Raw genomic sequence first — 60,948 nt, 5'->3', positions numbered from 1 at the left:
TTCTCATGGGAAGATTTTTGTTGAAATTAATTGTCTGGCGACAAGATCTCTTTAACATGGAACTGAAGGAAAACATTTTTTGTTTTGTTTTGGTTACCCTTTGGGGGTTTTTTGCTGTGATTGTGTCCCTACTGTGGAGATTTCCCTCTTTATTTGTCCTGGTGGCCATTGCCACTGAAATAGAAGTAGACTGGAAGTCCAAAATTTTAGAAATGGCATCAGAGCAAGTGCAATGTAAAACCCAGACACCTGTTCCTATGACAGCTCACTAATTAGCTTCTGTTTAGAGATATTTAATCTATTTTGCTTTTGCATCCACAGGGCAGGAAGTTAACTGAAACCTCCTAGCATCTAAATATTTTTTTATTTCTTTCTGGTACCAAAAAAAAATGTATTTGAAATATCAATGCATGGACATTTTGAAGATCCAATGCACATAACGTAGATGAGGAAAATGTTCAATAAAGGAAATAGAACAGTAAACCCATGCAGGGGATGTATGAGCAACATAAATGTTCAAATAAGTATAAAGCAGAGAAGTACATGTAACAAGGGCTGATATGAGCCACTGAAATGGAACCGACCCCAGACTGTGCTTGGGTACTTTAGTTAGACCATACAAGACTAGACGACACCAATCTTGAAGTAATCCAGAAAGTAGACTAGTTTATTTTAACACAGATACAAGATATATACTTGCAAGGGAACAACCCCCCCTCCCTGCATAATTACACAGGGCAGGGCAATCTTCTTTTACTAACAAGGGACACACCAACAGACAGTCCCATCAGGAGGGAGGGCTGCTGGAGACACCCCCCACAAGCCAATACACATAAACACATACATCCCATAATAATTTGTGCCCAAGCAAGACACAAAATAGAACAATGGGATGAAACCACATGGCACTAAACAATCTACAACCCCCACCCCACCTATACATGTCTACACAATATTAGGACAGATCACCCTGTACCCCTAACAGGCACAGGGTGACTTACACATAATAGGGATATGGGGAGTTGAGACAGGGGTCTCCCCACCTCTCCAAAGTGAGTTGAGTTACATAGGCCCCCCACCCAAAGTGATTCCCGTCACAACCACTAAGAGCATATAGACAAAAATTTCAAAGAATCGTACAATCTTGTGCTGAAGTATATGTTCATTAAACCTGCGTAGCGAAAAGAGCAGTGTACCAGATCTGTACGACATGCAACCTCAATGCCAGGTCATAGAAGGAGTATGTTCGGCTGTGGATTCCATTAAAAATTCAATGATAAAATGAGAAGGGGTAGGTGGGGGAGAGCCTCCGGAAAAGCAGAAACAAGGAATGTCATGGAGAGGATAGTGGAGGGGAGGGAGGGAGGAGAAGAGTAGGGGAATCTTGCCACAAGGGAGCATAAGCCACTGTCCCATCAGGGGTTAGGGGAAGGAGAAATAGACCCACAAATCAAAGGTGAGTCAACTGCATGATGAAGTGGGAAACTCGCAGGTAGTCAAGTCAGTGCTGCCATATCTAGAGGAATTCATTGTGTTTGTATTCCAATACCGCCGTTAAATTTTCATTGATAAAGAATCCTTGGATTCTAGATTTAACTTCCTTTTAAAATTAAGAGATGGTGATTTCCATGCAGATGCTATAGTTTGCTTTGTTGCCGTAACAAAGAACGAAATCAGGGCCCGGGATCGTTGCAATATATCTTCGATCGGTCTGTGGAGAAGAGCTTCCCCTGGGTTTTTCAGAACGATTAATTTGTGTGACAGAGTGGATCATGTAGCATACCCATATGCATAATCAGCAGGCCACAGTGCAAGACCACTGTATGTGAAACATATCACCCATGGTCCCACAACCTTGGAAGCAGGAAGACTTATAATAAGGAATATTCTTAGCAATACACTCTGGCGTGAAGTACCATCTGGAGAGAAATATTTTTATTTCTTTCAAATAAACATGATTACTAAATTCCAGATACCCCATACACAGTAATTGTAGGTACTTGTTTTTCTGATATTGCATTCAATTTAGAGATTATTAGCATATCAGTTGTCAAAAGTGTTTAGCAGAGTTTTATTAAATAGAATTTGTAAGGTGTTTCAACATCTAACAAACCAAACATGTTTTTGTACAAGGTTAAAGTCCTACAACAAAATAATGAATTTGTAAGGTTAAATATTAAAAAGATAACTTTTTTTTCTTTAATCTGCCAGGATTTGTTTCTAAAAATAGCATACTTATCACAAACATTAGCAAAACTCACATAAACCTCCGATTTCCTTATATTTCACTGTGTAATGTATAATAATTCTTTTTAAAGAATGGTCATGTTGTTCCACCAAATTACAGTTTAGTTACTACAAAGTTGCCTCCAACTTTATTCATATTACCAGTTTCCTGATCATCAATTCTTTAACAGTCAAGATGAAAACATGTTCGGCTATAGAACGTTTCATAAATAATATGGTACGGAAATCCAATAATTCTGACCTAACAAAACTACTACAAGTTCCTATAATTGTAGGCATCTTAAAACTTGAGTTAGATTTAAAGAACCCCACAAGCTAGCTTTGAGTCATCAGTAAAGCCCTCTTCTAAAAATTTCTCAGACACCTCCCATTACTTACATTAACTTTAGCTTTGGAGCTTTTATCTCCTCTTTGTTTGCATTTCTCGGTCTTTTAGAAACCATTGAGTATTTTTTTAGCTTTTTTCTAAAGTCTTATTTTCTTTAATTTCTGTCATTAAGTTTTCTCCCATTAGTGACCCACCTTATTTTTTTGCAGCATTCTTCTTCAACATCTTTAATGATCTGGAACCTGCTTCAACACTGCTCAAACTGTCTTCATCATTTGAACCTTTCACTATTTTCATGCTTTCTACATCACTAAACTCCTTCTGTTCTTATGTGATTTTCACCTAATACATTTGGACTGGGCATCAGTGGTTTTTTGAAGGATTTCATTTATTTTTTTATCCAGTACATTGGGGACTAAAGGGTAATGAACACTTACAGTCTCTGGGTACCTTTTTACTCACATCTTTGGAGAAAGAAAACTGTAATTTTCAAGTTACATATAGTCCAACTCTGTTCTTTGCCTCTGTCATTGTGAGTACCCTAACCTTTTCCTCAAACCCCATCAGCTTTTCATATGTGAAATCCATTTAGCTAATTATGTTTGCATTTTTTTTTCATGCCTTAGTTTTGGAGCTTGTACAGAATGGACCTACGGAGCTCTGATACACGGAACATGTGCCTCCATTTAACCCAGTTTACATTTGGGAATTTTTGTTATGGTGTTTTTTGGGGGGACTGATATTTACCATGCCTAAAGAGCCATCCCTTCCTATAGTTTGCCTGACCCCTATTCCTCAACTTGTTGTCTTGGTTTGCCCCTACCAGTAATATAGGCTCTTGTTAGTATACAGTTGTGCTCAAAAGTTTGCATATCCTTGGAAAATTGGTAATATACAGTATGTACCTTTTTTAAAGAAAACATGAGTGAGCAGGCAAAACACATTTTTTAAATTTTATTATGGGATTCATATTTAACTATAGGTCATAACAGAATGGCACAATCATAGAACAAAACATGGCAACAAGTAAAAAAGTCTGCATACCCTTAATTCTTAATACTGTGCGGTGCCCCCTTTAGCATCAATGACAGCATGCAGTCTTTTGTAATGGTTGTCTATGAGGTCCCAAATTCTTGCAGGTAGTATAGCTGCCCATTTGTCGTGAGAAAATGCCTCCAGGTCATGCAAAGTCTTTGGTGGTCTTGCATGAACAGCACGTTTGAGATCTCCTCCGAGCGGCTCGATTCTATTAAGATCAGAAGACTGTGATGGTCACTCCAGAACATTCACCTTTTTCTGCTGTAACCACTGGAGGGTCAACTTGGCTTTGTGCTGGAAAATCCAAAAGCGTCCCATGCAAGAATGCAAATTGTCTGCCAGTATTTTCTGATATCATGCTGCATTCATCTTACCATCAATTTTCACAAGATTCCCCATGCCTTCAGAGCTGATACATGAACAAAACATCAAAGAGCCACCACCATGCTTCACAGTGGGGATAGTATCTTTGTTGCTCTAGGCCTTGTTGACTTCTCTTCAAACATAGCGTAAAAGGGATCGTTAAACGGAATCTGTGCCTAGTTGCTAGATACACTGCACACATATAACAGTCCTTGTACCCACAAAATATTTCTATCTACTATACCACAACTGACAGCCTCACAGACACAAATAAACCTCAGGACAAAGGATCAGTTTTTTAAAAAAAATTCAATGTTTCCATTGCATACAGTATGCTTTCATGCACACAAAGATATCATTTTGTTTGATTGAGCCTACCTTAAAGAAGAACCTAATTAAAACCAGCAACTGTTGAGACAATGTATACCTTGGTCAGGTGTACAGCACAATGTTTAGAGTGCACGGGGCAAGTGTACATAACATAGGAAACAACATATAGAGTGCAGCAGTCAGAGTCTCCCCTTATATCAAAGTCCCCTCAGTCCCCCCTTACATAAAATTCCCCAGCATTCTCCTATACGTCAGGGTTCCAAGAGTCCTTCCTTACACCAGAGTTCTCATGTTCCCCCTTACACCAGAGTGCCCCCGTATATCAGAGTTCCCTTTTACAGCAGAGTCCACAGAGTTCCCCCTTAAATCAGAGTCTCTCCAGCATTCCCTCTTTACACCGGAATCCACAGAGCTCCCCCTTGCACAAGAGTCCATAGAGTTCCCCTTAACATCAGAGTGCAAACACAAACAACTGGTTCTTTCGTGGTAGGGAAATATTTTTGTGGCACAAAGATGGGGTAGCACACAAAATGTGTCATGGTATAGCACTGATTAGTGAGCAAGGTGAAAGGTGAAAGTGTTTGTAGAGGACATGACGAGACACACCTTCCCCTCTTGCAGCAACAGTTTCCTCCTAGATTTCTGGCATTTGGTCACATGCTATCTGTAAGCTGAAGATGAAGTTGGTGCTGGAAGACTTCCTTCTGCCAGAAGCTGTAATTACAGGTGTGAATGGGGATACATGGGTAGCTAAATCCATTGCTGCATGTTTGAAGGGTTTTCATTTGGGGGCACCCACCCAATATGCACCCACCCAATACATTGTATTAGTACTAGCACAGGGGGCAGATGCTTCCCAGTCCCCTAGCCCAGCCCTTCCATGAATTTAGATATACACAACAACAAAAACTGAACAGTACACTTGCATGTACAATCAATACTTCAGTAGTTTATATAAGTAAAGTATAACAAAAGAAAACCGCTTTTGAAAGCTATTTATAATAGCCAGCTTTGAAAAGTAAAGTTTTTAATACAGAAAGCTACTTTAGTAATATAGTGTATGTCAGACTGACGTAGTAATAGATATATTCTCTCTAAAGAAGGATGTTAGACTTTAAATTCTAAGCCCATGTCAATCTGAGCTCTTTTAAAATTCTAACCTTTAAGTACTTATGGACATTAGAGGACAACTGCTCAATCCTGCAAATGGTAACCTCATGATCTTTGGCAAATAAACTTTTCCTTAGTATCTAACATTCAGGATTTGTCAATTTCTTGGCTACTGTTTGTATGAAGAGATGATGCAGATGTCAGGAGTGTCTAAAAAACAGACAGATAGGCATGATTGTCCAGTGTGACATTGTATGCTCATTAAATTATTTGATTTCCAGACAGTTCACTAACAACTGATGATTTGATATACGTCATTATCTGTAGTAACTTGGCATATACAGCAAAAGATTGCTTGAAAAGTAGTTGGAACAAACTAATTGAACAGTTCTAGCATGTAGCTGGGTAGGAAAAAGTTAATAAAGCCAGTGATATGGGTGAGTCTTTCAGTCTAGGACTGGGTGTGAATAGTCAGAGTACAAGGAGAGGATGAGGAAGCAGAGTAGAAGCATATTTCTCACTACCTGCAACCACCCACCACGCTGTCAAAATTTTATTGCTCTCAGCAAAAACATGAGATATCAAGAGGTTTACTCCAAAGCTTAGGAAACTTCCGCTGGTGGGCTGAAAAATAAAAGAAGAGAGGGAAAAAAAAAATCTCCTCCCTCATTGTGCGTCTGCACTGGAACTGGAGCCAAACCAGTTATCTAGCAGGACTGGTTGTATAAATGACTCTGCGGCTCAGAGGTCACAGTACAACTGAGAGTAGCATTCTTGAGTGAGAGGGAAACCTGCCTGAACATTGAGTCTGATTAGTCATTCCTCTGAGCTCTGTAGCACAGCTTCATCGACAGGCTCTCCCAACTCCTGTAAGTGCCAACCAAGAACAGACTGACTCAAGGATTTCTCAGCCTCTTCCCATCAGCTGACAGCATGGATTGTTTCAGGAGGATATCCAGTGTCATCATTTTCCTTAGTAAGTATACAATGCACCTGACAGCTCAGAAATACAAACTTTCATTCAGTTTATATTCCATCTGTCATAAACCATAGAATGTATTTATTTACAGGAACTTGTATAACACCAACCATTTATCCAGCACTTTAAATATATATTGTACATTCACGTTAGTCCCTGCCATCAAGGAACTTACAACTTAAGGTCCCTAACTCGTATACATACACATGCCGCTATACCCGGTGAACACCGTTAATGTAAAACATGTACAATAAATTAAATTAACTTTTTTTAATAGGATCATTATAAAAATGGATTATAATATCATGTAAGTGTAAAAACCACAACAATTATGAAAATTAAAAAGAGATCTAATTTAATGTCATATTTTGTAGCGTTAAAGCAGAGACAAATTAAAAGAACAACTCAATCTGTCTTATATTAATAAAATAATAAAATGGCATAATTAACATTTTCAGGAATTTATTTAAGCATATTATTATTATGTCTACTATTTATTATCAGAACATGTAATACTTATTTCCCTAAGAATGTCAGCAATATCATTATATATGAAAGTGCTGTATGTACATTGTTTGTATATGTGCACTTACTGAAACTGAAGTATGTTATTTTTACAATAGAAAAAAATGGAATAGTCCTGGTCAGGTTTTCACTTCAATAGTGACTTTAGAAAAGCGTTCTGCTCGCTTTGTAACTTTAGCATCAAAAGTGCATAACCTTCCATTACGTTGTAGCTCTGATACTTAAATACTCAGCAGTACTAATACCACAACTTATGAGTTGCAAAAAGTGGAATGAAGCGGCCTTGTTGAAAAAGAGGCTAACAGTTTATTTAGTTCTTATTTAGCCAAGTGTGTAGATATATAATGCTTCTATTTTCAGTTAATCATGGCCAAATTAAGCATTGAATTCGGGGCAGCACGGTGGCTAAATCGTTAGCACTTCCACCTGGCAGCACCAGGGGCGTCAGCTCAAATCCCAACTACAGCACCACCTGCCTGGATTTTGCAAGTTCTCCCTGTGCCCATGTGGGTTTCCTCCAGATACTCCAGTTTCCTCCTACACTCCAAAGACATGCTGGTAGGCTAATTGGCTCCTGTCTACATTGGCCCTAGTATGTGTATGTATAAATGTGAGTTAGGGACCTTATATTGTAAACTCCTTGATGGTTAGGAACTGATGGGTATGTACCATATATATATGTAAAGTGCTGCATAAATTGAAAGTACTATATAAGTACCTGTAATAAATAAATAAATAAAAATGTTATATTATGGGCACGTTGCAACATCCCTGTCTTTGGGTTGGTCTTCCATGTTTGTTTTTTTTCAGAGGATTGCTGTTGTTTTCCCATAGGAAAGGTTTGCACTAGGTGTACCTGTACAATGTATGCATATTTGTGCTCCCACTATACAAGCACATGTATTCACAGACCAATCTCTAAATTAAACCTGTGCTGAGAGAAATATGGAGGCTGTGATAGCTGACGTAACTTTCTTTAAATGCTAGTTGCTGGTTACCATGCTTCAATACTTCGTCTGTCACTGAACAAGTGTATCAATGACAGACTGACACTTACTGCATGCTTTTTCTGAGTCGGTGACTCAAGCCATAGACAGCCAGGTAACTTGCATTTTTAGCAGACTGACAACAGTAGCATTTATATTGTTGCATAAAAAATGTTCAGCTCTGTAGTCAGATCCAGCTAACTTGTGTAGCCTTCAAACTATATCTTAATAATATCTATATTGCTTTATTTTAAAGAAAAAGCTTGAGGACGTCATTTATTCTTTTATTCAATCTTAATTTATTAAAAGTTTGAACATCCAAAGAACATACATAAAGTATATAATCTACAGTGAAAGTCCGCTGTGAGGCACAAATGCGTACATAGTATGAAATATGTTCACAAGTACATAGATAAATGAAACAGCATGTAAATATATAAGACTTGGGTTAATTCGCATCCAACTGCTTTTGAAGGAGGGATGACATTTAGACAGTCATCTGGTTTAAAAAAGCTATGAAGAACACATCCGTACAGTAAATTTCAGTAATATATTCGCAGGATGAATTCCTTTATTCTTTTACAATTAAACATATATTGATGGCCATACATGTTGCGATAAAACTGAATGACCAAATGATGTCTGATTCAACAAAATGAATGATTCCTACATTGATTGAGCAAGACAAAAACGACAATGAGCCACATATAGTGATGGTTTATTTTACCCCAGTTCTATTTGGCAGAAAAAAAAAGATCATGCAGGGTTGATCTATGGTCTTTTTTCATGCCCTTACATGTAGATTGATCATAAGTGATTCACGTGGGCACGAAAAAGCTATTAACTGACTCTGTATGAACCTTTTCTCTGGCAAAACTGATAGACTCGAGTCGATCAAAACTGTCACTATTTGTTGCTCATCTGTGCCATTTTTGTCTTGCTCACTCAATGTCTGATTTGATCATTTTGTCAAAATGGACATCAGTTGTTCACTTTTATTGGAATGTGTATTGCCACCTATAATATATAAAATGATTTTGAAGTTTACTCTTTGGTGCAATCTGAATGGAAATGTTATACTTTCTGTGTGTTTGCCTACATGTATCAGAAAATGGGCAGCACAGTGGCTAAATGGTTAGCTCTTCCCCCTGGCAGTACTAGAGTTGTTGGTTTGAACCCCAACCATGGCACCTCCTGCATGGAGTTTGCGTGTTCTCCCTGTGTGGGTTTCGTCCCACACTCCTGGTAGGTTCATTGGATCCTGTCTAGATTGGCTCTAGTATGTGTATGTATGAATGTAAGTTAGGGGCCTTAGATTGTATGCCCCTTGAGGGTTATACAGGAACTTGTATAGCACCATCAATTTATTCATCATTTTATTTATATATTTAACAATCACATCAGTCCCTTACCCTCAAGTGGTGTACAATCTAAGGTTCCTAACTTACATTCACATACTAGGGCCAATTTAGACAGATGCCAATTAACTTACCAGCATGTCTTTGGAGAGTGGGAGGAAACTAGAATATTATTATTATTTTACAGGATTTATATAGCACCAACAGTTTGCTCAGCGCTTTACAATATAAACCCAGAGGAAACCCACGCAGGCACAGGGAGGACATGCAAACTTCAGGCAGGTGGTGCCATGGCTGGGATTTGAACCAATGACCCTAGTGCTGCCAGGTGGAAGTGCTAAACATTTTAGCCACTGTGCTGCCCCGCTTAGGGATAGGGACTGATGGGAATTTACAATATTGATGTAAAAGTGCTGCGTAAATTGATGGCGCTATATAAGTACCTGTAATAATAATGTTTTACTTTGCAAAGAAAATGTTGACTTCCCACACAAGGTGATGCTGTATTCATTTTAATCACCCAATCACGTACAAATAAAACTTTTTTCTTTTGTACATGACTGAATGCTCGGTGCAAACACATCTTAACCATATTCATTAGCTACATATACATTCACTATGCAAAGTGAACATTCTCTACTCCAAATTGACCAGTTCATTGCTTCTGTATGGTGCAAAGGCATGTGTGGAGGCCACTAAAAATTCTGGCTAAATGTATTTGCTTACAAGGGAAGTTGCATTTCAAATTCCAGCATGCAAGGACAGATGTGCCTGTATACTGTGTGACTGTAAAAGTGCCTGCCTTTAGCAATGTTTCATAGCAACACTAGCTTAGAAACAAAGCTGGTTAGGCTGAAAAATGACACACTGATTAATGTATAATTTGTAAAAGCTAAACAAAAAAGTAATAAATCGGTGTCATCTGATGCCGCGCGCACACACATTACACAATACTGTGATGTCCATTCACAACTAAATATTTTCCGAGGCATGACAGTGCTTGACAAAGCTGTCAAGTCTTGCTTCCCATACATTCTTATTCTGTGCATTCTTAAATTAGGTGTCATATTGCTACATGTCTGGGATAAGCCTGTGATGCAGTTTGTTTGAAAAAAAAAAATGGGTGCAGTATATAAGAGAAACGTAGGTTGGATTACTTGGTTCTTTTTGGTGCAATGTTTCTCTGAAAGTCATTATTGACATGACTTTCACGTTTTTGACTTACTTGCTTTATCATACTGTCATTATTTTATTTTGTACACAAAATTATAAATGCCATCTTACATAGTTCCATAGTTCCATAGTCAGTCTGGCTGAAATAAGACAAAAGTCCACCCAGTCCAACCATAGAAAAAAAAAAAAAGTTATAATCCTATACCCACAGTTGATCCAGAGGAAGGCAAAAAAAACCCCCAGCAAAGCATGATCCAATTTGCTCCTGCTAAGAAAAAATTATTTCCTGATCCCCGAGAGGGGATATTCCCTATCAACTTTTTAAAAATCAACTTTACCTATAAATGTTAGTATCCAGTTATATTCTGTGTATCTATGAAATAATCCAGGCCTTTTTTAAAGCAATCCACTGAGCTGGCCAGAACCAACTCTTGAGGGAGTCTATTCCACATTTTCACAGCTCTTACTGTGAAGAAACCTCTCCCTGTTTGGAGATTAAATTTCTTTTCCTCCGGACGTTAAGAGTGCCCCCTTGTCCTCTGTGATGACCTCAGGGTGAATAACTCTACACCGAGTTCACTATATGAACCACTGATGTATTTATACATGTTGATCATATCCCCCCTTAATCTCCTCTTCTCAAGAGAGAATAAATTCAGTTCCTCTAATCTTTCCTCATAGCTGAGCTCCTCCGTGCCTCGTATCAGTTTGGTTGCCCTTCTCTGTACTCTCTCCAGTTCCCCAATATTCTTTTTGTGAATTGGTGCCCAAAACTGAACTGCATATTCCAGATGAGGTATTACTAATGATTTGTACAGGGGTAATATGATATCTCTCTCTCTCTCTAGAGTCTATACCTCTTTTAATACAAGAGGGGATTTTGCTTGCTTTAGAAACCGCAGATTGGCATTGCATGCATGCATCTCTACTGGTCATTTGCCTATCAGGGAATGTGATCACCATTGCTGCTGAGATAAGCTCAGTTTGCTTTATATTTATTTATTACAGATATCTATATAGCGCCATCAATTTACTCAGCACTTTACATATACAGTGGTACCTCGGTTTACGAATATAATGCGTTCTCCGGGACGTTTTGTATTGCAAACAATTTGTAAACCGAAACACGGTTTCCCATAGGAATGCATTCAAAAACACCTCACACTCAACACCACGTGCTACTCACAGACTACTCACAGACTCCAGCATGCATGGAGGCGGCTCTATAAACCTCCTAGGCGCAATGCCTCCTGGGGAAACTTGCTTCGTATTGCGAAAAAAAATTTGTAAACCGAGGCATTATTTTCAATGGATTTTCATTCGTAAACCGAAAATTACGTTAACCCAGGCATTCGTAAACCGAGGTACCACTGTACTGTATATTATACATTCATATCAGTCCCTGCTCTCAAGGAGCTTACAATCCAATGTCCCTAACTCACATACTCACACACTACTCACAAACCTACCAGAATGTATTTGGAGAGTAGGAGGAAACTCAAGCAGGCACAGGGAGAACATGGAGACTCCAGACAGGCAGTACCATGGTTGTGATTTAAACCCACGAAGTGCTAACCACTAACCAGGGGCAGACTGACCATTTGGAAACTCGGGCACTGCCCGAGGGCCGGGGTCAGTAGGGGGCCCCATGAGATGCCCCTGGTACCTTTTCTATAGGCTTTTTTGAGTTTGGGCAAGGACACAGGGGCCCCATGATCCCCTATTGCCCGGGGGCTCCATGAGTTGTCAGTCCGCCCCTGCCACTAACCCACTGTGCCACAGAGGTTATTATTTTCAGGCAGTTCAGACCTAACCTATAGAACAGTACTGAGAGAGGTGCAGTCATTGTGCATCACTATAAGCAAGACATTAACTCTGCATATTGAATGTGCAAATATAACTGTTTCATGTATGTACTGTATATATTTAAAAACTATTTTTTTCATACTGTATGTTTTCATATGAGCAGAGTGATTTTGGGAAACTGATTTTGCTGCAAAATGACTTAATTCACCATTGGAATTTTTTTTCCGAAGCAGAAAATTTAATTTGTACTCATTGAGCTGCTTTTTCCTTATTTATAAGGTGCAAGATTTTTGTTGTATTTATGATAGTATTGTTTTTTTACTGTTTCTTTAAATGTTTATTTTTCTATGCATTTTTATTTTTTTATATAAAACCTTTATTTTTTAAAGAGAGATCCAAGCAGAAGCTATATAATTTCAGACCCTCTCTCTCTTACTGAAACTACATACCACCTGTAAAAACAAATCCGGGTAGAAGGAGAAGTATCACTATACTCTGACATGACTGCAGCAATACCATAACCACACTCAGTATAGATTTATATATGTGACTCTAAGCACTTAGGCTGGCCATACCTGATTCCAGTAGCTGAATGAAAGCAAATTAATGAATTCCCTAATTCACACACTAAATGTGAATGGGGGGAATCCCTCCCACAGAGCTATTGTATTCTGACAGTGGGGAGGCTTCCCTGCCATTAGAATACACTCATCAGCACCAGAAGGTATATCCGGCGGCATTGACTGTGTGAAAATTTTCAACAGGCTGGTTGTACAGAAGTTGACTACTGTACAACAAGTCTGCCCATAGATGGATGAAAATTCAGCCGGCCCCTACTGAAGCGGCCAAGCTTAGATCCATCTATGACCGCTATAATCTCTTGTCAATTTACTTGTGACAAAAGGCAGCTTTCTAGCAAACTGTCTTCTCATTGCTGAAAAAGATATTCAAAATTCTGTTATCTATTTCCTGCAGTCAACTAGCAGTATTGATTTAGAAACATGTCATGACTACTAATTCTTGAATGACCTGTATGGGTTCATTCCTACAGAGAAGTATGATAATCAAACCTACATAGGGGATCAGTCTACCTTCAAGTTGCTAACAGCATCAGTAAAGGTGTATGATGTAACTTAGGCGTTGCGTGTCCCTGCATTTACAGGTCCTGTATAGATAAGAAGACAGGTCCAGAATATGCTTGTAATCAGATCTATGTGAATTGCAGGTGGGTAATATCCAGGAGTGCCCTGTTTATCTCACATTCCTCAGTACAATAAACAGCTGAACTGGAGCTAAGTTACCAGAAGCTGAAAATGAACACAAAACTGCAGTCTGGGATGTAATAAAGCTATTAAAAATAAAAAACATGCCATGCAGGTGATTTCAATAGTGCCGTTGATAAATTAAGTCATTCAAATACTTGTGATCTATTTTTTTTATGTTGGTCAACCAGGCTTTCAGAGCTAAAACACTTCAGCTAATGAAGACCAGGTAGAAAATAGCAATACCTGCAATACAAAATAAAAGGGTTAATGATAAAAAAAATGTCTGGGAACCTGAATTAGCTTGATTACTAAACCTGGCTACATTTTTGGACACTGTCGTATTTAATTACAGGTTGCAAATTTCATCACTAACCAAACCCTTATTATGCATGATCTAGGCCAGTTTCTGTTTTCTTGGCTGGTATCCTTATTCACATACCAACAGAAATCTCTACAATTGTTTCTGTAATTACCCTATTATTTGCCTTTGATAATTTTAGAACAAGATATCCCATGTGAATTCCAGTGTTCAATATACCTGCCTTATTCAACAAGGGTATAAATATATATATATATATAAATATGCACCTAGCAGCAAAAATTGTACTGTATACAGAGATACAACACAGCTTAAAAATGTCATTGTCAAATTTAAAGCAGAGCTCTACCCAAAAGGGGAAGTTCCGCTGGAATGCTTTGTCCCCCGCTCCCCGTTAAGGATCGGCACATTTGGGGAGCAAGGGGGTACCCAAATTTGACAGGTACCCACTGCCAATTCTTGTGCGATCGTCTATGGCAATTAGAAACAGAAGTTGTCCTCCCCCCTCCGTGACACGTGACAGGTCCCAGAAGACTACAGGACATTCATAAAGTGCAACACTACTCGCACATGCACAGTGGGCACCCAGCTGTACAGTCACAAGCTGTTACAGCCGGGTGCCCACACTAAGGATGCCGGGACCAAGGAAAGAAGACGGCTGGTGAAACCAGCCGTGGTGAGGACACCGCTGGACCGAAGTACAGGTAAGTGACTGTATTTCAAAAGTCAGCAGCTACCGTTTTTGTAGCTGCTGACTTTTATTTTTTTTTTATTCAACTGTGAGTCTGTTTTAATAATGTCATGGACAGACAAAATAAAATAATTATTATACAAGTTTGAGAACAGTAGATGTTAAAATATTAGATATATGTTTATTATGATATTTGGGGTATTTAGCTCAGTGGTAGAAGCATTTATAGTGAGTCTATGCCAGATGCCAGTTTGAGCTGTGGTTTAGGGCTTGCTGGCCCACTTTTTTAAACAAAATTAAAGTTCAACAGAACCAGATGCCCATGCAGGGGTTTCCACTGTCAATACAAATGTGAAAAATAAATGATGATTTGGCTCTTTTGAAGGACTGTTGCTCAGGCCTCAACTTTGTACCTATCGGTTAGTCTCTTGGACTGGTTCACAGTAAATACTGTGCTCCAATAAAGTCCAAGCACCTCTCGCATCCTCTTCTCATCATCCCACAGCTCTCTGCCACACCCTGACCTCACAATAGGGAAATCTCCTGGCATCCATCTGAAGCCCTTCTGTCTCCTAGCCTGAGACCTCCCGGATTTCACGTGGAGCACACCTGTCCCTTTACCAGAGCCGGCCTGTCTTTTGGATGGAGTCCACCTGTCTCCTATTGGGAGAACTGAGCTATGCCCAAGCAGGTGCTTTGTGCACCTGCACTTACAGCTCGCTAGTCTTCTGAAAGACCTGGACACTGGTTTCGAGATTTCTTCTCTCCGAAAACTCTTTGGAATTTTCAAACTTCGGAACCAAATCTAGGAATATCAAAACCCAGGGAAAGTTGAAAAAACCACCTTTCTCCATTCAGAATCAATATTTCAGAGCCCCACACTCTGCATATGTGCAAACCCTGTGTCATACCTACCTCCCTTTTCACAGCAGCAGGGCTTTGTACTGTCACTATATATATATATATATTACATACATATAAAAACATTTTTGCTTATAAAGATATTTTTAAATTATATAGATCTTGGTAGTAGGATCGACATTTTGAAGGAGCTTGGAGCTTTAAGGGTAAGTGTACATTTTCTTTAAGACGGAACTATGAGCACAATAAAAAAAAGGACATACTGTATATGATGCGGCCTATCACTAGTATTAACACAATTGTTTTTGTTAATCCCCCCATAAAGTTTTGTTTTAGTACCTGTTGATCTTGCCAGTAGATCCACTATTTTCCCACTTCAGACCAAGCTGTCCATCAAACTTGGCAGTTAAAGGGTTAATACAAACCATATTCCAATGCTTGCAATAGTCTGTTAGTCATTTGCTTAAATTTTAATTTAAAGTACAAAAGTGCAAAGTCAATGTCCAACTACTGTGCTGCAGGACTACTCTATCCAACATGGTGACAACACTGCTGTATGATTTCATTGTAGAACAATGTCTTCACCCTGTTAAAGGAAAGTTGAAAAATGATGGATCTACTGGAAGGATCAACAGATAATAAAACTATGTTACAAAAGGGAACTCGGAAAAACCAAGAACTGCTGTGTTAATGTTGGCATCATATATGTATTTTTTTTTGTTTTGCTCATAGTTCCATTTTAAGAACACTTTCTTACCCTACTTACCTCTCTCTCGACCTAAACTTACAGCCTTGGTGGATATCATTTTTTGATGGCAAGTTTCCTTATCCTTTCATCATCCAGTAACTGACCTCTGCTATCGAGGGAACTGTTTTTTTTACAGCCCTTCTGGTGGTAAGCCTGGATAAGTGACTGCCGGCTAGATTATGAAGTTCATGCTAAGATATGCTAGAAGTGGTAATGTACAAAAGTTTTCATGAATGTAAATTAAAAGAACTGAACAGCAAGCTTGTTAAAATAATTGCAAAGGGCTCTTCCAAGGTCATGCAGAGCTTCTCTTAGTTTATCATTAACCTGACAATTCATCTTTTTTACTTTTGAAGTAAGTGTTGATTCAAATAGAATGCTATTGCATCACTTTCACCTTGGTATGATCTACACAACTACAAGCACATGCTCTAAAAGATTTGATAAATTACTAAAATGTTTGAACAATGATGTTGGAATTCTTTCTAAGGGCTCTTTAAAACAGAGTCAGCCCTCCAAAGAGTGATCCATGGCAGATCATTATGCAGAGGGCATTTGACAGGCAGTGAAGAGGTGTTGCCACCTCACCCCCGGTTTTACCTCCTAAACGCCCACACAACCATAGTTGTGTGATGGAAGCACCAAGGCTCCATTCAGGTGAATGTGTTGCATTCATGAGAGAATTTCAATTTCCTTGAAATGTTGGTAAGAAGGGAAAGCAAGATGAAGGGTTTTTTTGACAGGGTTACATATTTACATAGTTAGTCTGGCTGAAAAAAGACAAAAGTCCATCCAGTTCAACCATTACAAAAAAAAAGTTATAATCCTATACCCACAGTTGATCCAGAGGAAGGGTTATGAAAGTCCTTTCAAATAGCATTGACCACTACTAAACTATACTAAACACATATTAGACTACTACTTTTCATGAGAAAGAGAAATACAGACAGTGAAAAAAAGCAATATAAATGAAATGTAAAGTGTAAAGTGACAGTAAGGGCTCATTTACACTTGCTTTGAAACCTACCGCTTCAAAATGTTTTATGGTTGTGTTTTTGATGCTTCAGTGATGCATCGATGATGCTTTTTTGAAGCTTGGCAAATGCCCTGTTTGTGTATTGAAGTTCTATTTGTTTTAAAGGGGCAAAGCAGAACTCCAGCTCAGTAATACTCCCAGTCAGCAGATCCCCAGCTCATTAGTACCTCTGTTCAGCAGATCCCCAGCTCATCGGTACCCTCATCCAGCAGATCCCCAGCTTATTTATACCCTTGTTCAGCAGATCACCTGCTCAGTAGTACCCCCAGCTCTGCTGATCCCGCACACATTAATAACCCCTAGCTTTGCTGATCCTTCACTCCCTAGTAACTTCCAGCTCTGCTGATCTCACATTCAGTAGTAATATCCAGCTCTGCGGATCCCCCACTCAGTAGTAAACCCCAGCTCTGCTGATCCTCTGGTTTGCTGTTCCTCTTCTCTCTCTCTGGTCCCCACTCACCTCCTGTTATACTGCTACCACACTGCGCAGCACGAGTGACATTGCTAGTTTCTCTTGCTTTGGTACCACTCTGCTGATCCTCTGCCGCTCAGTCCTCTCTTTCTCCAGTCCCCGCTTACCTTCTGCTATAGCGCTCCCATGTTGCACAACATGTATGCCTTGTGTTTTGTTTTGTTCTGGCCCTGGTCCCACTCACGTTTCTGCTGCTCACCAGATTTGACTTCTGCACCAGACACTCCCAGAATATATACACATGAACCAGAAGTGACCACTCATGGCATCTTTCTGAGAGCCAGCTGTTGTCATCAATATCAGAAACACTCTTCCCAGAAGAATGAAGGCTGTTATAGACATAAAGCAGGGGGAAGGGAAGGGTTTGTGGCAACATGCCTGTGATTTGAATTGTGATGTCTAAAAGGCTCATCTAGGTATTAATGTCAGGTGTCCACAAACGTTTAACTATATAGTGTATGAGCTAGAAATATATGTTACATTGCTTCTGAAAGCATAACCTGTTATCCAGTGAAAAGGGAGACAGAATACACAGACAGAATATTCTTTTATATAATGTATATAAATATTGCATTTATTTCCAATATATTATTTTGTATTCTCAGTAGTACACATATTTTTAAATTAAAAGTCCATCAGTGGCACTATTAGCTTTAAATCTGGATGGAAAGGTTCACTTTTTGGTTTCCCAGTGCTTCCTGTGATATCTCACCTGCAATACCTGCAAAACAAAGCGAAGCTAAAGCTGAATAGAAGCCTCTCAAAAGCTGCAGCTGCTGCAAGCAAACTTTACCATAGACTTCTATGGAGGCTTGGGAAACTCTTTGAAGCACAAGAAGTGTAATTTTTGAAGCAAAGCAAAAGCAACGTGTAAACAGAACTGTAAGTTAGCCACTTTATTTAGTGACAGTAGCTTTGATTGGCATTCAGAGTGCTTTAAAAAAGCATGTCCAAAGCCACATTTTGAAGCAAGTGTAAACAAGCCCTAAGGATGACATACACAAAGTGAAAAAAATGCAAGAACACTACATTAAGTCAACTATAGACAGCAGAAAAAGGCCTGCACTACTTCCAAAAATGTAGCACCGCCTTACTCCCTAGAGGCTGTTAGGGACGCACAATGGTTTACTGGGCTATTTCACCTCAGAGTTGGATTCTTGCATGTTCAGGGTACAAAGAATGTGGGCTCCACTCATTGTAAGACAGTTTAACACAGTTTATTAAACGGCCATAAACTCAGGAAGAACGTTGGCACTCTGTCTTTTTAAGACTATAAAGTAGTGTCAGTTCAGCACTCTTACTCCTCGGATGAGTTCCACAAACTTCCTGCAATGTCCACTAGCAGTAGCTTCTTCTCAGGTCTCCAGGACCATCTTCTTTAGAAGAAGTCTTCAACCCTATTGTTCCAATATAGGCCCTCACCTTCCTGTTTCATATCCCCTGGATATTTCCTCCTACAGGAAGCTTCGAGCCACAGGATTGGGCATCTTTGTAGTACACCCTCCCCAAGCAGCAGCAATGGGAGGACAGGAACACCACAGCAACACATCTTCCCCAGGCAGAGCCTGGGTGGCAAAAGACCTTTGCAAGGTCACTCCCAAATATTTATATCCCTCCCCACCATGCGCTACTGGCAATACACCTCTTAGTGGTTGGCCAGGGATTCATAAATGTTCAAAACTCAGGTTACTGGATCCTCTAATGTTATTTCCAGTGGCACTTTCCACCAGCAGGAAAAAACAGTCAATAACACTAAGGTTAGGGTAAAGCAAAGCTATTCATGCTCAGGCTGACTACAGCCCAGCACTATATTTAGGCTAGGGGCAATACTGCTTAGAGCAGGCTCCCTACATAAAGAAAAAAGTCATTATTTTCTCCAATTAAGCAGCTCAATCAGCAAAATTATATGATTCTGCAGCTACAAAAGTTTGTCAACATTGAAAATGGTAATTTTACACTAGAATCAATATAGCAAAAGTTACTCTGCTGCCTATTTTGCACCCAAATCTCGCCATGTTACACAGTTGCCAGCATCCCATCCCACAGTGGTGTGGAAATATGCAATTAAATCATAGCAATAATAATGACTTTCATATACATATATATATTTACACATACAGTATATACAGTATATAGATAACAGATGACGAAACGCTGTAGCAGTCCGTCTCTAATGCTACCCACTTTGACGAGAACAATTAACTTTCTGCCATGTCATCATCATACTCACATGGCCTTTTAAAAAATGACAAAGAGGGACATCTATTCTAAGATTTGTCTTATCAGTGATTTTCTATAACAGTGCTAATAACTGTAATCCTCTGCTATTGTAATTACATTCCACAAAACCACATAAGTGTTTGTTGTTCTGCTTAGAATGACATTCCACTAAGAAAAGCGCATAGTGCTGGGAAGATGATGTAATACTGTGCAGTCACTGTTGTCACAGTGTAAGTCATTTACTACCCATAAATTACAGCTAATTAATTTACTTTAATAATAACATATTTATTCAGCATAGTATATAAGAATTAAAAAAAAAAACTTTTATCAAAAGCAGTTTTAAATTGTTGTCCATACATACTTATATTCTACATACTATCTGTAAGTCCACTCTTTGAAAGCTGCTGATGACTTGAATTTCATTCTACAGTAGCTGGGCATTTTTCTGTCTTGGAAACTGTGCAGGTAGGATTTCTGCATTGTAATTTTTGCCTTATGCTGCCCGGTTAGAAAATTGTTAAAAAAAACGATTGGATATTATAAAGATCCATCGAACATGCATGTGATAACGCCATCATTGTATCAAAATATTTCCCCCATTTGTTGACATATTAACAACATAAAAGGTGCATTTTTTGGTGGAAATGATGTAAAGATTTTTTTTACCTTTGTTAATCTTCTCACTTGCCAACTGTATTCAAAAGAGAGCTCTTTCTTTTCGTTGCTTGTTCTTCTGGGGTTACATTTTAACATGCGCATGCGCTGTAGATTTTTTTTTAGCTGTCTTTGATCGATTCCACTACTAATATTTAGAAAATCAATTGTTTTGGCTCAAAAAAATCTGATGTGATGGGTTTTTTTTGCCATAAAACTTTGCATTATGCTAATTGAAATTAGCCCACTAACATTTTGAAAGTCAAACGATCCAGCCTATGGAACCCTTTTTTGAATAATTTTCTAACCTTGTGCGGCCAGCATTGGAATCCTTCTACTCCTGCTGATTTTGTCATCAAGCAAATGAAAAACTCAGCTGGGTAAATGGGATTTTGTCATAATTGCTGTACTGTGGCTAGACCTCACCCTGATCCCAATCAAGAGATTTAAGAAGAAGATGGTGAATAAACACACTACAAAAAAAAAAAAAAAACATTTGTTTCAAATCAACTATTTAAAGGAAACCTCTACTGAGAAACATAGTTATAGCCAATTCACACCTTGCAATCAAACACCTTGGTAATGTGCACAGTAATGCATAAAATGTATGTTACAGGTTTTTGATGCATTTCCATTGAATCTCCTAAAGGAATTAAATGCTGAAAAAACTGATGTTTTTTTGTTTTTTTTTGATGCACTGCACTAAAATGCTGAGATAGACACTTTTCTATGGAGAAGATGGACACATGTTTTACTGTGTTGCAACATGTGTGTTCAAATGCAGCAATGTAAATGGGACCTTGCTATTCCCTTGGTTTTAAAATTTTTTGAGGTGACGAAGGTGAGCAAAGTACTGCTTGGACTTTGAATAAGGGGGACATACCCTGAAAACTTGTTCTGAAAAATTGAATGTTAATGCAAATAAAAAAAGCATCACAGACAGTACTCAATTGTTTCTGTAACAATTTTTGAGTCACTGAACCAATAACTGAGCCAATTCTTTCCCAGGCATCTCTTGCCTTCCCACTGTGCCAGTGGACCAAAGCTTTGTATATCACTCCCAAGAACCTTAGATGTAAAGACAGAGTGGTCGTTCAAGTCCCAGTCCCAGGGACAAATGGGATAGTGAAACTTAACAGACAACTAGGGGTTTATTTACTAAAGCTGGAGAGTCCAAAATCAGACTCCCTTCTGCATAGAAACCAATCCGCTTCCAGGTTTCATTGCCAAAGGTTCATTGAACAAGCTGAGGTTAGAAGCGGATTGGTTTCTATGCAGAAGGGAGTCTGATTTTGGACTCTCCAGCTTTAGTAAATAAACCCCCTACTGTCATGTACTCTTCTTATGCCACTGACTGCCATTTTGGAAAACATTTACAGGTTTTCTGTTTGCCTTAGGCCCTTTTCACATGGGGCGGACTCCATCAAGCAGGGGATCTGTCTGCTGATCACCACTGAGCAGGCAGATTACAGATCCATGCCGCTCTGCACAAGCGGACACAACCTACTGTTCTCTATGGGTGGTCAGATGTACCGTAAATAGACTGCCTGTCTGTTTACATCTGACTATCATTTAATTCGGTGGATGGATGATGAACATATCCCCATGCATCTGATTTTGGTGGATCCGATCGGATGCATGTGGGTGTAAATGGACACATGTCCATTTACATGCGCCTCCCCATAGGGAACAATGGGTGGTTCAATTGGGTCTGCCTAAAAAACAGACAGGCAGACCCCATCGTTCTGCATGTGTAAAAGGGACCAAACATATTAAAATAGTAGATGGCTGTTTGAAAGCTGCAAGTTGTGTGCTAAACTTAATTCTGCTGCCCTTTGAACTATATTACTGGTAAAGGTTCTAAATCTGTGTTGTAATAATGTTGTGATTGAATCAAAGTCCAAACCTTCAGTAAAAATGTAAGTCTCAGATGAGTGGTTTATAGTACAGTAGATAGTTACAGTTATTTATGCCAGCATATGGTAAAACTCATGTAACATGTGTGATCGATAGTGTTTCCAGGTTCTATATGATAAGCTCATGTGCACAATATAGTAGTCATATGATAAGCTCATGTAACATGAGTAATCGATAGTGTTTCCAGGTTCTATATGATAAGTTCATGTGCACTACTTAGCAGTCATATGATAATCCCATGTAAAATCACTGATCGATAGTGTTTCCAGGTTCTATATGATAAGCTCATGTGCGCTACATAGCAGTCATATGATAAGCTCATGTACACAATATACAGTCATGTGATCTATCAGGCTTTACAGGCATATGGGAGTATGGGGTGGAGGTGAGCTCTAAGCTACATTGACAGCTCCCAATTTCTCATTGTTGGAAGCTTCAAAGCAGTGACAGCTCAACACGGATGTAGAAAAATAAGGCTTGGTTCTCACTTTGATCTTACCTTTTACCTAGAGTTGTGTGAAAATGATGACATGCTTCTTAATATAGTTAACAGTTTGCGTAACTCTGTGCTTCCTATTACGCGCTTTGAGATACATAGCAAAATTACATTTTAAAAAGTTTTAAATTGCATTAGCAATTCTGGTTACTCTACTAACATTGTGAGGATTACATTAATTGGATGTGTACATTAGGATAATTGCCAGCCAAGTTTTAAAAACTCCACGAATATCTTAAATTTGCTGAAAAAATGTAATCTACTGTGCAGGAACCTAATTTTAGTCAAGAGACCAGTGACCAATACAGCTTTTAAATAATAAACCCACTGTCTCTTACCACAATTAAATGATTCTGGACTTTGGGGCATGGTGATAAGACTATGTCAATATAGATATTACTAATCTCTAGCAGGCAATTGCTGGGCCCAAGCAGAAGTAGTGACGTCTCCGCTCCCCTTAGCAACCAAACCAAGCCAATACCTTGAATTTCAGCGTTGCCATCAGTGGAGGAAGGAGCTGCAAGGTAAGGTAAGTATACTGTCACTTTACCTTGCATGGGCAAGGTGACAGTATTTCTTTAACACTGACCATTTACCTATGAAGGCAGCCTGAACCACAGTGCAATTCTTGACTTTGAAAAACAATGGCCTATTCAACAAAATGTTCCACCTGGGGAATTGCTTTCGTCTGGGAGTCAGGTGCGCCAAAGTTATTTAAAGAATTTATTTGAAGCCCCAACAGGAATCACATATATTGGATGACAGATTTATTGTCTGTGGGTAGCTTAACAACACAAAGAAGGCAAAGGAAATTTTTGACTTAAAGTTAATGCATAAACAAACTAATGCTAAACATCTTGCATTGTAACTATGGAGAGTGTGTTATTGGTTACAAAGCATGGAGCCAATGTTTACCTGGGATAAACACATTCGGATATTAGCTTGCTAAGCATGGATAACCTTCTGACTTGTTTCAGTAAACCCATTACATCTACATGGTATCCACTATTCATCTTGTTGTCACAGCATAACAATAAGGCTTTAGCTGCATGGGTAATTTGTTGACCATGAAAATTTGACAGAGAACTGTCCCTGCCACCAAAAGAGTCTGATTTTTTGTAACTCATAACTTTTAACCTACTTGCTACACCTGTTCATTGTTGCCAACTCATCCTTACATGAGTTTTAGAAGTTATTTGCCTAAGTATAGATAAAGCATTGAAGTTTTTTTAACAAAACGGGCAGTCTTCATTTCTCCATTTTTCCAGCACAGACAAAATTAACTAAGGTGTGAAAAAGCATGCTGTTTAATATTTCTAATGCACAAACCTTAATTTCCCAGTTCAAGTCAATTGATTAGGGCAATTTACAAAGTACGCTATATGTCGCCAAAAATGCATTGAATGCTTGAATTGGTCCACAGTTGTGGTATCTGCAGTCACTTGTTTTAATCTTTAAATTGCCTTTCTTATCCCTGTGGAACCTCTTGGATAGGTCCAGGTGGGTAAAAGAGGATCTGGCACATAACATTTGTATGACAGTTGATGAGTTTTAGCACCAGCAGGGGCAGGGCTTAAATTTTAATTTGAGTAGAAGTTGAGGCCAGATACATAACCTGGGCTTTGTATCAAAGGAACGTCACAGGGATAGTGGGGTATCACAAACTGCCTGTACATCAGCACTGCTGTCATCTTAGTAGTATTGTAGGAGCACTTTAAATATTCATAAACAATTACTATTCAAAGTTGCTATCATGCTATAGCAAAGAGCATTACTAAAACAAGTCTCTAATAGTTATGAAAAGAAAGATTCTCCATCCTACCCAGTGTCTTGCACAGGAGAATCAGCATTTCTTTAAACATATATAAATATATAAAGCAAGAAGTTCCTAAAAACACCAAAAGGGTGCACAAATGTCTTCTGGCACAAACTATCACCTATAATTATCTCTTTGCTTTATGTCTTAAAGAATAGCATTTTTAGCCAATCCTTCTCTTAATAAAAAAGAAAGGTTTACTATGCACAGTGTAACTATGTTTGTTTGCCTCGTTTGTTGGATACTCTGTTACGCTGGTAGGAGTATTGAGGATATGATTACAGCAGTGCCACTCCCACATCCTATCATTAACTTTTCTACAAGGGTAAATATTGAATTTCTCACACATTATAGGCTGACACCAAGCTTCCGACTTTACAGTTAAAATTACGTTACAAATAACTACTGAGTGTTTGATATATACGTAGAACAAATTGCTGTTTCCTAGATTGCCTGGAGAAGTACACAGCGTGCAAGGCAAGCTTTTCCAGTTACATTGAGTTTCACTATATGTTGTTTTTATGTTATGCTTTTTACATACATTTTTGTATTTTATGCCTATGCTAATCAATTATTGCTTTCCAAAAGAATTGCATCATTAGCCCTACACAGTTACATAGTTAGTCTGGTTGAAAAAAAGACATACATCTATCTAGTCCAATCATTAAAAGAGAAATAAAAATACAATCCTATATACACAATCCTATACCCACAGTTGATCCAGAGGAAGGCAAAAAACCCCAATAAAACAATTCAACTTGCTCCAGCAGACGAAAAAATGCCTTCCTGATCCTCCAAGAGGCAATCAGATATTCCCTGTATCACCTTTACCTATATTACCCTAATCTAAAATATTTTAATTGTTATTTTTTTATTGGCAGCACTTTTAAATGTATTAAAAATGTAAGTGGATCTTCTCGACAGCATTTCATATGTAGGTAGGCATAGAGAGGCAGATATCTCCCAGACATGAAGGATCAGCCGTATCATGCTATAATTTAAAAATGTGTTTGAATAGAGGAAGAGAGGATATGGGAAAGTGTGTATGTGTGTGCGGAATCAATTATGGTAGCCTTTACTGGGCTGGACATACACATTTCAACCTGTATAGTGTCTGAATGTCAACTGCAGGCAGATATGGGAAGTTTCTTATTACTGGTTTTAGTTAAAAACAAATAAAGAATGATTGATTGCAATTTTCGTAAGTTACCCATGAACTGGAGGCTGACTGTTATCTTTATCTATAAAACCCCAATTTGTAAACTAATATTGTATACACAACACTTGTTTCATTAAAACTTTAAAAAGCAATACGTAACAAAGTGATCTGAAATCAGATATGGCCTTTTGACACTACAGAACCCCAGTTTACTTCAAGTAAAAGCCTTAGTAGTAAAAAAAGGATTTTAATAAAGTGGTTGTAAACCTCAGACATGAAATATAAACATATCCCTCTATAGTGTGTACTTGTCTCAATCCAGGGTGCTAATTGTCATTTCTGTCTACTGCCTCATTCCTCTGCTATAAGCATGAATCACTTCTGACAACTAATCTTGATATCAAAGGGTTAAAAAGGCGACATGGGAGGGATCTCCAGAGATGACAGCCTCAGCTCTGTGATGGGGAGTGTGTCCCTTCTTTCCAATCAGCTCTCAGAACTCTCCTTACTGATGTAACGTCAGCTCTCTGCCCCCCTTCTTTTTTTTTTAGATATAAATTTTGTGCTTTGAATGGATATAGGGGAAAGACAGCTATAAATAAACAGGTACAACTTATGTAGGTGTATTTGCTTCATCTTTGTGTATCACCTGAGGACAGTCACTTCAGTGGCCATATGTAAGGGTTTACAAGCACAAGCAAAAATAAAACAGTAACTTCAGGGGTGTTGATTGTTTCAACCAAGCAGGTGTCTCATTATATCCTCTGAAAAAATGAAACAAGGGATTTTATTGTTCACTAGGGACAACCCTGCTTTTTTTTTTTTACCCAACATTGCCCAAAATTGAACAAATACTATTTTAATGTGATATTGCCATTAAATTAATTTCAGAACTATGCTTGTGACATACAATGTATTCTGATATTTATGCTGTATTATAAAAGCTAATCATTTTATATATTCCTTTTTTTCTTTAGGTTTTCACATGCTACAACTTGTTTGTGGGACAACAGGTGGACCATTATGTAAACCTGGGGAAAACTGTACAACTGAAATGGGTAAGAAAGGATTACATCTTTTAATTTTATCCTTGTAAACTGACACTAATGATTAATGCCCGGTTAAAAGAATGACTTAATATTTGTACAATTATATATTCAAAAGCACCTCAAGCAGCTTATCTGCCTGAGCCAACCCATTAGTACATATACAGTAGATGTACATTTCAGCAAGAGTTTATTAGCCTATTAGATTGATTAGTGTATAATGGTATAACTGTGCCCAAAAAATGCACCTAGACAGGAGGGAATCGTCCAAGGAGTCCTGAATTAGAATGAAATTAAAGACACCTCTGCTGTAAGCCTGTAATGCTAACCACTGATCTGTCATAATTTCCCCTTATATTCTAATTAGAAGTGGAAAAGAAATGTGATAGCAATATTTGGTAACAGAAGCATATATTTATTATTTTCGTAAGAAAATCTGGTAAAATGCTTTATATATTCATAATTTTTTGTGGTAAATATTCAGCTATAAACGTACAGTATCTATACACACAACTTAAATATATACAGTATATGAGAGTTATTTTACCTGCCAAAGGATTTGTATTTCTGTCCAATTCTGAGATTTACACGGCTCTGCCCCGTAGCACAGTCTTATCTAACAGGTGGGGGGGGGGGGGGTGACCTTTAGCTGAGGCAGATTCACTTTCACACACTGGTCCCCTCGCCAACCTCACCCTGTGACTGGACAATGAATGGAGAAGTAGCAGACTGGTGTGTCACACTGTTCACTACTCCTATCATCATGGTTTCTCCCTCTCCCTCTCAGATCTCTGCTGTACAGATTGTACTGAAGGCTGCAAAAAGTATTGATACTAAGTCAAATTTAGGTACTTGAACTTCCTGTATAAAGAAAAAAAATAATTATATATTAAAGATTAGAGAGCTGCATTAATTTGTGTTTTTTATACTGTATCTGCCTGGAGTTCAGCTTTATAGTGATTCTAAATAATTTTTTTTATAGTAAATATGTTTTATATACCTGCTCTCTACAATGGTTTTGCCCAGAGAAGGCTTGGTCCTCCTCTTCTGGGGTCTCCAGCTGTGACTCCTGGCTCCTCCTCTTTGACGAGAGCTCCTATAGGAAGCAGCTTCCTATGAGGGCACTTGTGCTGGCTCAATTGCAAGCCGTGATGCCTGTGTCTATAGACACAGACAGCACAGCTCAGCCTGCCCCCCACTCCCTCATCAAAGGACATGAATTTCTCTCTGTCATGTGGAGAGGGGAAGAGAGCGGGGAGAGCTGCTGCTTTCTGGTACAGTGCTGGATTGAGATCGGGCTTGGGTATTTTGGGGTGGCTGAGTGGATCCTTCATGCAGAATGTTTTTTTGCCTTAATGCAGAGAATACATTAAGGTAAAAAAAAGAAAAACTTAGTGCATTTCCCAACATCCCTAAATGTAATATTGGCATGGAGTCACAATTATACAGTCAAAAGCAGTATTACTTTTATAGTATGGTTAATACAATTGTTAATACAATTGCGTTTGCATGCTTATTTACAATGCATTTTTTTGTTATCAGTGAAAACAACTGAAAGCCCACATGGGTCAACACTGAAAGTATCAAAATGTGCGCCAGAGATGAGCAACTACTGTATTAATGGTCAGTGCTTGTACCATGAGGAGGCAGATGAACACTACTGTCAGTAAGTACCTATTACTCTATAAGAATGTAGAGAAATGACATAAGTTGTGTTTATGTCAAGCATCCAATCGTGTGCAGGGAAATATCTTTGTCACATGATTGGATGTTTGATGCACATTTTTTTTAACGTTACTTCATTTTTAATAACTGAAAATGTTACTAAAGGCACATTTTTTAAAGAAAAAATGATGTTATACTTACCTGCTCTGTGCAACAATATTGCAATGATAGGTCACGTTCCTTATTTGGCAGTCCCTGTCAGTGCTGTCAGGTCTTCCTTCTTTCGGGGGCCTTCTGTAGCAAAAATGAGTGCTAAGTAGGCACCTGTGCATGTTTGCTCCTGTTGGGTCCCGAGTCGGGCTGTGTGCTTGTGGGCAAGGCCTACTCGCCCTGCACACAGAGGTACCTTTTGAGCAGAACACACTTATCAATTTCCAGGACCAGGCGCAGACTGCGGTCATGTGAAGAATCTAACATTAGGCAGTTCCCCGATTTAGAGATAAGCCTTTACTTTGTGCAGTAAAATACAGAGTTCCTTAGAAAAGTGTCCCATATTACTACACACTATAACTTTAGTAGTTCTTGCTTTAGGAGGGATGTGCTGAGCGACGACTCAGCCAGTCCAGCTTTCCTTTATTACCTCACTCCCAGTAACAGAATGGGGTTCCGCCAAGCACAAAGCGTGACCTCATGAGTGCTCAATAACTTCTTCCTTCCCATACCTCGTGACCAGGCCATTAATCTCCATAATGTGGGTTCAGTTATGGTTGCTTTTGGGGGCAGAGTCAACATTGACCCTCTAGGAGGACCTGTCAACCTTATCAGGTACCACGGCTAATGACTGATTGCTTGGTGTCTTGAACATGTGCTTGGCATGTCTCTTCTTTATCTTGCTGAGGTAACCCTTTGGTAACAATGTTACTTCATACTCCTTTGTGCTATACAGACCCTGGTTTTAGAGACGCCAGAACCAACATGCACCCCTTTGAATAAATTTATTAATGTAACTTTATTAAACAAATTGCAGGCCAACAGTTCTTTATAAACAACTTCCTTATCCCTAATCTAACTACAGTTTTATTGCTGCCCAAGCATACTTCTATAAGGTGACAGTCCATGCTGGTTTTCTCCACGGCTTGGATGTTCTCTGGAACCGGAGTCCTCTGACGGACTGCAAGGCGCAGCAGTCCTCCTACCAGCTGGAGATCACATGTTCAGGCTTGTCTGTGTCTTCTTCCCGTGCAGCAGCTCTGTGTGTTCAGAGCTCTTCCCCCTTATAGTTACAGCACAGGGGTGAGGGCACAGCTCAAAAAGACCGGGAACTGCAGAGACAGGTTTAACTCCTTCCCAACCTGAAAGGAGTTCACTTACTAACAGAAAACATTTCCTCATGTAGGCAATCTGCCTACATGTGTCCATAGACACACATATCCCCAGTAAACCATGCCTCTTTTCCCTTCTCACAAGCATTTGACTTATTGCAGCAGGAGCCTATGGATCTGCTGCCCCTAGTTTCTCTTGTGAAAGCAGGAAAAGAGGGGAGTGGTGCTGAGTCAAAGACAGTGTTGGAGCAATTACATGGAGCCAAGTAAATGTTTAGCAACATGGGGGGTGGGGTAGGGCAGTTAGTGGGGCATTTTTTACCTTAATGCAAAGAATGCATTAAGGTACAAAAAAATCCTCTTACAACGTACTTTAATCTGTAGTTAAGCTATAAAAAGGGTTATTTATATAACTTGCTTTAAATCTTTTAAGAAAGTATTGCTGATGACTTGTATGTTAGTTGCAAGTCCTGTGTGGACATATTTCCATAAATGTGGCACATTCATTGTACTGCTATATTTACTTACAGTGAAATAAAAAATAATAATATGATAATATATTAGGATATGGTGAGAACCTGAGATAGGGTGAAATTTTATTGATCAATAATCACCTCTTTTGTTCTTTAGGTGTGAGAGAGGTTATCTAGGACTTCGCTGTGCTCACTCAGAACTTGTAAAGCAACCTCTCAATGACGAATACTTGGCGCTCATCGTCTTTTTAACATCTATGTTGCTTATAGTAACTGCCTTGGCTGTGTTCTTTGCACTTAAGTGGTAAGTGATTTTAATTTAACTATCAGCTTGTAATTTTTAAAGTACACTGACTGAACATGTGCTTTGGAAGAGAGAAAAGTACTATTTTGAATGAAAAATGGCATTGTAGAATAAAGACATACTTAATAGCATGGAGAGTAAAATAAAATGCTACACTGAAAAAGGAATGATGACTTATCAGGGAGATTTCCCTTTACTTCCTGTCCCATAGCCAAAGCAAGACGTAAGAGGAAATCCCTGCAAATAAAAGGGAATCCATGGGGGCCCCCCAGATCAACAGAGCTAGTGTTCCTATTAGAAGATTTCCCCTCTATTACTGTTCTCTGGGCAACCCAAAATGTGTGATTTTCTTTTGCTTCCATTTTTGATGATAATGGTAAACTGGATAAATAGAGAGTGTGAATTTCCCTAATGGGGGCAGAGATACCAAAAAAAGTAGTCTAATCCATCTGTATTCTGTCAAAACTAAAAAAAAGTTTTGCCTTTAGTTACACTTTCATATGTTTCAGCATCTCAATAAGATCTTTTGAAAGTATTTGCTAAGTATTTACTATATGACATTACAGAATTCCTAATAACTGCCATCATGGCTGTGTCCAATTAGAAGAGGCTTAAAGTAGAAGCCAAGCCAAAGCTGAATGTAGGGGGCAAATTAAACATTTTACAGCTGTACCTGGAACATGAATAGAGGGAAAGCCCTGTTCTAGTGGGAGCTATCAAACCTGGAACTACCTTCTTTGAGTGATTTTCTCACACATCCTAACAAGCCTCTCAGTTGGGAATGCACGAGGAATCACATTACAAGAGAGCTGAATAGCACTAAAAAAAACTTTAAATACTGTATTCAAAACATTAAAAAAGATGTCACTGGAGTTGTACTTTAAGGATTGTCCAAGTTTTGATGATCTCCTATAAAAGTGAAAGGTCGATGGTATGCCAAGCCCTAAATAATCTTTTGTGGCAAATGTATATTTAAAAAAATCATGGCTGTTGTGAGAGTCCAGATCAGTTGAGCTCATTTACATGGTGCTGAAGTTGGTAGTATTGATGGTCTCGTTGATTCAGGTCATTTTACATACACACACCGACCGCTTTATTAGGTACACCTTGCTAGTGCCAAGAAAATATCTCTCCCACCATTACACCACCACCAGCCTGAACCATTGATACAGGACAGGTTGGATCCATGTTTTCATGTTGTTTATGCCAAATTCTGACCCCACCATCTGAATGTTGCAGCAGCCAGTCTGTCCATTCTTTTCTGACCTTTGACAAGGCATTTTCGTCCACACAACTGCCGCTCACTGGATATATTCTCTTTTTTGGACCATTCTCTGTAAACCCTAGAGATGGTTGTGAATGAAAATCCCAGTAGATCAGTTGCTTCTGAAATACTCAGACCAGCCCATCTAGCACCAACAACCATGCCAAGTTCAAAGTCACCTTAAGCAGAGTTCCACTCATCCTGTCAAAAAATAAAAGTCAGCAGCAACAAAAACTGTAGTTGCTGACTTTTAAAAAACAGCCACTTACCTGTCCCTTGGTCCTGTGGTGTGCCCCCCGCAGCCCGTTTCACCGGCCGTCCTGTATTCCAGGAGGCCGGCATCTTCTGTGTGGGCACCCGGCTGTGATAGCTTGGGTACCCACTGCGCATGCGTGAGTAGCACTGCGCTTCATGAATGGTCCTGTAGTCTTCTGGGAACTGTCACGTGTCCCAAAAGACTACAGGGAGGGAGGGAGGATCGCCTAGGCATTCAGACTGGAAGTGGGAGCGGGTACCTGTCTGATTCAGGTACTTGTTCCCCCTGCCCCCCAAAGGTGCCAATCCTTAATGGAGAGCGGGGCAGCAGTCCTTAAAGTGGAACTTCTCCTTTTGGGTGGAGCTCCACTTTAAGTCCCCTTTCTTCCCCATTTTGATGCTTGATTTGAACTTCAGCAAGTCGTCTAGATGCCTAAATGAGTTGAGCTGCTGCCATGTGATTGGCTGATTAGCAAAATGTGTTATCAAGCAATTGAACAGGTGTACCTAAAAAAGTGGCTGGTGAGTGTATATTACAAGGCAATTAATCAGTCTCAAGAAAGTAGTAGCAGTATCAAAAATTCTCAGTGTAGTGGACTGAAACAGCAGTTAATTATGTGTACTTATTGTTTTCGCTACAGGTACAGACTTAAGAAATCTTCTCAGCCTGACCAGAAGTACATGGGAGTCAATACTCCACTCGCATAGAATCCTGGCTTTCCATGAAGGTCAAAGAGAAATTAGTGTTCCCAAAGCAGCTGGTGCTCTCAGCTACATTTAATGTAAACTATTCATTTCTTGAGTTTTTGTATTGTTCAATATTTATATATTTAGATTTGTTTTGTGCACTGCAGGTCAACCATGACTGATTAGTATTGCTGTTAATATTGTTGTATGTATTATTTGTGACCATCACCTAATAGTACATTTGTATGTAAATATTTTACAGAATTGAATAATTTTTGTAAGCTGGGTTTTTTTATGGAATATTTATGTATCTTTGTATTTGTTGTAAATTATTTTGTAATGCCTGGAGTAGGACAGGCCAAAGTTGGTTTGACGCTCCAATTTTTGAGCATTGTTTGTACTTATTGGCCCATTTTCGCTTAAATGGGTGGTGATAAAGAGCAAATTAATAATTGTAGGTACACCTTATTGCACAGGTACATTTTCCAACTGGTTGGAAAATCCCCCAACAAGCAGATATGGATCCTTTAATCTAATTGAGAAGAGTGAAAAATAATAAGTACCACATGGGAGCCATAATTAGTAGACTATTATGAGGAGACCAGACACACATTAGTCATGTGAGCATGGATAGATACAACCCAACCCATGATTCTCATGGACTTCTCTGCCCATCTATTAATCTTATTTTATGTCCAGTGTATACCTTGACATTGTGCAATAATACACAGATTAATGTACAATTTAGTTGTTCCTCCATAATATTATTTGGCACCTAATTAATGTACCTCTTAAATTATCCATACACTGACAGATTGATTAACCTGAAATATTTTAAATGTGTGCTACCCAATCTGCAGCACACTTTGGCATTCATGGTGCTGATCAGATATGACTGATATAGTCAAATCAATGTGTGCTCATACATATACCACACAGCAGATTTACATCCATAGCCTGATTAGGTCTAAAATGATTTAATATGCTTGATAATAAGTATGCCTATGGACATGTTGACTGATGTTGAACACACACAATTATTAAAAAAAATAAATAAAATAAATTATATTAAAAACCAAAAGTCTTTTTATAAAGGACAAATGTGCTAGGCATGCAGTGGTGTATTTATTGACCATTGTGACTTCTGAAACCATACAGGAAAATTATGGCAACAAGCTTCTGAAGATGTTAAGGAATGTCAAGGCATGAATCTCCCCTTGCTGTAATCTTTAAGTTTGGAAGATGTAATGTATGTACCGCAGGGATGGAGAGGTTTCTGCTTTGGCATAGGGAATCATCAATGTGCTAAATATTCCACTACGGTGGAAATCAACAAGATAATAATGATTTTTTTTCTGGCTGTTCTAAGCTGATTTGAGACACTGTTTTGGTTCCAGATTTTATATATGTAACAAAAAATTTACTTTTTGAGCTATAATAAAAGCTTCTCTTTTGTAAGAACTATTAATATAAAGCAAGCATTTAAAGGAAGCCTGTCATGGAGGAATTACATAGACTGCCATAGCTGTTCTGCTTCTATAAAAAGACTAGTTTTGGTTGTCATGTTGATCCCCTGGCTTTAAAATTTCCATGGACCTTGAACAAGTATGACCTGAACAGCCTCTGTTGTGTTAATTCATTTTTCTATAATAATAATAATTTAAGGTTATCAAGGAATAGCTTTCATTTATTTGATAGTTCCAAAAGCAAAATGCACTGTATTTATATTTATTAAGCTATCAAGTGACACGGACTGGATACTGAGCCTTTTTTCTCTGTGCACAATATGCATGTTCCCTTGAATGGAATTCTAGCTTTCAGGAAATAGCAAGCAGAAATAATTCTGTATTTAAGTGATCATCAAAGTGATCCTTTCAACAAAATATTGTAGTAGTCTTCAGCTACTAAGGATTGATTAGATCTTATCAATCACTCTATTATGGACCATTATTGCATACAATGGAATTGCTCTCCAGGATATGGGTATTCTCTGCAGCTTATACCAGAGGCCTGGGTAAGACCATGTCCATCCAGGACAGCCATTCTCTTCCTCCATAGGTTGCTGGTTCTTGCATAGTTCCAGGGCCAACATAACTTGGCAGAGCCAGTGGCATTACACCAATCGTCTTTTTTAGCTGTCTGTGAGAGTGGATGTCTCATCACGGCTGTAAGGGGAGATTCTTCCATCTGGCCACCAGTGTAAGAGGCATTCTCCCCACTTAATTGATATTAGCAGGGGTTTCCCAAGACCTGAAAATTATTTCAAGGGTTCCTCTGTGGTTAAAAATTTGAAGAAAGGCTGATCTAGGAGATATTTTACCTTGCTATACTAAGCAATTTCAGGCAGGTGGCGTGTCTAATAATTTGTGCTACCTGCCATAGAAGTAACATTATCCAGTATGGCACTGCCGAGACTGTATGGTGGACACTCTTAAGTGTTTGGGTTCTGCGGTGCTTTAAAAGTATTAAACTGTTATGTCAGATTGACATGTTTTCTTAGTGTAACCTTAATGCTATTTCCAGCTCAATTAAAATAGATACATTGCTAAAGTAATTTATGATTGTGTTTATAATAAATTAATTTTATGCAGGGAATAAAACATCTATATGTATGTTATTTCACACAGTTTAGTAATCAACTGCATAGGGAAGCAACAAGTTGATGCAATATTAATGTAAATTCAATATAGTAATCTAATGAACACAGTCGCATTTATTTAATGTGGTTGCCTCATTTGCTTGTGCTGGCAAAAGCAACACTAAGGCCTTGTGCACCCTGGACAGCTGCTCCTAGGGGCATCTGGGTTTTTTTTCTAACTCTAAATGCCCCTGCATTTTGCACACATAGAGGTTGATTTACTAAATCAGTTTATAACTTCAGTTTGATCAATTAAAGGATAGGTTCACCTTTCATAACATGTTACATATCACATATTCAGGGTGTAACATGTAACATGGTATGAATAGACCAGTCCCTGCTCCCCCACTTTGACAGCTAGCAGGGAATCTTCTCCTCCCACTAGCAAAAAATGTGGTCGTGCGGGGCTCTGCTCGCCCAGCCGTGTCACAGAGAACTGTGAATGAGAAACTACAAATCCTGACAGTCTTAGCGGCTTCTCAATGAACTACCACAGAGCTGTGCAGCGCTGTGCTAATTCATTCATTCTTCCTGTTAGTTTATCCGCTTGCCCATTTATCCTGTAAAGGCAAGCGGATATACTGACAGGTCTGCAGGAGGTCTGCATAGCGCCAGAGATCTGCTGATTGCTGGTGCAATGCTTTACAGGCTCCTGCAACAAAAAATATTAAGTGCACATTTTTTACCTGCAAAAAAATGTGCATTTATTATTTTTTTAGCAAAAGGTGAACTTATCCTTTAAGCTTTGACATAAAAACCCATGGAAACTGATTGGTTTCTATGCACAGCTGCACCAGATTTTCCATTCTCCAGCTTTAGTAAATCAACTCCATAGGCTTTTAGAGGAGTTTAGAGGCAGAAACAAAAACCCAAATGACAGTCCATCCAGGAGCGTTTTGGCAGAAAAAATGCTTGATGCCCATAAAGGCGTCTAGATGCTAGAAGTGTTTAGCACTTGAGCTTTAATTCATTTCAATGGCCAGAATAAATTAATATTATGGCCAATGAAATGAATTAATGTCCAAGCACTTGACTCACCTAAATGTGCCTAAACGCAGTATACACTTTTACAGGTGTCAAGCATTTTTGTGCCAAAGTTCTGCTACCAGGAGGAAGGGCTTCTAGAAGAGTTGGCAAAACGTCCTGTGTGCATGAGGCCTTAAGTGAGTTTGTTGCCTATCCTGGCATGCCTCTTTTGTTGTTACAAAAGTACAGGGAAGTTTTAGGCATTGACAGTACATCTGGGCTATCCTAAAGCAGAACTGTGGTTTAATTCACGCATTTATACATACATTTACTTTACAGTTGCAAGGAAGAAACTTACTTTAATGCTTATTTGCAAAATTGTCATGCCAATGGCTACATGTATATGTTTCCAAGGTGGTTTGTATGTGCAGCAGAAGGGCCCTGGAAACGCCTATGACCTCTGCCTTGATCTTTTCTAGTTGCCTAGCTCAGAGATTATGAGCTTTTCTCTGCTTCCCTCTTTGCAAAAGGGGCAGTGCGCAATGTTTCGTAGATTACTCCAAGTCTCACAGTACATCTTCCCTTTAGTGATGTCACTCTCCTTTGAATCCCTCCCACTAATAACTAAGCAGAGATACTGAGAAGCATTAGGAACAATGGATGGCAGAAATTTATCAGGGCAATATAAGCAAATTAATTTGTTTAAAGATTGGGAAGTGGCAACAACATTACCCATAAATACAAGGACCTGTTTTCAACATAGTATAGTTTTCCTGGAATAAAACAGTGCAAATAGTAGTAACCCATAACAAGTAAGTGAAAATCGGTTTGTAATTGCTGCAATACACTTCTTCACTTTGAACATTGCTTTTTTTTCAATAAATTAATTTGAATATACTGTATACTGCAGACATGCTGCTTCATCACTCTAAAATCCTGCCAGTTTCTCTGTATTAGAGACTTGTAATCCAACAATACCAAATGATTAATATGTCTTTTGTACTATTATTTACACTTGTCATTAGCTAAGTTGTTGAAGCATATGTGAATAATTTGTTCAAAGAATTATTGCTGTTGTTGACAGAAAAAAAAAGTATATTAGTTGAAGCATTATTTATACAGTGACAGATTAAAATAAAATTATTCAAAATCACAGTTTATGTGTGGTATTTTTTTAACTGCAAAGTTCATTGATCATTAAATATTGTTTGTTTAGAGTGCAGCATTAAAAAACCAGTTAAAGGGGCAGTTTTACTTGCCAAATAAATTTGTATTTCTCTCCATCCAGGTCTGAGATAAAAGCCAACCATACACGGATCAAAATTTAGCCGGTTCAGCAGGGTCCGTCCCAATTTCGATCTATGTGTGGGCTAGCTGGTTGTACACAAAATGATCTATTAATCAACTTCTGTACAACCCAAAAACAACTGGATTTTTCCAAATGATAGCCGACAATACCAATCACTATATTCTGCATTTGGGAAGGCATAATACATTAGCACAGTGGGAAGGATTCCCCCTTCCACACATTTTTTTTCTGTTCGACCCGCTGGTTGAACGATATAAAAATGATTCATGTATGGCCTTACACTGCTCTACTGTACATAACATAACAGTCAGGCAGATGGCATCACTTATTATGTTACAATTATATACTGAGGGGTATAGTGAGGAATATAGTAATGTCCTCTCTCCTCCCCCAGCCTGTTGATTGAACAGTGAAGGAACAGTAGGAGACTGATGCCCACTCTTCTCTCTCCTCCTACTGTATAGGGGACTGCTATACAAAGTCTAATTCAGCCATTAATTGCATTAAAATTGCTGATTCTTAGGTGTTCAAATATGTATGTTCAGCAGTGCAAGACAAATAAATTCTTTAAAAATCATACAATGTGATTTCCTAAAATCTTTTTTTAAATTCTGTCTCTCAGAGTGGGAATACACCTACAATGTGAATTTCAGACCCCTCCATGATTTCTAAGTGGGAGACCTTGCAAAATTGCAGGGTGTTCAAATACTTCTGTTCCTCACTGTATACAGTGAAGTAAAAAAGTATTTGATCCCCTGATTTTGAATGCTTGCCCACTCACAAAGAAATGATCAGTCTAAAAGTCAAATGGTATGTGTATTGCAACACTGAGAGACAGAATAGCATCAAAAAATTCTAAAGAAATGCATGTCTAACAAATTACGCACTGATTTGCATGTTCATGAGGGAAATAAGTATTTGATCCCCTTCACAAAACACTTGTCTTCACTTAGTACTTGGTGGCAAATCCCTTGTTGGCAATCACAGACGTTTCCTGTAGTTGGCCACCAGCTTTGCACACATCTCAGGAGGGTTTGGTCCACTCCTCTTGACAGATCCTCTCCAAGTCATTAAGGTTTGGTGGCTGACATTTGGTCAACTCAAACTTTCAGCTCCCTCCACAGATTTTCAATCAGATTAAGGTATGAAGACTGGATAGGTCACTCCAGGACCTTAATGTACTTCTTCTTGAGCCACTCCTTTGTTGCCTTGGCCGTGTGTTTTGGGTCATTGTTATGCTGGAACACCCATCCACGACCCATTTTCAATGCCCTGGCTGAGGGAAGAAGGTTCTCACCCAAGATTTGACGGTGCATTGCCCCGTCCATCGCCCCTTTGATGCGGTGCAGTTGTCCTGTCCCCTTAACAGAAAAACACCCCCAAAGCAGAATGTTTCCACCACCATGTTTGACAGTTGGGATGGTGTTCTTGGGTTCATAGGCAACATTCCTCCTCCTCCAAACACTGCGAGTTGAGTTGATGCCAAAGAGCTAAATTTTGGTCTCATCTGACCACATTTTCAACCAGTCCTCCTCTGGATCATTCAGATATTCAGTGGCAAACTTCAGATGGGCCTGGATATGTGCTTTCTTGAGCAGAGGGACCTTGCGGGCACTGTAGGATTTTAATCCTTGTCGGAGTAGTGAGTTACCAATTGTTTTCTTGGTGACTGTGGTCCCAGCTGCCTGGAGATCATTGTCAAGATCCTCATGTGTAGTTCTGGGATGATTCCTCACTGTTCTCATGATCATTGATACTCCACGAGGTCTTGCATGGTGCACCAGACCTAGGGAAACTGACAGTTGTTTTGTGTTTCTTCCATTTGCGTATGATTGCACCAACTGTTTTCACCTTCTCACCAAGCTGCTTGGCTTGTAGCCCAGCCTTGTGTAGGTCTACAATCTTGTCCCTGACATCCTTGGACAGCTCTTTGGTCTTTGCCATGGTGGAGAGTTTGGAATCTGATTGTTTGCTTGCTGCCATGGACATGTGTCTTTTATACAGGTAACAAAATGAGATTAGCAGCATTCCCTTCTAATCTCAGCTTGTTACCTGTATGAAAGACACCTGGTAGCCAGAAATCCTGCTGAATGATAGGGGATCAAATACTTATTTCCCTCATGAACATGCAAATCAGTGCACAATTTGTTAGACATGCATTTCTTTTGAATTTTTTGTTGCTGTTCTGTCTCTCAGTGTTACAATTCACCTACCATTCGATTTTTAGACTGATCATTTCTTTGTGATTGGGCAAACATTCAAATTCAGCAGGGGATCAAATACTTATTTCCTTCACTGTATGTGTGTAGCACCATACTAGGTAGGTGCTAGGGTAAGTAGATTATAGTTGGTTCCCCTGCTTAACAGGAAAACTGCTAGGAAAATCTAATGATTAATAGAAAACTGCAATTTTTTAGTAATGCCTGCTCAGTGTGTTCAAGTGCTGTTAGCTCTGCCTCTGGCTTCTTCTGTATCCAAGTAACATGGGAAGGTCCTAGGTGTATCGGTGGTGGAACTCATGCAGAAAACAGTATGAATAATAATGCAGCTCCAGCCAATCTCAGGGAATGTAACCCTGAAGGATGCTGGGAGAGGTTATTTATTCTTTAGCCACACTGAGCCCTGGGTCTTTCCGGGAGAAGATTGTACCAGCCTGGGGAAGGGCACACTGCCTCCCCAGGCACCTTCTGCCATGTGGCCCCAATTGTGTGACCTGAGGACCTGAAGTAAGAGAGAGAGTGACCCTGGTTCTTTAAAAAGCTGGCTGAGAGGGTGTCTACTAAGAATCTGGTCTGGTAACATGGAAGAGGCTACCAGCTGTTCTTTTGGGCCTTGTGAGTACAGAAATCCTAAGGATCTCATTGACTGTTACTGTCAACCCCATCTTGTGTGCTAAGCTAAGGTTCCAGTCAAGGGAACACTGGCTAATGTTCTGAAGAGCTCTGTCCATTTACTCTTTGCTAAAAGAGACTTTGCTCTAATCTGAAGGAGAAGTTTTTCACCTGCTTCCAGCAAGGACTTCAACTAAAGCTTGACTAAGAGATCAGATAAAGACCTTGTGGTGTATAATTCTATTCTTGGAGAAAACCACTCATTCCCCATCACTACCAAAGTACACCAACAATAAAACTAAAAAAAAAACACCCCTAGACTGATCATTGAAGACAACAAGTGAAAGTGTATGTGTACCTGGCTATGAAACTACCTTGTGTCTGGCTGCAAGACAAAAAAAGGGAAGACCTGAACAATATATATATAGGGGATTAGTCAATAAAGAACCTTTCAAAGCTTTTTTGCCCACTTTTGTTCAAAAGTACAGATCAAAAAATCATACAGAGGATTACTACTGCAGGGGTTTCCAGGGTCAAAGCAACAAATAGCAATTTTCCAGCTTCCTGGCTATCTGGATTATCTAGTCCCTGAATCTGGGCCCACAAAGGCTCTATGCGTTATCTTGTTCAGAATTGCAGCAAGCTAACTGCCCAACCTGGGGCTGCACTGGCTCCTGCCTAGTTATACTCTTAAAGGATAATTTCATCTTTCAAAACATCGAACATGTTACAGCCATATTCAGGTTGTTATGAATGGACCAGCCACTGTTTCCCCTCTCCCCTGCTTTGATAGCTAGCTGGAGATCTTTTCTCCCCACTAGCTGTCAAAATTTTTAAAAAACACGCCCACCCAGCCACATCACTTATGCACAGTTCTCTGTGGCTGTCAGCTTGTAGCTCTGAATGATCTACCACGGCGCTGTGAGTGCTGTGGTAATTGATTGATTCTTCCTGTCAGTATATCTGCTTTCCCATACATCTCATACAGGTAAGCAGATATACTGACAGGCCTACAAGAGACATGCATGGCATCAGCGTTCTTCTGATCGCTGGTGCAATGCTTTACAGGCTCCCAAAACAAAAAATAATAAATGCACATTATCTTACCTACAAAAAAATTGAAGTTATTATTTTTTGTTCAAATGTGAACTTATCCTTTAATACCTCTCTTAGACAACAGCCTAGTCGGATTATTTTGAACAAATGGTGTAGCGCTGTAAATACTAAAATACCATATTGTAAAATCATAATACAAATAATATTAAAGTGAAAGAATATTAATAAACCTTGTGTATCCTTATTACCTTAATTAAAGGTGAAATACATTCCAAAGCAAATATAAAATCAAAGTGAGCAATTATAAAACTGTGACATATACAATATCAATTGATATAAATAAATAAAAAAGTCCCAAGAAGTGAAGAAATAAGTCCCAACAAGTGAAAAACAAATATTATAACACCAAAAAATATATAATAGCAAAATCCAGATTTTTCAGCTCTTCAACTTTTATATTCCCACTTTTTGTTGCGTGCTCATATTTATGGTGCCAAATATATCCATCACATTCTAGTGTGTGCTCTCGCCTAAAAAATTCGACCCTCAAGGAGTCAAAGAGCAATCGGTATCTCCGGATGATCCCTGGTTGGAAGGATCTCTTCCTTTAAGTGGACACAGGAACAGCTCCCATCAAAATCATTTAAACGATCAAATACATCTTTAAGGGGTCTTCAGATTACTCAAAAAGAAGTCAAAGATAGAACTTCCATAGTGTAGTGTGACGATCGCGGCGTCAGACCCCAGCCCTTCTCACTAAACTTGTGACTGAAGGACTAGCTAATCTAAAACCGGGCTGTTACTTGCCTAACAATGCCACACCCAGCTGCACCCTGCACAATGATTTTCCAGCTAACGAACCACAATCGATGTACCTGCAGCCTGAGCATGATTGTTACTGGGTCAGGTTAATTATGCAATTAACCCTTCACACTGCCACCACCTCCTTTTTGTACAGAGAAAGAGGAAACTCGGCAATATTACCAATAACACTATGATGTTTGAATAATCGTCGGTTTACCACTGTCACCGCAGGCAGCGATATACCGAAGTTTAAAACACACACACAGTAGCGCTCTACAGAGGCAGGAATTCGTAGTTTGAATTAAAGAGTGTTAGAAACAGTTCAACACTTTCAGAAAGTAAGATTTAATTACTAAAAGGTCAAAAGGGTGCAATAAAAATATTTACAGAAAAAGATGTAGCCAATATATATATACATATACAGAAAACAATAGCACAGCAAAGAGATAACAGAAAGGAGTTTAGAGGGTTAAAGTACTTGGCAAACATCCTGGTTTAAGCAGATCAGGTTTCATGAGCCAAAAGGATGCCTTATCTCCCAGCCTTAGTTCAGATGTTAAAAAAGGAGAATTCTTTCACTTTACTCTGACACACCTCAACTCAGCCTAGCTTAGCTTTTTCTAGCAACTCCACAGGGTGTCTCTCTGGAGCATTAAACCAATCGCCTCATTTGGGGAGGGAGTTGTAGGTGGAGAACCAAACCATGACCAAAAACTCTCATAACTCATATTATGGTTCATAGCTTATTCTCAGTGCATTTAGCAGCCTTGCCACTAGTAGATTAACATGCAGACGCATCTGCCGAATGGTTAGATATGAAATATGACATATCTGATTTTGAATGGTTACGGAGATATAATTTTCTTTTCTCCGGTATATGTCAGATAGGGGGTGTAATATACCAGGAGACTGGTCTCAAAGTGAGCCGTCTGAATATGGGCTCCATGTTTGTGTAATCTTTCATAATCCAAGATATGTAATCATAGGGGAAAATGGATGTTGAATGTGGTGTCTGGTTTATGACTTATCTAGAATGTCTTTGAACTCAGTGAAGGACTTGATTTATGGTTTTACGATATCCCAGATTGCACAGCTAACAGACAGCTAGGCCCTAGCTTGGTTGTGGGATTTATAGCCATGACGCCCTCCCATGGAGTTTGCTGTTTGTGATCTGCATCAAACAGACCATATGTCACTCAACAGAGAGGGAGGGGGATGAGGAAAGCTGATTTGGGAGTAGAGATGATACAGCATGGAAGATTCTTAACAAGATGGATGGCTGTGTCCATCTTGGTGTGCACGATTGCTACATGTAGTATTTAGATATTTATTTTAAAAATTCAAAAACAGCCAAATGGCTACTTACATAAAAACAAGGGTCACAGACCCAGCAGGCATGTACTGTGTAACCCACAGTCAGGTGTATATACAAGGAGTCCCAAGATGGCGATTACTGTCCAAATGTAATGACATCACCATGCTCTATTCCTACTAGTTCTGTCACGCTAACACGTGACTTCTTCAGCCTAGTAGGATTGAATCTTCTTGGTGTCAGAATAGACACTCTCTTATTGTCTGCTGTTCACACACACACAGCTTGTGTAGCAGCTTGTCTCCAGGGAAAGCAGCAAAGAAAACAACACATACAGCAAAATCTCAATCAGTGTTGGCAGGCCTGCTATTCAGAAATTAACCCAGAACCTCAAACCTGACGTGTGTCTAGTCCCCAGTGAGCAAGGAAAACTATCAAAGGTTGAACTAACTCACTTTGGGCCCTTAGGATCTGATGGCAAGGTTTAAATCTGAAATAGGAAAAAAGCTCTTTAATTAGGGTAGTCATCGTCCCTTTAAATGCAATGAAGAATTTTCTGCACACTCTCTGGGGCCCAGTTGGTGCACTACAATGATCCAGACCTTTTAAGTGGAAAGAGATGAAGGTGGAAGTCCCTCAAAGGATTAATGCAAGGGAAAAAAAGGAAGAACAAATGCTATCCCTCTAAGTGGCATTTACCTTGGGTGATGTCCCTTTAATGCACTAAACAGGTTACAAATTTTAGGCAAAAAGGTATCAGAAGTTGGCAGGAAAACTTGCAGAAGGCAAATCTTCTCTGGGCTGCATTAACTAATGACAATGGTGGTAGATGTTCCTTTAAGAGGGTAGGCCGATGATTAAGGGAACAATGATGTGGTTTGGCCTGCAGAAGGCATGCACTGCGGTCAGCTCTAATGATTGAATTATGCTACAAATATGTAGTAGCAGCCAGGGGACATAGGCCGCAACACATGCTAGCTATATGTAATGTCCGCAACTGTGTGCAGGAAAGTGGCAGATTTGAAAGGAATGTCAATGTTCACTTGTTTGGCTGGTGTATGGGACTCTCTCACCCGATCTGCGGCTTCCAGCAGGTCCTGGCGGTCTCTCTCCTTCAGTGGATGGGATCCCCAGTGGTTTTCCGATCCCCACTGCAGCACTCGGTCTGGTCACAGCACTCTGGGTCACCTGCAGACAGGATGTCTCTCTTTCTAGGCTGGCGAAGCTGGTGGTCAGTGATCCCTCCTGGCTCCTCTCCTCTCTCCCTCTGTTGCCTGCTCCGGTACTTTGGCAGCCTGCACAGCTCTCTCTCCACTTCTGCTCTCCAACTCTCTCCCCTCTCACTTCCTGTTCAATCTCATGGGTCCAGGGGCGGACTGACCATTTGGAAACTCGGACACTGCCCGAAGGCCCGGGGTCAGTAGGGGGCCCCATGAGATGCCCATGGTACCTTTTTCATAGGCTTTTTTGAGTTTGGGCAAAGACACAGGGGCCCCATGATCCCCTATTGCCCGGTTGCCCCATGAGTTGTCAGTCCGCCCCTGCCTGGGTCCATGAGGCTTTTTCTCCTCCTAGAGTGTGAGTGCCACTGACCTGCAGGACATCTTGTGTCTGTTTTAACATCCTGCAACTGATATTGCAGCAGGGTGCTACATGTTTATATTTTCAAAAGTTTTTGAACAAACTGAGGGAAGAGGTAAAGAGGCACAGGAGTTTCACAAACTCAAAGCAAATACAGGAATATAAACAAATACACAACCTAAGGCACTTGTATGCGAACAGCAGTGTGTAAGCAAAATGAGAAACTGCAATTCAAAACAGATCTTCATTAAAATGTACTTTCACCTGGGCAGCAGGACAAAACTCAGGGTAAACCCCATATAACCATTGGGGAAGTAGCCGAAGTGTAAGCAAAAAGAAATAAAGAGGCTGCAGGGAGGGGGGGGCAAAGATAAAAGTGGGAAGTGGGGGTAAGGGTAGAGAAGTTGGATGGGCTTGGGGGAATAGAAAGGTGGGAAAGTGGACATGGAATGGAGAAGGAATTTTATTTTGTGATTTCCCTGCACACCTGAAGAGGACACACTTCGCTCACCCAGCACTTACTGACACACCTTGAGATATTTTAAGCAATTGCTGACTAACAGTTGTTGGCCAGCGGCTCTGTTGTTCCCTCTCAAAGTATGCGTGTGTCGCGGGGGAACTTCTGGGTTTACAGGTGCACATGCCCCCTGCTGCTTGTGCTGGGGTTGGACACGGCACAAGTTTGTCAGCAGGCTTATAGCCAATGTGTCCAACCACAGCACAGAGATCAGTCTGTTAGTAAACACAGAAAGCAGATCTGGATGGTTCTTCTCCATGATCTCACTTACCGTTCAGAGCTGAGATCAGGGAGAAAAGCTTGCCAGTCTGTGAGTAAAATCAGCACACATACACTTGTTAGTCACACAGTTAACCTAATTGCCCTCTTGATCACCCCTGTCACTCAGTTAGTATCATTAGTACAGTGACATTGTACAGTATTATCACTAATCACTGTATTAGTGTCACTAATGATGTCAGATAGTGTTAGTGAGAGTCAGTTAGTGTCCCTCCAAGCCAGTGTCAGTTATCACCAGTCCCTGATTGCCAGCAACACTATCTCAGTCACACTATAGGTCACTGATCACCATCATTACTAGTATAGTATCAGTCTGAATCAGTCACCTGGTCACGGTCAGCAATATACTTGTGTCCCCAATAGTATAGGGTTCCTCTGATACATTGTCCACAAAACCGCAGTGTTAGCAAGATCAGGCCTGATCTCTGCTAGCACTGGCAGTTAATTTTATTTCTAGTGCACAAGCAGTCCCTGATTGCTAGCCAAGATCTTTTTTTCCCATAGTTGCCACTAGGTATCTGTAAAATTAGTGCCCAAAATGTCCAAAAAAAAAGTACACTAGATGAGAGCAAAAGGGGAGCCTCACTATCAAAGTCAGGCTCAGAATATGAACTTTTAGAAAGCAGGGAGACCCTGACGATGGTGAAAAGGTCCCTGCTAAAATCAGGCATACCTGACTTCAAGTTGCTTAAGTGCTAGAAACTTAGATGCAACAGGGCGCAAGTACTAGCACTGCACTACTTTTTGGTGATCTGGCAAGCTCCAGCAGCTAGAGCTGCACTACTTTTTGGTGATCTGGCAAGCACCAGCAGCATAGTACATCCTGGTCTTTTAGACACCAGTAGTGCAGTAATTCATGGTGAAGTGGCAAGCACCAGCAGCACAGTACAAGCTGGTGAGGTGGCTAGCACTTGTAATGTAATACAACCGCAGACATCAAGAATTCAAGCACAGACCAGTAGAGCCCATAGTAGCTTTCCAGAGGTCTATATATTTACTTCAGTTGGCTCTATACTATTTGTTTGTTAATTGAAAAGCTACTGGAAGCAACTGGATCCTTCCTAAAATTTCAGAAAGCAATTATTTCAGCCCTTTTGTATCCAGAAGGTGCTGTGGTCTAAAGCTCAAATTTCAGATGCAGTTAGCCGGCTGCATGAGAGGCATTTTTCAGATGTTCTCCAACCTACCCCAACACAAAGGTCACCCCAAAAAGATGTTGTGTCTGTGATAAACATGGATTAAGGCCTAACACGCATTGTTTTTCATTCCTTCTGTCCTTACCAACCCATCCTCTGCATCAAGGACTGCTTCCGTCGTTACCACGGCATAGTGAACTATTGGTCTAGGGTACAGACATAGTATAGGGGCCCACACAATTCTGCACAAGAAGGGTCTCCAAAGATGTTAAGTAGTCAGGAAACTGTTACATTTTGGTAGATCCTAAAATCAAAAGCTGGAAAGTTAAGTTATACAAAGAAAGTTAAAAAAATATGTTGTGTTATTGAATTAATGTTATATTTTTACTGTGTGTTATTGTTAACTGTTGTTGTTTGCTTTGCAGGAACGCCAATCAACTGCAGCACTGTTCTTTGTATTCTGACAGCAACAGATATAAACACCTACCAAAATGCAGCATAAACACCCCCCCAAATGGAAAGTAGACACCCTAAAGTATTTCCCGTGAGGCATATTGAGCTGTTGAAAAATTTAGCTAGAATATCTTACTTTTTGCCATAAGTTTTTTGAAAGTGATACAATTTTTTTTCCCCATAAAGTTGTCACTTTACTGAGATATTTCCGACACACATCATGGGTATACGTGGCATTACACCCCAAAACATAATCTGCTACGTTTTCTAAGAATGGGGATACCACATGTGAGGCTTTTTGGGAGCTTAGCTGTATACGGGTGCCTAAAATCCAATGATCACTTTCAGGCTTTCAAAGGACGTGACTTGCGCATTTGATTTCCTGACTATCCATCAGTTTCAGAGGCCCTAAAATGCCAGGATGGTACAAACACCCCCAAATGACCCCTTTTTGGAAAGTAGACACTCCAAGGTATTTGCTAAGGGGCCTGGTGAGTATTTTTCAGATCTCATGTGGTGCCACAAGTTTTCCGAAAATGAAAAAAGAAAACAAAAATTTACAATGGGTATAAAAAGTCTTCACACCCCTGTTAAAATGTCAGGGTTCTGTGATGTAAAAAAAGAGACAAAGATAAGTCATTTCAGAACTTTTTCCACCTTTAATGTTACGTACAAACTGTACAACTCAGTTGAACAAATTAAATCATTTAGGTGGAGGGAAGTAAAAATAAAGTACCTTTTGATTTGATTAGAGCACTAAGTCTTTTTTGGGTATGAGTCTATCAGCATGGCACATCTTGACTTGGCAATATTTGCCCACTCTTCCTTGCAAAAACACTCCAAATCTGTCAGATTGCGAGGGCATCTCCTGTGCACAGCCCTCTTCAGTTCACCCCACAGATTTTCAATCGGATTCAGGTCTGGGCTCTGGCTGGGCCATTACAAAACTTTAATCTTCTTTTGGTGAAGCCATTCCTTTGTTGATTTGGATGTATGCTTTGGGTCGTTGTCATGCTGAAAGATGAAGTTCCTCTTCATGTTCAGCTTTCTAGCAGAAGCCTAAAGGTTTTGTGCCAATATTGACTGGTATTTGGAACTGTTCAGAATTCCCTCTACCTTGACTAAGGCCCCAGTTTCAGCTGAAGAAAAACAGCCCCAAAGCATGATGCTGCCACCACCATGCTTCAGTGTGGGAATCATATTCTTTTGGTGATGTGCAGTGTTGTTTTTGCGGCAAACATCTTTTGGAATTATGGCCAAAAAGTTCAACCTTTTTTTCATCAGACCATAACACATTTTCCCACATGCTTTTGGGAGACTTCAGATGTGTTTTTGCAAAATTTATCCGGCTTGGATGTTTTTCTTCATAAGAAAAGGCTTCCGTTTGGCCACTCTACCCCATAGCCCAGACATATGAAGAATATGGGAATTTGTTGTCACATGTACCACACAGCCAGTACTTGCCAGATATTCCCGCAGCTTCTTTAATGTTGCTGTAGGCCTCTTGGCAGTCTTCCAGACCAGTTTTTTTCTCTTCTTTTCATCAATTTTGGAGGGACATCCAGTTCTTGGTAACGTCACTGTTGCGCCATATTTTCTCCACTTGATGATGACTGTCTTCACTGTGTTCCACGGTATATCTAATGCCTTGGAATTCTTTTGTACCCTTCTCCTGACTGATCATTTTTAACAATGAGATCCCTCTGATGCTTTGGAAGCTCTCTGTGGACCATGGCTTTTGCTGTAAGATGCGACTAAGAAAATGTCAGGAAAGACCTACTAAAACAGCTGAACTGTATTTGGGGTTAATCAAAGGCACTTTAAATGATGGCAGGTGTATACTGACTCCTGTTTAACATGATTTTGAATGTGATTGCTTAATTCTGAACACAACTACATCCCCAGTTATAAGAGGGTGTGCACACTTATGCAACCACATTATTTTAGTTTTTTATGTTTACTCCCCCCCCCAAAGATTTAAGTTTGGTTTTCAATTGAGTTGTACAGTTCAAATCATGTAGACTTCATCTCCGCAACAAGATATGACCGTTCCTAACCCCCGGAAACCACTAAGCAACTCATTCACTCCCATGTCATATCACACCTCGACTACTGTAACTCCCTCCTCATTGGCCTACCTCATCGTAGACTATCCCCCCTCCAGTCTATCATGAACGCTGCTGCCAGACTCATCCACCTCACTAACCGTTCCGTATCCGCCACCCCTCTCTGCCAATCCCTCCACTGGCTCCCAGTTGCCCAACGGATAAACTTCAAAACTCTAACAATGACATATAAAGCCATCCCCAAACTGCCCCAATTTACATAACCAATCTTATCTCTAAATATCACCCTAACCGTACACTCTGCTCCTCGCAAGACCTCTTACTCTCTAGCTCCCTTATCTCCTCCTCCCATGATTGTCCCTAAGACTTCTCCAGGGAGTCATCCATCCTCTGGAACTCCCTACCCCACTCTATCAGATTATCACCTACTGTACTTGCCTTTCGGCATTCACTGAAAACCTTTCTCTTCAGGGAAGCCTATCCCGCCCTCTGCTAATTCTGGTATCCTCTACTCTTCCAACCACTCCATCCCCCACAGTGACTACCTACTGTACCACTCACCCCGCCCTCCTAGATTGTAAACTCCAAGGAGCAGGGCCCTCTAATCCCTCTTGTATTGAATTGTATTGTTACTGTATTGTCTCCCACTATAATGTAAAGCGCAGAGCAAACTGTTGGCGCTATATAAATCCTGTATAATAATAATAATAATAATACAGTTTATAGGTCCACATTAGGTGGAAAAAGTTCTGATATTATTTATCATTGTCTCATTTTTTTACATCACAGAAACCTGACATTTTAACAGGGGTGTGTAGATCTTTATCTCCACTGTATTATTTATTTTGTTTTTTCATTTTATAAAACCGTGTGACAAAATAAAAATACTCACCATGCCTCTTAGCAAATACCTCGGAGTGTCTACTTTTCGAGAAACTGTGATAAGGTAGTCAGAAAATCAGTTATGCCTGAAAGTGATCATTGGATTTTTGGCCCCTGTGCATGGCTGGGTTCTCAAAAACTCTCACACATGTGGTATCCCTATACTCAGCAGATGTAGCAGAATGTGTTTTGGGGTATAATGCCATGCATACCCATGATGTTTGTGCAAAATATCTCAGTAAAATTACAACTTTTTTTTTTCAATTTTCCAAAAACTTGTTTTCCAATGACTCAACATACTTCTCAGCAAATACCTTGGGGTGTCTACTTTCCAAAAAGGGGTCATTTGGGGGGTGTTTATACTGGCATTTTAGGGCCTCCAAAAATGTGATAGGTAGTCAGGAAATCCAAAGCGTAATTAAGGCATCTTGAAAGCCTGAGGGTGCTCATTGGATTTTGGGCCCCTGTACATGGTTAGGCTGCCAAAAAGTCTCTCACATGTGGTATCCCCATACTCAAGAGAAGTAGCAGAATGTGTTTAGGGGTGTAATTCCATAAATACCTATGGCATATGTGAGAAATACACTATATTGCTAAAAGTATTGAGACGCCCCTCCAAATCATTAGATTCAGGTGTTCCAATCACCTCCATGGCCACAGGTGTAGAAAATCAAGCACTTAGGCATGCAGACTGCTTCTACAAACATTTGTGAAAGGATGAGTCACTCTCATGAGCTTAGAGAATTCAAGCATGGTACCGTGATAGGTTGCCACCTGTGCAATAAGTCCATCAGTGAAATTTCCTGGCTACTAAATATTCCATGGTTGACTGTTAGTGATATTATAACAAAGTGGAACAACAGCAACTCAGCCACGAAGTGATAAGCCATGTAAAATAACTGAGCGGGGTCAGAGCATGCTGAAGCGCACAGTGCTCAGAAGTCACCAACTGTCTGCATAGTCAATAGTGTGACATTAATAAAGGCGAGATGACTGATGGACGCTATGTGTCACCTCGCATGAGTTCATAAATGGGAGACTAAGGTGGAGTCCAGTCTGGGTTTTGCGATCCACTGATGACCACCAGCAGTTGGTATAAATAAAGTAGGACTGGAGCAAGAAGTTGCTCTTAGCCTGGGACTCAGGGAGCCATACCTGAGAGATCTGTGGATGGAAGAGTTTGCTTTGTACAAAAAAGGAAAAGTTTTGCTCACTGTTTTGTTTTGTTGGTGACAGGGAGAAGCCCTTCACCTGTGAGATAGGAATCTCCTCTGTTTAGTTAGTGCCTGGATGGCAAGGATTTATTTTCTGTTCTGTTTTGTTTATGATGCATGCAACCTAACTTGCTATAACAGTGTCATAGTTGTCACACTGGCCAGTGAATTATGAAAAAAAAGTAGGCTGGCAAACTTGGGGCCCTTGAAGAAAGCATAACAGTTCCAGGTAGACAACAGATTAACCTGTATGTTGTTAGTCTCATACCAGACCCAGGGAATCGTCTCCTGGGTCTCTGGACAAGTACTCTTATTCAGTAAAAGTAAAAGTCTTTGTAATCCAAAGGGGTGTTTGGACTGTTCCCAAATAAGAAGAGTTAAGACAATCCCACTAGGGCAGAACTATTTAACGGAACCAGAAAATAAGAAAAGTCAATGGCTAAGAGGCCTCGTACCACAGTAGGTACTCTCCAAATTCCAGACGTTTCCACGTGGGTTTGTGAAAGGGTCCTCTCTTGATGGTCAGGGGTCTGCTGATAGTCACATTCACTTGCCGGGTCCAGCAAGTAAAACACTGCTCTCAGGACTCAGGTCCCCTCACATGTAGCATTGCGCAGTATGATGCAATATTAGTATGATGGCAGTTGCAGTCTATGATCAGCATTCTTATCCTGGACAGCACAGCATCAACTCACTCCAGCAAACTCAGGCTACACACCGCTGTTCTCCCTTACTTGCAACCTTCTGGTGCTCCCCCTCAGCTGCATCAATCAATCACCTCCACATTGAATCAGACCCAGCCAAGACGGCTGCCCTCTGCACTGGAGGCACTCCATAGATGAGCATTGCAAAGTGGTCTCCTTAAAGCTGACTGCTTTAATGAATATTCAGTTTAACCCTGTCACACTACAGAAGGATAATACAGCATCAGCAAAGGAAGAATTTCCACTGTAGTTAACAGCTACAGTACGGGTTACAGAAGAAGGGGGGAGAACAGGAAAAACAAGGAGGGAAATGAAAGGAGGGTTAAGAGGAGGGAGGAAGGGGGAGTGGGCTTGGAAAGGTAAGGGGAGTAAAGGGGTTTTTGGTTCCTTACAAAGACATTTATGTGATGGAAAGGGTCTGACTATATTCTGAAGTATATGAAAAATCAATCCAGTAAAACCAGACTGATCGAAACTGGTCTTCCCTGTCATTTAAGAAAGCTGTTAATACTCAATTGTCATTTTCACAGTATTATTCAGTTGAGTGAGAAGAGATAACTCGTATCTATTTTTTATTGTTGGAGTCAGACTTAGTCTGGGTGAATTACTCACTGGATTAGGGTAAGTAGCTATTAGCTAGGATTTTATTAAAAAGTTTTAATTCCACATTAACTAAGAAGATAGGACAGCAATTAGATGGAATTCTATACCTCAGGAACATGTTGGGAGTAAAGGTGCTAGAATAAGTGTTGTTCATCCCCAGAATTTAGGGCATTTAAGAACTGCCATTCCACTGACATTATTTCAGACATACAGTAACTGCCTAGTAAAGTAGTAGTCTACGTCCTTGATAGATGGAGCACGCGTCTGCAGGTGTGTAGAGTCAGAAAGTGTAATTATATAACAATTTATAATAGCTGTTAATGTATTTGATTTTTTTAATCATTATGTCTTGGTCTTTGCCGATATGTTAAATATAGCAACAAAGGTGGGATATTGTCTGGTTTATTAGCATATCCATATAAGGATCTTATTGACCTGTGGGTTGCAGTGGCATCACTATGGGGGTGACACCCAGGGCCGCCATGACAGAGGGACAGCCTATGCAGATGTGCGGGCCCAGGCAGGGCTTGCTAATCTTGGCAGCTGCGCTGCGCTGCCCCGCATATCCTCTGGGGATCGGACCAGCACCGCAAAGAACCACTCGCTCCATTATTGTGTGTGACAGGCAGTCGCAAGCAGGACAGATGTCGTCTGCTCAGTACTACATACTTAACTTAAGAGCCAATGGAGTATTGGTCTATGTCCTTGATAGATGGAGCAGGCGTCTGCAGGTGTGTAGAGTCAGAAAGGTTATACAACAATTTGTAACAGCTGTTAATGTATTTGATTTTGAAATCATTATATCTTGGTCTAGGCCTAGGCTTCTCCTCCATTCTGACATTACATTCTCAAGAGAAGGAGGAGGAGTAGACTAGACAGAAGGACATCTGTCTGAAGAGCAATGCTGATCTGAGGTCTGTAATGGGGGAGATATAAACTGAGCAGGTGAATACAGTTACAATGAATAGAAGATTTGCACTGGGGGGATTGTATTGGGGGCTTTACATTGCAGACATTGCACATTACACTTAGGGGATTGCACTGGGGGGATTTACACTGGGAGAATTACACTGGGGGGATTACACTAGGGGGATTACACTGGTGGGTATTAAACCTGGGGGGATTGCACGGGGGGGGATTACACGGGGAGATTACATTTATGGAATTTACATGGGGGGAATTACACAGGGGAGATTACATGGGGGAATTAAACTGGGGGTTATTAAACCTGGGGGGGGGGGGATTACACGGGGATATTACACTTAGGGAAATTACATGGGGGGATTACACAGGGGATTACACTGGGGGATATTAAACGGGAGGGATTACACTGGGGGGATTTACACTGGGGGAATTTACACTGGGGGATTACACTTGGGGGATTTACATGGGGGGATTTACACTGGGGGAGATCACACTAGGGGGGATTACACTTCGGGGATTTACATGGGGGGGATACACTGTGGTGGATTTACACGGGAGGGATTACACTGTTGGGATTTACACTAAGAGGATTTACATGGTGGGGGTTACACTGAGGAGATAAACCTGGATCAGTACACTGGGGAGATTAACATGGGGGGAGGGAATACACTCTGAAGGATTTACACTGTGAGGATTAACAACACTACACTATTGCAATTGCAGTGTTACTGTATGTGGGGGAAAAAATATTGGAGGGGGGGGAGGGTGACACCATGTTTTACCGCACCAGGTGACACCAACCCTAGTGATACCACTGGTGGGTTGCCCCTGGTAATGTTACTGAGGGGGAGCAGAACATTGTGGACACACAGGAGGACACATTACTGACCCTGAAACATGTAATAGAGGCAAAACATCAGTTTTGGGCAGCCTTATCAATCAAAATAGATTATGTGAGAATGGACCTGACGCTGCTTAGATATGCAAAAAATGAGACACAGGGTATCTAACGGTGAATGGAGGATTTATTGTTCTGAAAGACATGGTTAACCCTCTCTGCTGAATTCCATGCAGTCCAAGGGGATGTCTTTAAGGCACACTGGTCATTTTAATAATGCTGGTAGCGTTAGCTGTGTAAAATCTCATTAAAAACGCAAGTTTTTCAGCTTTTTTTTAGCATTTTTGCATTACCATTTAGCCATGTTTTTCTGCATTTGCATTTATTACACAAAGAAAAGAAATACAATTTTTGCTAAAAAAAAAGCCCCAAACCACCGGTTTGCTGCATTTTACGGTGCTTTTGCGCATTTACCAGCATTAGAGCATTTTTACATCTAAAAAAACTGCTCTAGAAACTTACTAGTCCTGGGGGGTTTTTTCCAGCCAAAAAACGCCCCTGCCAAAAAACGCTGATTAAAACCTATGTGTGCATGGACACATAGCATAATATGCTAGGGAGTTTACTGGCTGTAAAAAAAGAAACACCAAAAGCCAAAAACAGCAGCTATAAAAACATCCAGTGTGCATGAGGACTAATGATACTGAAAAACTGTCAGACTTAGGGAATTGTCTCCTTAGATCTAACCTCCTCTTTCTGGGCTTTCCGGAGAGACCTGATTGTTGTGATATGAAATCGTTTCCAAAAATTTAGTTCAACATTAATATTGGGGAAAAGCTCCTGTCCAGTTTATTCATCATTGAAAGAGCTTAATATGTCCTTATGAGCCCCCTGCCCCCATGTGCTGCTCCTGGACCTCTTCTTGCACTTTTTTTTTACAATCAGATTTTATGAGCATTTAAAGAATTTTGCATTTTAACAAAGTAAGTGTAAGAGGGAGCCCTGGCTTGAACCACATTTTGCAATGCAGGAATTATGTCTAAGCTCAAACTTACAAAGAAATTCTGGAGTACGATAGCCTCTATATACTATGAATAGTTGAGTCAAATGAAAATGAAACTTGTGACCATTCCTGTAGAATGCCAGCCCAATCCTCATCTGAAATGTATCTAAGATCCAGTCTCCAACCCTGACTACATTTCAGAAGCAAACATATGCAAACATTTCACCAACAGATGGGAGTACATGCAAAAAAGAAAACACTTGTATTTGTAGTCTAACTCGTCTAGGGTTGGGGACACGTTCAGAGTGGCCATGTCTGAATGTTTTTGTATTGCATTTTTATGCAATGAGAATGTAGGCTTCAAATACCAAAAGTTGTGTAGGTTTCTATCCCATCCTTGAAAGAGATTTTAAGAGATATTATAAATTCTGGCCTGTTTCCAATTTCTGGAAACTTTGCAGACCTCTGGCAATCATGGCTTATTCTGCCATATAGGGGTATACATGGTCATCCCATTGATCTCAAGGATATATTTGGCCGAATCCAAAATATTACCAAACAGACTGTAGGGAAGGAGGACTGTGCCTTTGTAAAAGCCAATGCTTCTAAGGAGGCATGGGAGTTAAAATCCTTAAATAAATATAAGATAGAGTTGAAAGTGTGATAGTTGATGCCCCCCACTTCCCATTCTGCTATAAGCCTGCATTAGATCCACTTTAGGGATAAAGGAGCTACCCTGTAGAATGCTCAGACCCTGAGGGAATATAGTGTATAATGGCAACAACATTGAATTTGTTTTAGATTTCTCAGTCTCTTCCTAAAAACAAAGAAAAATAAAAATGTGGCTAAGAAAAAACAATGTTGCATGCAGCATGCTATGTCTGCAAACCTTCTAGCAGTTCTTCAACAACCTTGTGGAAGTACAGTAATACCCTGGTTCACTGACTTAATTCGTTCCATGACTCTGGTTGCGAACCAAGGCAACTTTTCCCATAGGATTCAATGTAAATCAGGTTAATCTGTTCTGACCCCTACGAACGTGGTCGCCAGCCGAATAAAATTTTCCTATAAGGTTCAATGTAAATAAGGTTAATCCATTCTGAACTTTTTTTTTGTTTTTGAACCACAAAAATATGAAACAAAGTACAGTACAGTATGAAGAGAGAGAACACTAGCCTGGCTTGAGATGACTTCTGGCGGGGAGGACTGGAAGGTGGGTGGAAGGCGGTTATTGTTGGGAGGGAGAGTCCTCCTCTATAAGGACATTGGGGAGATCTCCTTCAGGGGTTTCCTTTCCTCTCTTCTTTGTCGCTTAGCTGCAGGCTCAGTTTTGGTGAAAAATCTGTCCAATGTCACTTCTCTTTTCCTTTCCTGCATAACCCTCCAGAAATGAGAGACCATTTTATCCTTCATCAGATTCAATACTCTGTTCATTAAAGTTATGCTGGGGTGGTGCTTCACCTTCACCTTCATTACCACTCTGCACTTTCTTTTTAAAAACATGCTTGCTCTGCACATTCTTGTAACCTTCATTACCACTCTGCACGTTCTGGTCACCTTCATTACCACTCTGCACGTTCTTGTCACCTTCATTACCGCTCTGCATGTTCTTCTCACCTTCATTACCACTCTGCACATTCTTGTCACCTTCATTACTGCTCTGTGCGTTCTTGTCACCTTCATTACCGCTCTGCATGTACTTCTCACCTTCATTACCACTCTGCACGTTCTGGTCACCTTCATTACCACTCTGCACGTTCTGATCACCTTCATTACCACTCATACATTCTTGTCACCTTCATTACCGCTCTGCACGTTCTTGTCACCTTCATTACCGCTCTGCACGTTCTTGTCACCTTCATTACCGCTCTGCACGTTCTTGTCACCTTCATTACTGCTCTGCACGTTCTGATCACCTTCATTACCGCTCAGTGCGGTCTTGTCACCTTCATTACCACTCTGCACATTCTGGTCACCTTCATTACCGCTCTGCATGTTCTGGTGACCTTCATTACCACTCTGCACGTTCTGGTCACCTTCATTACAACTCTGCATATTCTTGTCACCTTCATTACCGCTCTGTGCATTCTTGTCACCTTCATTACCACTCTGCACATTCTGATCACCTTCATTACCACTCTGCACGTTCTTGTCACCTTCATTACCACTCTGCATGTTCTTGTCACCTTCATTACCGCTCTGCATGTTCTGGTGACCTTCATTACCACTCTGCACGTTCTGGTCACCTTCATTACCACTCTGCATATTCTTGTCACCTTCATTACCGCTCTGTGCATTCTTGTCACCTTCATTACCACTCTGCACGTTCTGATCACCTTCATTACCACTCTGCACGTTCTTGTCACCTTCATTACCACTCTGCATGTTCTTGTCACCTTCATTACCACTCTGCATATTCTTGTCACCTTCATTACCGCTCTGTGCATTCTTGTCACCTTTTCATTACCGCTCTGAGCATTCTTGTCACCTTCATTACCACTCTGCACGTTCTTGTCACCTTCATTACCACTCTGCACATTCTGGTCACCTTCATTACTGCTCTGCCCATTCTGGTCACCTTCATTACCACTCTGCACGTTCTGGTCAACTGCATTACCACTCTGCACGTTTTGGTCACCTTCATTACCGCTCTGCACATTCTTGTCACCTTCATTACTGCTCCACACTTTCTTATTATCACCATGCTTGAGCTGAATTTTCTTTGGAGCCATACTGGATGTCCGGTAAAGTATGTGCTAAAAAGCATACAAAAAAGCTTTACAGCAAGTGTGCACAGTGATATACAGTGCTGTACAGTATGTGCTAAAAAGCACACCAACAAGCTTCTCAGTACTATAAGTGTCTTCACAGTACACTTTCAGTGTCTGTCTCTGACTGCGATCTTGCCTACAGGAAGTCAGGACCACGTGTCAGAGCAGGGAAGATGGCCGCGGCTCGTGTTCTTCAACCAAAGCAGAGTTTGCGAACCGAAGTAAATTTTTGCAAACTCTTCTGTTTGCGAACCGAGTTGCTCATGAACAGAAGTGTTCGTGAACCGAGGTATCACTGTAAATACCTGTCTGGATGCCAAAAACCTCAGGGAACAGTATTTATCTCCTGAAATATGCTGGCTCTCATGCCTTTTGCCCTAGTCTAATTGATATTATGCATCCTGTCATATTTATAAGCCTACAAACTATTCTTTACTTACAATCACCCATTGCATCTGAGTTCATGCTATTGCCTGCCCTATCTAAACTCCACAGGACTATTGGCATTTTCTATGTTATCTCACTCTGCATATCTCTCTCTAGGGCTGCCCTTACTCTGTGATTTGTCTACAACCTCCTCTACAGGGACATTCCTAAAACCTTGCATGCATATTCTAAGACTCAAGCAACCATTCATGTATCCCTGCAGGTAATTCTTGAAGTTGAACAACTTTGCTTCATCTTTGCCAACCTCTGACTGTGGGCAGTATACTATATAGCCACTATTCGAGATAATTGGAGATGGCAGGCATGCTCTTCAATTTGACCTTCTTTCCATGGACTCTTTATTAGTTGGTACTTCCTTGACACAGCTTAATCTGTTTTGAAGAATCTGCCTTCATTCAATTGTGTGCTTTACTTACTATGCCCTCATGCACTCATCTTCCATTTGATTGTTATGTTCACTTTCGTCTTATAAATTTAGGCTTCCCACAGATTAATCTTTTTTTTCATTCAGCCAACAGGCTGAACAAAAAAAAAGATTCTGATATCTGCACAAGCAAGGTGGATGGAGGAATCCTTCACTCTGTGCCATTGTATTCTGACAGCAGGACTCCACGGCTGTCAGAATACACTGATTAGCAAATGTTATTGATTGGCTGCAGCTGCAGATTGACAAAAGTTTTTCAACCTTCACAATTGTTAGATTGACTTCTATTGAGTGAGAATAGCTATAAATGGATCGAAAGTTAGTTGGTCCCTGCTGAACTGGCTGAATATCAATCCATCTATGGCCAGTTTACCTTATACAAGGCTACCTTAACCCACCACACTGTTTATGTAAATAAGTTACCTGGGATAAGTTCAGACATGTTCTTACATATTTTCAGTTATGGTACATAACTTACAGCAAATTGGGGTAGTGGGCTTGGTGGGAAAATTGAGAAATGGTTATAGCAATGTTATTGTATTATTTAAAATGTTTGTTCTGTGTGGCACTTTGGTACTTAAGAGCTAATTTTGTATTACCATCACATCCTTAACCACATTTAACTATAACTACGTCTACTTCCCTCTCAAGATTAGAATTAATGGAGGAAGCCTACCTAATGCTTAATGTTCAATGACAATTAATATAAAACTTTTAACCTGGAATGTTCAGGGACTTAATTTAAAAATCAAGAGGTCATTAGTGTTTGACCAAATTAAACAGATTAAACCACATATAATACTCTTTTAGTAGGCTCATTTAGTTGGTTCAAGGGTGATGATCTCAGAAGCTCCTCAGTGGCTTATGGAAACAACTGGTTAACAAAGTATTTCTTCTCTACAGAATAACTTATGAGGCCAGAGGATGCCCCACTAAGTTTGTTAAAATATGGGGGGCTGGGTTTCCTGTCCTAATTCCTCTGAACACCAGACCTCCATCAGAAGCACTAATCCATCTCTTCCAAGCACACTTGCACTCCAACTACTCAGGTCTGTGTTTATTAAAGATGCAACACAGAAGGTAGTGGTGAATCTTCTTTATTTGACATATTTTAAAGTCATTAGTATTTGGAACTTGCACTGTACTGCTATTGTGTTTTGTATTCTTTGTATGTATAACTTGTTAAAGAAACAAACAAAAAGATTGAATTCTTTATAGAATGCTTCTGTTGCAACATAATTGTTTCATATTGCATATTTTGGCTTTGGATAACT

General features: G+C 40.0%; 1 protein-coding gene across 1 annotated transcript; it reads left to right on the top strand.

The window, feature by feature from the left end:
• Nucleotides 1-5,963: 5,963 nt before the first annotated feature.
• Nucleotides 5,964-37,675, top strand: EREG (epiregulin). Its single transcript, XM_089663705.1, has 5 exons — nucleotides 5,964-6,392; nucleotides 26,878-26,958; nucleotides 28,489-28,612; nucleotides 30,564-30,710; nucleotides 32,871-37,675. Exons 1-5 carry the CDS (start codon nucleotides 6,350-6,352, stop codon nucleotides 32,935-32,937), a joined length of 462 nt encoding a protein of 153 aa, XP_089519831.1. The 5' UTR covers nucleotides 5,964-6,349; the 3' UTR covers nucleotides 32,938-37,675.
• The last annotated feature ends 23,273 nt before the right edge of the window (nucleotides 37,676-60,948 follow it).

Source organism: Staurois parvus, unplaced genomic scaffold (assembly GCF_062004578.1).
Source record: "Staurois parvus isolate SC_StPar_1 unplaced genomic scaffold, SC_StPar_1.0 ptg000044l, whole genome shotgun sequence".
In the NCBI taxonomy this organism is placed as follows: Eukaryota; Metazoa; Chordata; class Amphibia; order Anura; family Ranidae; genus Staurois; species Staurois parvus.
This window is presented reverse-complemented; position numbering and strand designations above follow the sequence as displayed.

Bases quoted from the DNA above. Each gene is read 5' to 3' on its own strand.
- EREG (XM_089663705.1), top strand. From the start codon at position 6,350: ATGGATTGTTTCAGGAGGATATCCAGTGTCATCATTTTCCTTA. The intron at 6,393-26,877 runs GTAAGTATACAA...TTTTTTCTTTAG, and splicing joins CAGTGTCATCATTTTCCTTA to GTTTTCACATGCTACAACTT. The intron at 28,613-30,563 runs GTAAGTACCTAT...TTTGTTCTTTAG, and splicing joins GCAGATGAACACTACTGTCA to GTGTGAGAGAGGTTATCTAG.